A 72,089-nucleotide genomic window follows, 5' to 3' on the forward strand; every position below is an offset into this window, starting at 1 on the left:
GCACGCAATAAAGTGGATTTGTTAGGGAGAGATTGCCACCAGAGTTAAAACACTCCAACTCAATTTTGATGACAGAAACAGCTAAAAAATGAGCGTTTTGTTGACACTGATGACAAAATCCTGATCAGATACAGACAGACACATGCATACAACACACACTACTGCTCAAAGGTTTGTGGTCAGATTCAAACTGTCGTCTTTTTAATTAATAATTTACATTTACTTTTAACATAATATTACATGAAAATGATCAGAAATGTTTTCACAGATGTGTATTTAATGAATCATTTATGTTAAATCACCCATGATGCATTAGGAAATGTCTACACACATATACATGGGCCCATTTTTAGTAACCATCACTCCTGTGTGGACAGATCACATGGTTATAAACCAGGTGAAAACTGACTTCAAACCTTTGAGCTGTAGTGTAGATTGCAATGATAGTGTATAGTTATCTATTACAGAAGAATATATAGAAGTCTGAGGACAGGGAGACACTGTAAAAAAGTTATGAGCTGTCTTGCTGCAGAGAAAGTGGAGTCTGTCATCCTTGAAAAGCTCCCAAGATAGGCAGCTGGCAGGTTGAATGATGCTCTGCCTCTGTGGTCAAGTACAGACATAGGCCTTAAGCAACCATGAGCCACTGATAAGTGTGAGAAATTAGTGCACTTAATGCAGCGGTCCCCAACCCCCGGGCCTCGGAAAGGTACCGGTCCGTGAGTCGTTTGGTGCCGGGCCGCGAGAGTTGAGGCTCAGGTGTGAAATGTATGGTTTTCAGGGTTTTTATCGGTATTCAGCGTTATTTTGTTATCGTTTTTATCGTTAACTCGGTGTCCCTGGGTCTTTTCAAGTGTGTCATAAATAAATCTTCTTTTTTTCCGGTACCGGTACTAGTTTTATTTTGTTGTATTTATCCGCGACACCTTAAAGGCCGGTCCGTGAAAATATTGTCGGGCATAAACCGGTCCGTGGCGCAAAAAAGGTTGAGGACCACTGACTTAATGCATGTTTCCTAATTATGTACGTATGAGCCACTAATAGGAGAAAATGAGCACGCAATAAAGTGGACTTGTTAGGGAGAGATTGCCATCAGTGTTAAAACACTCCAACTCAATTTTTGATGACAGAAACAGCTAAAAAATGAGCGTTTTGTTGACACTGATGACAAAATCCTGATCAGATACAGACAGACACATGCATACAACACACACTACTGCTCAAAAGTTTGTGGTCAGTTTCAAACATTCTTGTTTTAATTTTAAAATTATATTTGCTATAACATAAAATTAGGCAAAGTTTATCAGAAATGTTTTCACAGATGTGTGTTTAATGAATCATTTATGTTAAATCACCCATGATGCATTAGGAAATGTCTACACACTTATACATGGGCCCATTTTTAGTAGCCATCACTGCTGTGTGGACAGATCACATGGTTATAAACCAGGTGAAAATTGACTTCAAACCTTTGAGCTGTAGTGTAGATTGCAATGATAGTGTATAGTTATGTATTACAGAAGAACATATACAAGTCTGAGGACAGGGAGACACTGTAAAAAAGTTATGAGCTGTCTTGCTGCAGAGAAAGTGGAGTCTGTCATCCTTGAAAAGCTCCCAAGATAGGCAGCTGGCAGGTTGAATGATGCTCTGCCTCTGTGGTCAAGTACAGACATAGGCCTTAAGCAACCATGAGCCACTGATAAGTGTGACAGATTAGGAAACATGCATACAGTTCATTAGTTAGACTCCTATGAGCCACTAATAGGAGAAAATGAGCACGTAATAAAGTGGACTTGTTAGGGAGAGATTGCCATCAGAGTTAAAACACTCCAACTCAATTTTGATGATAGAAACAGCTAAAAAATGAGCGTTTTGTTGACACTGATGACAAAATCCTGATCAGATACAGACAGACACATGCATACAACACACACTACTGCTCAAAGGTTTGTGGTCAGATTCAAACTGTCGTCTTTTTAATTAATAATTTACATTTACTTTTAACATAATATTACATGAAAATGATCAGAAATGTTTTCACAGATGTGTGTTTAATGAATCATTTATGTTAAATCACCCATGATGCATTAGGAAATGTCTACACACATATACATGGGCCCATTTTTAGTAACCATCACTCCTGTGTGGACAGATCACATGGTTATAAACCAGGTGAAAACTGACTTCAAACCTTTGAGCTGTAGTGTAGATTGCAATGATAGCGTATAGTTATCTATTACAGAAGAATATATAGAAGTCTGAGGACAGGGAGACACTGTAAAAAAGTTATGAGCTGTCTTGCTGCAGAGAAAGTGGAGTCTGTCATCCTTGAAAAGCTCCCAAGATAGGCAGCTGGCAGGTTGAATGATGCTCTGCCTCTGTGGTCAAGTACAGACATAGGCCTTAAGCAACCATGAGCCACTGATAAGTGTGAGAAATTAGTGCACTTAATGCAGCGGTCCCCAACCCCCGGGCCTCGGAAAGGTGCCGGTCCGTGAGTCGTTTGGTGCCGGGCCGCGAGAGTTGAGGCTCAGGTGTGAAATGTATGGTTTTCAGGGTTTTTATCGGTATTCAGCGTTATTTTGTTATCGTTTTTATCGTTAACTCGGTGTCCCTGGGTCTTTTCAAGTGTGTCATAAATAAATCTTCTTTTTTTCCGGTACCGGTACTAGTTTTATTTTGTTGTATTTATCCGCGACACCTTAAAGGCCGGTCCGTGAAAATATTGTCGGGCATAAACCGGTCCGTGGCGCAAAAAAGGTTGAGGACCACTGACTTAATGCATGTTTCCTAATTATATACGTATGAGCCACTAATAGGAGAAAATGAGCACGCAATAAAGTGGACTTGTTAGGGAGAGATTGCCATCAGAGTTAAAACACTCCAACTCAATTTTGATGACAGAAACAGCTAAAAAATGAGCGTTTTGTTGAAACTGATGACAAAATCCTGATCAGATACAGACAGACACATGCATACAACACACACTACTGCTCAAAAGTTTGTGGTCAGATTCAAACATTCTTGTCTTAATTTTAAAATTATATTTGCTATAACATAAAATTAGGCAAAGTTTATCAGAAATGTTTTCACAGATGTGTGTTAAATGAATCATTTATGTTAAATCACCCATGATGCATTAGGAAATGTCTACACACATATACATGGGCCCATTTTTAGTAACCATCACTGCTGTGTGGACAGATCACATGGTTATAAACCAGGTGAAAACTGACTTCAAACCTTTGAGCTGTAGTGTAGATTGACTGCAATGATAGTGTATAGTTATCTATTACAGAAGAACATATAGAAGTATGAGGACAGGGAGACACTGTAAAAAAGTTATGAGCTGTCTTGCTGCAGAGAAAGTGGAGTCTGTCATCCTTGAAAAGCTCCCAAGATAGGCAGCTGGCAGGTTGAATGATGCTCTGCCTCTGTGGTCAAGTACAGACATAGGCCTTAAGCAACCATGAGCCACTGATAAGTGTGAGAAATTAGTGCACTTAATGCAGCGGTCCCCAACCCCCGGGCCTCGGAAAGGTGCCGGTCCGTGAGTCGTTTGGTGCCGGGCCGCGAGAGTTGAGGCTCAGGTGTGAAATGTATGGTTTTCAGGGTTTTTATCGGTTTTCAGCGTTATTTTGTTATCGTTTTTATCGTTAACTCGGTGTCCCTGGGTCTTTTCAAGTGTGTCATAAATAAATCTTCTTTTTTTCCGGTACCGGTACTAGTTTTATTTTGTTGTATTTATCCGCGACACCTTAAAGGCCGGTCCATGAAAATATTGTCGGGCATAAACCGGTCCGTGGCGCAAAAAAGGTTGAGGACCGCTGACTTAATGCATGTTTCCTAATTATATACGTATGAGCAACTAATAGGAGAAAATGAGCACGCAATAAAGTGGACTTGTTAGGGAGAGATTGCCATCAGAGTTAAAACACTCCAACTCAATTTTGATGACAGAAACAGCTAAAAAAATGAGCGTTTTGTTGACACTGATGACAAAATCCTGATCAGATACAGACAGACACATGCATACAACACACACTACTGCTCAAAAGTTTGTGGTCAGATTCAAACATTCTTGTCTTAATTTTAAAATTATATTTGCTATAACATAAAATTAGGCAAAGTTTATCAGAAATGTTTTCACAGATGTGTGTTTAATGAATCATTTATGTTAAATCACCCATGATGCATTAGGAAATGTCTACACACTTATACATGGGCCCATTTTTAGTAACCATCACTCCTGTGTGGACAGATCACATGGTTATAAACCAGGTGAAAACTGACTTCAAACCTTTGATCTGTAGTGTAGATTGCAATGATAGTGTATAGTTATCTATTACAGAAGAATATATAGAAGTCTGAGGACATGGAGACACTGTAAAAAAGTTATGAGCTGTCTTGCTGCAGAGAAAGTGGAGTCTGTCATCCTTGAAAAGCTCCCAAGATAGGCAGCTGGCAGGTTGAATGATGCTCTGCCTCTGTGGTCAAGTACAGACATAGGCCTTAAGCAACCATGAGCCACTGATAAGTGTGAGAAATTAGTGCACTTAATGCAGCGGTCCCCAACCCCCGGGCCTCGGAAAGGTGCCGGTCCGTGAGTCGTTTGGTACCGGGCCGCGAGAGTTGAGGCTCAGGTGTGAAATGTATGGTTTTCAGGGTTTTTATCGGTTTTCAGCGTTATTTTGTTATCGTTTTTATCGTTAACTCGGTGTCCCTGGGTCTTTTCAAGTGTGTCATAAATAAATCTTCTTTTTTTCCGGTACCGGTACTAGTTTTATTTTGTTGTATTTATCCGCGACACCTTAAAGGCCGGTCCGTGAAAATATTGTCGGGCATAAACCGGTCCGTGGCGCAAAAAAGGTTGAGGACCACTGACTTAATGCATGTTTCCTAATTATATACGTATGAGCAACTAATAGGAGAAAATGAGCACGCAATAAAGTGGACTTGTTAGGGAGAGATTGCCACCAGAGTTAAAACACTCCAACTCAATTTTGATGATAGAAACAGCTAAAAAATGAGCGTTTTGTTGACACTGATGACAAAATCCTGATCAGATACAGACAGACACATGCATACAACACACACTACTGCTCAAAAGTTTGTGGTCAGAATCAAACATTCTTGTTTTAATTTTAAAATTATATTTGCTATAACATAAAATTAGGCAAAGTTTATCAGAAATGTTTTCACAGATGTGTGTTTAATGAATCATTTATGTTAAATCACCCATGATGCATTAGGAAATGTCTACACACTTATACATGGGCCCATTTTTAGTAGCCATCACTGCTGTGTGGACAGATCACATGGTTATAAACAGGTGAAAATTGACTTCAAACCTTTGAGCTGTAGTGTAGATTGCAATGATAGTGTATAGTTATCTATTACAGAAGAATATATACAAGTCTGAGGACAGGGAGACACTGTAAAAAAGTTATGAGCTGTCTTGCTGCAGAGAAAGTGGAGTCTGTCATCCTTGAAAAGCTCCCAAGATAGGCAGCTGGCAGGTTGAATGATGCTCTGCCTCTGTGGTCAAGTACAGACATAGGCCTTAAGCAACCATGAGCCACTGATAAGTGTGACAGATTAGGAAACATGCATACAGTTCATTAGTTAGACTCCTATGAACCACTAATAGGAGAAAATGAGCACGCAATAAAGTGGACTTGTTAGGGAGAGATTGCCATCAGAGTTAAAACACTCCAACTCAATTTTGATGACAGAAACAGCTAAAAAAATGAGCGTTTTGTTGACACTGATGACAAAATCCTGATCAGATACAGACAGACACATGCATACAACACACACTACTGCTCAAAGGTTTGTGGTCAGTTTCAAACAGTTGTTTTTTAATTAATAATTTACATTTACTTTTAACATAATATTACATGAAAATGATCAGAAATGTTTTCACAGATGTGTGTTTAATGAATCATTTATGTTAAATCACCCATGATGCATTAGGAAATGTCTACACACTTATACATGGGCCCATTTTTAGTAACCATCACTGCTGTGTGGACAGATCACATGGTTATAAACAGGTGAAAATTGACTTCAAACTTTTGAGCTGTAGTGTAGATTGCAATGATAGTGTATAGTTATCTATTACAGAAGAACATATAGAAGTCTGAGGACAGGGAGACACTGTAAAAAAGTTATGAGCTGTCTTGCTGCAGAGAAAGTGGAGTCTGTCATCCTTGAAAAGCTCCCAAGATAGGCAGCTGGCAGGTTGAATGATGCTCTGCCTCTGTGGTCAAGTACAGACATAGGCCTTAAGCAACCATGAGCCACTGATAAGTGTGAGAAATTAGTGCACTTAATGCAGCGGTCCCCAACCCCCGGGCCTCGGACCGGTACCGGTCCGTGAGTCGTTTGGTACCGGGCCACGAGAGTTGAGGCTCAGGTGTGAAATGTATGGTTTTCAGGGTTTTTATCGGTTTTCAGCGTTATTTTGTTATCGTTTTTATCGTTAACTCGGTGTCCCTGGGTCTTTTCAAGTGTGTTATGAATAAATCTTCTTTTTTTCGGTACCGGTACTAGTTTTGTTTTGTTGTATTTATCCGCGACACCTTAAAGGCCGGTATGTGAAAATATTGTCGGGCATAAACCGGTCCGTTGCGCAAAAAAGGTTGAGGACCGCTGACTTAATGCATGTTTCCTAATTATGTACGTATGAGCCACTAATAGGAGAAAATGAGCACGTAATAAAGTGGACTTGTTAGGGAGAGATTGCCATCAGAGTTAAAACACTCCAACTCAATTTTGATGACAGAAACAGCTAAAAAAATGAGCGTTTTGTTGACACTGATGACAAAATCCTGATCAGATACAGACAGACACATGCATACAACACACACTACTGCTCAAAGGTTTGTGGTCAGTTTCAAACAGTTGTTTTTTAATTAATAATTTACATTTACTTTTAACATAATATTACATGAAAATTATCAGAAATGTTTTCACAGATGTGTGTTTAATGAATCATTTATGTTAAATCACCCATGATGCATTAGGAAATGTCTACACACTTATACATGGGCCCATTTTTAGTAACCATCACTGCTGTGTGGACAGATCACATGGTTATAAACCAGGTGAAAATTGACTTCAAACGTTTGAGCTGTAGTGTAGATTGCAATGATAGTGTATAGTTATCTATTACAGAAGAACATATAGAAGTCTGAGGACAGGGAGACACTGTAAAAAAGTTATGAGCTGTCTTGCTGCAGAGAAAGTGGAGTCTGTCATCCTTGAAAAGCTCCCAAGATAGGCAGCTGGCAGGTTGAATGATGCTCTGCCTCTGTGGTCAAGTACAGACATAGGCCTTAAGCAACCATGAGCCACTGATAAGTGTGAGAAATTAGTGCACTTAATGCAGCGGTCCCCAACCCCCGGGCCTCGGACCGGTACCGGTCCGTGAGTCGTTTGGTACCGGGCCACGAGAGTTGAGGCTCAGGTGTGAAATGTATGGTTTTCAGGGTTTTTATCGGTTTTCAGCGTTATTTTGTTATCATTTTTATCGTTAACTCGGTGTCCCTGGGTCTTTTCAAGTGTGTTATGAATAAATCTTCTTTTTTTCGGTACCGGTACTAGTTTTGTTTTGTTGTATTTATCCGCGACACCTTAAAGGCCGGTATGTGAAAATATTGTCGGGCATAAACCGGTCCGTTGCGCAAAAAAGGTTGAGGACCGCTGACTTAATGCATGTTTCCTAATTATATACGTATGAGCCACTAATAGGAGAAAATGAGCACGCAATAAAGTGGACTTGTTAGGGAGAGATTGCCATCAGAGTTAAAACACTCCAACTCAATTTTGATGACAGAAACAGCTAAAAAAATGAGCGTTTTGTTGACACTGATGACAAAATCCTGGTCAGATACAGACAGACACATGCATACAACACACACTACTGCTCAAAAGTTTGTGGTCAGATTCAAACAGTTGTCTTTTAATTAATAATTTACATTTACTTTTAACATAATATTACATGAAAATGATCAGAAATGTTTTCACAGATGTTTGTTTAATTAATCATTGAAGTTAAATCACCCATGATGCATTAGGAAATGTCTACACACTTATACGTGAGCCAAATTTTAGTAACCATCACTGCTGTGTGGACAGATCACATGGTTATAAACAGGTGAAAATTGACATCAAACTTTTGAGCTGTAGTGTAGATTGCAATGATAGTGTATAGTTATCTATTACAGAAGAATATATAGAAGTATGAGGACAGGGAGACACTGTAAAAAAGTTATGAGCTGTCTTGCTGCAGAGAAAGTGGAGTCTGTCATCCTTGAAAAGCTCCCAAGATAGGCAGCTGGCAGGTTGAATGATGCTCTGCCTCTGTGGTCAAGTACAGACATAGGCCTTAAGCAACCATGAGCCACTGATAAGTGTGACAGATTAGGAAACATGCATACAGTTCATTAGTTAGACTCCTATGAACCACTAATAGGAGAAAATGAGCACGCAATAAAGTGGACTTGTTAGGGAGAGATTGCCATCAGAGTTAAAACACTCCAACCCAATTTTTGATGACAGAAACAGCTAAAAAATGAGCGTTTTGTTGACACTGATGACAAAATCCTGATCAGATACAGACAGACACATGCATACAGCACACACTACTGCTCAAAGGTTTGTGGTCAGATTCAAACTGTCGTCTTTTTAATTAATAATTTACATTTACTTTTAACATAATATTACATGAAAATGATCAGAAATGTTTTCACAGATGTGTGTTTAATGAATCATTTATGTTAAATCACCCATGATGCATTAGGAAATGTCTACACACTTATACATGGGCCCATTTTTAGTAGCCATCACTGCTGTGTGGACAGATCACATGGTTATAAACAGGTGAAAATTGACTTCAAACTTTTGAGCTGTAGTGTAGATTGCAATGATAGTGTATAGTTATCTATTACAGAAGAATATATAGAAGTCTGAGGACAGGGAGACACTGTAAAAAAGTTATGAGCTGTCTTGCTGCAGAGAAAGTGGAGTCTGTCATCCTTGAAAAGCTCCCAAGATAGGCAGCTGGCAGGTTGAATGATGCTCTGCCTCTGTGGTCAAGTACAGACATAGGCCTTAAGCAACCATGAGCCACTGATAAGTGTGAGAAATTAGTGCACTTAATGCAGCGGTCCCCAACCCCCGGGCCTCGGATCGGTACCGGTCCGTGAGTCGCTTGGTGCCGGGCCGCGAGAGTTGAGGCTCAGGTGTGAAATGTATGGTTTTCAGGGTTTTTATCGGTATTCAGAGTTATTTTGTTATCGTTTTTATCGTTAACTCGGTGTCCCTGGGTCTTTTCAAGTGTGTCATAAATAAATCTTCTTTTTTTCCGGTACCGGTACTAGTTTTATTTTGTTGTATTTATCCGCGACACCTTAAAGGCCGGTCCGTGAAAATATTTTTTGGCATAAACCGGTCCGTAGCGCAAAAAAGGTTGAGGACTACTGACTTAATGCATGTTTCCTAATTATATACGTATGAGCCACTAATAGGAGAAAATGAGCACGCAATAAAGTGGACTTGTTAGGGAGAGATTGCCACCAGAGTTAAAACACTCCAACTCAATTTTGATGACAGAAACAGCTAAAAAATGAGCGTTTTGTTGAAACTGATGACAAAATCCTGATCAGATACAGACAGACACATGCATACAACACACACTACTGCTCAAACGTTTGTGGTCAGATTCAAACATTCTTGTCTTAATTTTAAAATTATATTTGCTATAACATAAAATTAGGCAAAGTTTATCAGAAATGTTTTCACAGATGTGTGTTTAATGAATCATTTATGTTAAATCACCCATGATGCATTAGGAAATGTCTACACACTTATACATGGGCCCATTTTTAGTAGCCATCACTCCTGTGTGGACAGATCACATGGTTATAAACCAGCTGAAAACTGACTTCAAACCTTTGAGCTGTAGTGTAGATTGCAATGATAGTGTATAGTTATCTATTACAGAAGAACATATAGAAGTATGAGGACAGGGAGACACTGTAAAAAAGTTATGAGCTGTCTTGCTGCAGAGAAAGTGGAGTCTGTCATCCTTGAAAAGCTCCCAAGATAGGCAGCTGGCAGGTTGAATGATGCTCTGCCTCTGTGGTCAAGTACAGACATAGGCCTTAAGCAACCATGAGCCACTGATAAGTGTGACAGATTAGGAAACATGCATACAGTTCATTAGTTAGACTCCTATGAACCACTAATAGGAGAAAATGAGCACGCAATAAAGTGGACTTGTTAGGGAGAGATTGCCATCAGAGTTAAAACACTCCAACTCAATTTTTGATGATAGAAACAGCTAAAAAATGAGCGTTTTGTTGACACTGATGACAAAATCCTGATCAGATACAGACAGACACATGCATACAACACACACTACTGCTCAAAAGTTTGTGGTCAGATTCAAACATTCTTGTCTTAATTTTAAAATTATATTTGCTATAACATAAAATTAGGCAAAGTTTATCAGAAATGTTTTCACAGATGTGTGTTTAATGAATCATTTATGTTAAATCACCCATGATGCATTAGGAAATGTCTACACACTTATACATGGGCCCATTTTTAGTAGCCATCACTGCTGTGTGGACAGATAACATGGTTATAAACCAGCTGAAAACTGACTTCAAACGTTTGAGCTGTAGTGTAGATTGCAATGATAGTGTATAGTTATCTATTACAGAAGAATATATAGAAGTCTGAGGACAGGGAGACACTGTAAAAAAGTTATGAGCTGTCTTGCTGCAGAGAAAGTGGAGTCTGTCATCCTTGAAAAGCTCCCAAGATAGGCAGCTGGCAGGTTGAATGATGCTCTGCCTCTGTGGTCAAGTACAGACATAGGCCTTAAGCAACCATGAGCCACTGATAAGTGTGAGAAATTAGTGCACTTAATGCAGCGGTTCCCAACCCCCGGGCCTCGGAAAGGTGCCGGTCCGCGAGAGTTGAGGCTCAGGTGTGAAATGTATGGTTTTCAGGGTTTTTATCGGTATTCAGAGTTATTTTGTTATCGTTTTTATCGTTAACTCGGTGTCCCTGGGTCTGTTCGAGTGTGTCATAAATAAATCGTATTTTTTTCCGGTACCGGTACTAGTTTTATTTTGTTGTATTTATCCGCGACACCTTAAAGGCCGGTCCGTGAAAATATTGTCGGGCATAAACCGGTCCGTGGCGCAAAAAAGGTTGAGGACCACTGACTTAATGCATGTTTCCTAATTATATACGTATGAGCAACTAATAGGAGAAAATGAGCACACAATAAAGTGGACTTGTTAGGGAGAGATTGCCACCAGAGTTAAAACACTCCAACTCAATTTTGATGACAGAAACAGCTAAAAAATGAGCGTTTTGTTGACACTGATGACAAAATCCTGATCAGATACAGACAGACACATGCATACAACACACACTACTGCTCAAAAGTTTGTGGTCAGAATCAAACATTCTTGTCTTAATTTTAAAATTATATTTGCTATAACATAAAATTAGGCAAAGTTTATCAGAAATGTTTTCACAGATGTGTGTTTAATGAATCATTTATGTTAAATCACCCATGATGCATTAGGAAATGTCTACACACTTATACATGGGCCCATTTTTAGTAACCATCACTCCTGTGTGGACAGATCACATGGTTATAAACCAGGTGAAAATTGACTTCAAACGTTTGAGCTGTAGTATAGCTTGATTGCAATGATAGTGTATAGTTATCTATTACAGAAGAATATATAGAAGTCTGAGGACAGGGAGACACTGTAAAAAAGTTATGAGCTGTCTTGCTGCAGAGAAAGTGGAGTCTGTCATCCTTGAAAAGCTCCCAAGATAGGCAGCTGGCAGGTTGAATGATGCTCTGCCTCTGTGGTCAAGTACAGACATAGGCCTTAAGCAACCATGAGCCACTGATAAGTGTGACAGATTAGGAAACATGCATACAGTTCATTAGTTAGACTCCTATGAGCCACTAATAGGAGAAAATGAGCACGCAATAAAGTGGACTTGTTAGGGAGAGATTGCCATCAGTGTTAAAACACTCCAACTCAATTTTTGATGATAGAAACAGCTAAAAAATGAGCGTTTTGTTGACACTGATGACAAAATCCTGATCAGATACAGACAGACACATGCATACAGCACACACTACTGCTCAAAGGTTTGTGGTCAGATTCAAACTGTCGTCTTTTTAATTAATAATTTACATTTACTTTTAACATAATATTACATGAAAATGATCAGAAATGTTTTCACAGATGTGTGTTTAATGAATCATTTATGTTAAATCACCCATGATGCATTAGGAAATGTCTACACACTTATACATGGGCCCATTTTTAGTAACCATCACTGCTGTGTGGACAGATCACATGGTTATAAACAGGTGAAAATTGACTTCAAACTTTTGAGCTGTAGTGTAGATTGCAATGATAGTGTATAGTTATCTATTACAGAAGAATATATAGAAGTCTGAGGACAGGGAGACACTGTAAAAAAGTTATGAGCTGTCTTGCTGCAGAGAAAGTGGAGTCTGTCATCCTTGAAAAGCTCCCAAGATAGGCAGCTGGCAGGTTGAATGATGCTCTGCCTCTGTGGTCAAGTACAGACATAGGCCTTAAGCAACCATGAGCCACTGATAAGTGTGAGAAATTAGTGCACTTAATGCAGCGGTCCCCAACCCCCGGGCCTCGGAAAGGTGCCGGTCCGTGAGTCGTTTGGTGCCGGGCCGCGAGAGTTGAGGCTCAGGTGTGAAATGTATGGTTTTCAGGGTTTTTATCGGTATTCAGAGTTATTTTGTTATCGTTTTTATCGTTAACTCGGTGTCCCTGGGTCTTTTCAAGTGTGTCATAAATAAATCTTCTTTTTTTCCGGTACCGGTACTAGTTTTATTTTGTTGTATTTATCCGCGACACCTTAAAGGCCGGTCCGTGAAAATATTTTTTGGCATAAACCGGTCCGTGGCGCAAAAAAGGTTGAGGACTACTGACTTAATGCATGTTTCCTAATTATATACGTATGAGCCACTAATAGGAGAAAATGAGCACGCAATAAAGTGGACTTGTTAGGGAGAGATTGCCACCAGAGTTAAAACACTCCAACTCAATTTTGATGACAGAAACAGCTAAAAAATGAGCATTTTGTTGAAACTGATGACAAAATCCTGATCAGATACAGACAGACACATGCATACAACACACACTACTGCTCAAAAGTTTGTGGTCAGATTCAAACATTCTTGTCTTAATTTTAAAATTATATTTGCTATAACATAAAATTAGGCAAAGTTTATCAGAAATGTTTTCACAGATGTGTGTTTAATGAATCATTTATGTTAAATCACCCATGATGCATTAGGAAATGTCTACACACTTATACATGGGCCCATTTTTAGTAGCCATCACTCCTGTGTGGACAGATCACATGGTTATAAACCAGCTGAAAACTGACTTCAAACCTTTGAGCTGTAGTGTAGATTGCAATGATAGCGTATAGTTATGTATTACAGAAGAATATATAGAAGTCTGAGGACAGGGAGACACTGTAAAAAAGTTATGAGCTGTCTTGCTGCAGAGAAAGTGGAGTCTGTCATCCTTGAAAAGCTCCCAAGATAGGCAGCTGGCAGGTTGAATGATGCTCTGCCTCTGTGGTCAAGTACAGACATAGGCCTTAAGCAACCATGAGCCACTGATAAGTGTGAGAAATTAGTGCACTTAATGCAGCGGTCCCCAACCCCCGGGCCTCGGAAAGGTGCCGGTCCGTGAGTCGTTTGGTACCGGGCCGCGAGAGTTGAGGCTCAGGTGTGAAATGTATGGTTTTCAGGGTTTTTATCGGTATTCAGCGTTATTTTGTTATCGTTTTTATCGTTAACTCGGTGTCCCTGGGTCTTTTCAAGTGTGTCATAAATAAATCTTCTTTTTTTCCGGTACCGGTACTAGTTTTATTTTGTTGTATTTATCCGCGACACCTTAAAGGCCGGTCCGTGAAAATATTGTCGGGCATCAACCGGTCCGTGGCGCAAAAAAGGTTGAGGACCACTGACTTAATGCATGTTTCCTAATTATATACGTATGAGCCACTAATAGGAGAAAATGAGCACGCAATAAAGTGGACTTGTTAGGGAGAGATTGCCATCAGAGTTAAAACACTCCAACTCAATTTTGATGACAGAAACAGCTAAAAAATGAGCGTTTTGTTGACACTGATGACAAAATCCTGATCAGATACAGACAGACACATGCATACAACACACACTACTGCTCAAAAGTTTGTGGTCAGATTCAAAGATTCTTGTTTTAATTTTAAAATTATATTTGCTATAACATAAAATTAGGCAAAGTTTATCAGAAATGTTTTCACAGATGTGTGTTTAATGAATCATTTATGTTAAATCACCCATGATGCATTAGGAAATGTCTACACACTTATACATGGGCCCATTTTTAGTAGCCATCACTGCTGTGTGGACAGATCACATGGTTATAAACAGGTGAAAATTGACTTCAAACCTTTGAGCTGTAGTGTAGATTGCAATGATAGTGTATAGTTATCTATTACAGAAGAATATATAGAAGTCTGAGGACAGGGAGACACTGTAAAAAAGTTATGAGCTGTCTTGCTGCAGAGAAAGTGGAGTCTGTCATCCTTGAAAAGCTCCCAAGATAGGCAGCTGGCAGGTTGAATGATGCTCTGCCTCTGTGGTCAAGTACAGACATAGGCCTTAAGCAACCATGAGCCACTGATAAGCGTGACACTACTGCTCAAAGGTTTGTGGTCAGATTGAAACAGTCATCTTTTAATTAATAATTTACATTTACTTTAACATAATATTACATGAAGTTTATCAGTAATGTTTACACAGATGTGTGTTTAATGAATCATTTATGTTAAATCACCCATGATGTATTAGGAAATATCTACACACTTATACATGGGCCCATTTGTAGTAACGATCACTGCTGTATGGACTGATCACATGGTTATATACCTGCAACACATCTGACAAGTGCAAACAGAAAATGGAGTGATCCATCACAAACTTCAACAATTTGCTCTTTTTAATCCACACAATGATTTTGGTTTGTGCTGATATCTTTGGAAAAAGATTTCTTGACTGACAAGTTGGGATCTAACATCACAAACTGACATCTGGTGATACGATGTACCAAATAAAAATGGGCCTCAGTAGATGTCATGGTTCCCTTGCTCTCTTTTGCTGGCCTGCTTCTTTCTCTCTCCTCTTTCGGTGTATGCCTGTGTTGTTGTCCGTGTGCTTGTCTTTTTTAGGGGATGCTCCTCCATCTTCCCGTCCCTCAGTCACTTGTGAACAATCAGCTGATTACTCGCCTGTTCCTCGCGAGGTCTTCATGCTGGCTTCTAAACAACCAGATCATTGCAGTACCAAGGTAACGTATTATGCCACAGTCATGTCACATTTTCCATCAGTTCTTGCCTTTGAATTGAATAGAATAGAATAGAATAGAATAGAATTCAACTTTATTGTCATTGCACATGCACAGGTACAGGGCAACGAAATGCAGTTTGCATCCATCCAGAAGTGCTTTAGTGATATAGATATATTACAATATATATTAGCAATAATATAGATATGTGAGTATATTACAGAAATGGGTCTATTATGGTATGTTATAATGTACACGGTATGAAGTAGGTTGTGAATATTCTATAACTATAAGTATGTACAGGCTGTAGTGAGTACAAGCTATGTACAGGATATGAACAGGATATAAATATGAAAAACTATACAGAATATGAAATAAATAACTTTACAGAATCTGGGATATACAGCTATACAGAAATGGGAACTATGCAAGTTGTAAACAGTTGTAGGATTAAAAATTATCGAATGTACAGAATGATTATTTACACAGAGCTATACAGTAGTGCAGTTAAGATAAGTGAGGGTGTAGATAGTTTCTACAGAGGCTGTATAAAGTGCTAGTGGTTGTGAGTGGTGGTTCAGTCCATGTTATTATTGTGTTTGAGGGTACAGTTGTCCATTGTGGGTGTGTGTATGTTCAGTCCATGAGTTTAACGTGGGTCAGATGTCAGGAGGCAGAGTTCAGGAGTCTGACAGCTGTGGGGAAGAAGCTGTTCCGGTACCTGGTGGTCTTAGTCCGGAGGCTCCTGTGGCGCCTCCCAGAGGGCAGGAGGGTGAAGAGTCCATGTGATGGGTGACTGGGGTCTTTGATGATTTTCCCAGCCCTTTTCAGACACCGCTTCCTGTAGATGTCTTTTATGGCAGGAAGTGGTGCTCCGGCGATGCGCTGGGCAGTTTTCACGACCCTCTGCAACGCCTTCCGGTCCGAGGCAGAGCAGTTCCCGTACCAGACTGTTATACAGTTGGTCAGGATGCTCTCGATGGTGCAGCGATAGAAGTTCACCAGGATGTCTGAGGACAGGTGGTTCTTCCTCAGAGTCCTCAAGAAGAAGAGGCGCTGGTGAGCCTTCTTGACCAGCTTGGAGCAGTTGGTCGTCCAGGTGAGATCCTCGGAGATGTGGACTCCCAGGAACTTGAAGCTGCTCACACGCTCCACAGCCGTCCCCTTAATGTGGATGGGTGGATGTGGGTCAGCATTCCTCCTGTAGTCCACGATGAGCTCCTTGGTCTTCTCGGTGTTAAGCAGCAGGTTGTTTCTGTCGCACCACTCAGCCAGACGATCCACCTCCTCCCTGTAGGCGGCCTCATCGTTGTCACTGATGAGGCCAATCACCGTGGTGTCATCTGCAAACTTAATGATGATGTTGGAACCATCAGCAGGTCTGCAGTCGTGGGTGAAGAGGGAGTAGAGGAAAGGGCTCATCACACAGCCTTGTGGTACACCGGTGTTCATTGTGATGGTAGATGAGCAGCGGTTATCCAGCCGGACATGTTGGGGGCGGTTGGTCAGGAAGTCCAGTAACCATTTGCAGATGAGGGAACTGATACCCAGGTCTGTCAGTTTCCTGATGAGTTGTGAGGGGTGGATTGTATTGAATGCTGAACTGAAGTCTATAAACAGCATTCTGGCGTAGGTGTTGTTGTTGTCCAGGTGTGAGAGGACAGAGTGCATTGCGATGGAGACTGCATCCTCTGTGCTCCTGTTCCGGCGGTATGCGAATTGGTGGGGGTCCAGGGTGGGGGGGAGACAGGATTTGAAGTGTGCTAGGACCAGTCGCTCTAAGCACTTAGTGATGATGGGGGTGAGTGCTACTGGGCGGTAATCATTGAGGCAAGATGGGTTGCTCACTCTTTGTTTCTGTGCAGACGTTTCAGTGTTACGGATCTCCATGACCTTCTGTGACAGTGTCTGAGTGTGCCTCCAGACAACCTTCCCTACCTCTGCCCCGTCTCCTGGAGCCCACAGTGTTTATCCTGTATTGATAACTATCTGCAAATATACCTGTAAGACTTTACCACAGTGTCTCATCATCATTCTGTTGTTTTCATAACAGTACACTGTAGAAATAATGGACTGTCTAATAGGTATTGAGGTCATAGTGAATGTAGTTTATTAGTGTGTGTCGTAGTATGATTTTGTTGTTTATAGGATTTAAGATTAGAAAATAGAAAATAGTCCTGGGATGGGAACAAAGAACTGGGGTGCAGGGAAGTGGGGCAATTAACCCCAAACACAGGACAGTAGCAAGATTTACTGAGGGTGAGGGGCAGACAATTGCCAATGTACATTACCTTAAAAGGAGATGGGGGTCAGGGTGTCAGCACCCCAGGCCACTTTACCAGTGTTTTTCCATTGTGGGGGATTTACTGTAGAAATTGGAGACCAGAGACTATAACTGTAGCTGTTGTGTGAAACTCTTCAGATCAGCCTTTAGAGTAGGACTGCACAGGATGCAGTGTGCTGATCTCCAGATGCATCTGTAAGGAAAATGGGTAATAAAAGGATTGTGTGAAATTTGGAAACATCTCTGCGTGATCTCTACCGAGACAAAAAGAATTGGAGAGTCTCAACAACACTAAGTAGATATTCCACTAAATCTCATTTGTGATTTATGATAAATGTTACCATTAATTATTTATATTTCTTTACGCTTCTGATTAATTTAGTAAAACTTCTAAACGATTTTTACTGTTGTCAGAAAATAAGACATTTCTAATTCTCTACAGACTTTTGAGCTGTAGTATAGATTGCAATAATAGTGTATGGTTATTGTTTATAGCAGATGAAATAGCAGTATCAGGACAGATACGAGAGAAACGCTCTCGTATTTTAACATTAAACTCATAACTTTCCTTTTTGATGGTTTGCATTTGGCCTCTCAGGGCCACTGCAGTACAGTCATCCCCCCCCATTTTTTTTAACTTAACCCAACAACATAGTTGGTTAAATTATACAAAAAAAAAAATCATATGTGCCCATAAAAGAGGTCAAAATAACAGAACTCTACTCAAAGTTAGCAACAACCAATACTGATACCTCAAACAAACTGACCTCACTAAAGAAGACAACGGGGGAAACTTAAATAGTGGCTGATCAGCCCACAAAAATCACAAAAAGGGGTAAAACACACAAAAACCTAACTGAGACCAAAACCAGTTATTTATTATCCTGTAAATTAAACCTTATATTTAAAGAAAGACCAATGTGGATGCAGTGTTGTGTGTAAGCCTCTACACTGATATTACCACTGTGTGGCTGTAACTGCAGCCATCACATCGCCTGACCACGTTAAGGTGGTAATCTCTCAGGGGGAAAACAGAAAAACAAAACAACAAAAAAGAAAATAAAATAATGCTCATCAGATTCTAACAATTCAAAACATGACATTTACCTTAACTGGATGACCTATATAATAAATATATTCTAACCCAACAATAGTACTTCACACTATTGACAATATTAACAAAACCAAAAAGGGTAAGCCAAGTTATTTAAAAAAAAGACAATTCACAAAGTCTTGAAAAATAGAAATAAAGAATAAAAATCCTCAATCCACTCTATAACAATAGTCTCCTGCTTCCCTGCAGATCAACACGTTCTCACTCCTAACTCGTCATATGTGCGACGCCCATACAGCATGTATCACTTCTCAGTTATTTATTGCACTTCTTGCTCGTCAGTGAGGCACTTTTAGTGCTTTATCTATGTTTGTGTGGGGACTTGTTATAAATCAGTCTTCAACCTTTAATCTCTCTCTGAAAATGACTGGGATTAAATGCAGTGTAATAAACTTTCCTGAACGTGTGTCTTGTCATGATCTCCAGTGCTGCCATTTCATAGGATCTCCTGTCCAGGGCTTCTCAAACGTTGGTTGTTTTTATAACTCCTCTCACCTTCTGCTCTTGTGTCTGCTGTGATAAGCCTTTTATACTCACCCATTTTATTTCCATTTCTGTTTCTCACTATTTTTCTTAACAACATTAAACCAGAATCAAGGTATGACTCAAGTATGTGAGGAAATTCTACACTAATTGGTACCTGCGGTCTTTCTTATGTTACATACCACACCCCAAAGAATGGACACACATAATGCAGACACATTTTCAGTGACCCAAATAACATTCAAACACGCTCCGTATCATAACCTCCTTTTTGTTTGTGTTTATTTTAAGCAGTTGATTTAACATAAGGATTAAAATAGAAAGAACAATCCTTGAAATAACACGTGTGTGAAATACATAATAAAAAACATAAAATAAATAAAATAAATAACTATGTCAAACCTCCTGAGATCCAGCCTCACAATCACTTGTTCTATGATGACTAAAGGAAGTTTATTTACTTCATAGACCCAGGGACGCCCATTCAGTTTCATTATCCAGGAAATAACAGCTGATGCTCACTTCTGTTTAAGACACAGTCCAATCTTAGGTTCCTCATCCTGAGTGGAACAATGGGTCTATAGAATAGAATAGAATAGAATAGAATAGAATAGAATAGAATAGAATGCCTTTATTGTCACTATACAGTTGTACAGAGCATCTCATACTCAGTGTAAACATGCTGGGGGGGGTACAGTTCTGCAGCGCTATGTACATATGGACAGTATTAACATGAGGAAAAACATATATATATATAAAATGTATAATATACAAGACGTAAGTAATATGTAATAAATAGTGTTATGTATATACAGTTGAGTATTGCACATGGAATTGGTATAAATAGTGTTATGTATATACAGTGTGAGTACAGCTGCCTTTTTCAGATCATCTCTACATTATATGAGTTGATGATTCTAGCATTACAGATAATGTCTTAATTATTCCAGACTGAGCTGTGGTGAGATCTTTTATTTTCTTTCTTGTGTTTCAGTGACAGCCTTAGCCATCACAGCCGGGCATTTAACAAACCTATTTGCTTATTTATTTATTTTTGTCTCTAAAACTCATAAATACATATCAATACATGTATTCATTGTGAAGCATCCTGATGATCAGTAACCAAGTGTTTCTTCCTGAAACAATTACATGTAACTGTGCTGCAGTGAGGATAATACGATGTAGTATTAGGGCAAAGTTAAGAAAGGTATTATCGATCATTTTGAGAATAAAGTCAAAATGTGGAGATTACAGCTGTCTCAAGGCAAGCTGCCATGGTTGCTACTGTATATCATCTGAGTTGGTGAAACCGTACTTCAGAATTGGTTTTAGCAAGAAGGAAACATGAGCTAAAATAACCAGAACACAACTTTAAAATGCTTTTCACAGGAGTTTTAGCTCATGAGCTAAAACTCCCTGGTTTTAGCTCATAAACGCAGTGTGGTGATAAGTATTAGGTTGTACCAAAAAAGGGCTGGTAATAATAATAATAATGGATTGCATTTATATAGCGCTTTTCAAGACCCTCAAAGCGCTTTACAATTCCACTATTCATTCACTCTCACATTCACACACTAGTGGAGGCAAGCTACAGTTGTAGCCACAGCTGCCCTGAGGCAGGCCGACAGAAGCGAGGCTGCCATATCACGCCATCGGGCCCTCTGGCCTCTACTAGTAGGCGGTAGGTGAAGTGTCTTGCCCAAGGACACAACGACCAAGACTGTCCGAGCCGTGGCTTGAACCGGCAACCTTCCAATTACAAGACAAACTGCCAAGTCTTGAGCCACGATCTAATGGACAGATGCAAGGTTATCGATGGTTACATCCTCGTGCAATAAAGAGGTTGAATGTTGTATCACACAATGGCTGATCAATTTGTTTCACTAACTCATCTAAATAAGGAATTTTGTAGCAGAAACAGTAATTATAGCAGTTTGTTGTGGGACAGTAATGTCCATATCAACAACTTTTTTCTTGTGGCTCTAATACTCCATCGTAGTGTAGAGCCTCCCCGTCTTCTCTGTAGCTCAGTTACTTGATCTAAATCCTTGATCAGCTGTGTGCTGAGCTATGGCCCAGTTAGATGTTAATGTGTGTTCTTATGTTGTGTTATAGTGACAGCTGTGTGTACTGCTGCAGGAGCAAGTAAGCAGTTTATTTATCTTTAACTAATTTGAATCAAAGCCCGATCCATGTCTGATACATGTCTTGTCTTCCTGCAGTAGGTGCTGTAGTCACTGCTCCTGCTCTTCTGGGAGCTGCAGGTTTCAACTCAGCTGGAATAGCTGCAGGCTCCTGCGCTGCAGGCATGATGTCGTCTGCTGCAGCTTCTAATGGAGGAGAAGTGACAGCCGGAGGTGTGGTGGCTGTTTTGCAGTCAGCAGGTAAATATATAATTAGATGTTTTATTAGGATTTTAACTTACAACAACATGCAAAAAGAAGAAGTTCATGGCTTTGGGCCTTGGATTCCAGGCCGGAGTTGTGTCCTCAGCCTGTAGTCTGACTTGGAGGAAGAAAACTAAATCTTGTGGACCCCATTGCAGTGTGAGTGTGGTGGTTTCTTACTGGTCAATAGTAGACCTTACTACAGTCTTGTACGGGAGTCATTTTGAACCGTACGTAACATTTGACGTTTGTCGACAGGATTTTTATTCAGCATACAAAACCACCTGCCTTAGACTGATCAATATGGCTGATGAACTATCTGAAACCGTTAATATGGTGTGTGTGAATATCAAATAAAGTCTTATGAATCAAATTATTTCAGTCCTTCATGACATGTATCACTTGTTTTTTTTTGGAGTGTTTTTTTTCTTTGTTTTTTAATTTTGTCATCCCACATGAAAAATTCCAAAACTGCAGATTTTAGACACTTTAGACCTAAAATGTATATTCATTAGGGGAAAAAAACATTCATTTGTGATAGTAAACGTAAAACAACCTGAAAGACTCCATGTGACAGTCAGAACATTGAGCTTAACAAGTAAGGTCCAGTTATTTGTTTTAACAAACATTTCAAGCACATCCTCTAGTCTATTTGTAGGATTGTTGGCTGTCCACTCAAGAAGTTCAGAATACAAAAAGCAGAATAAGAGATTTTTGACTACCCGACTTCTGTCTGTATTAAGAGTGGCCTTTGGTGTCATATTTCAGCTGCTGCATTGGTTAAGTGATTTAATACTTTAATATTTGAGACTGCTATTAAGCAGGTCAAAAATGAAGTTTCATGCTCATCTGAGGCTACATATATACAAACCCGATTTACTTCACACCAGATCATTTCTCATATGTAGGAAAAGGTAAGTTCATTAGATGAAACTTAAAGGATCTTTGGCTCACGACTTCATCTGGATGGTACAGCATAACCAGGTTAAGACATCTCTAAAAAATATATATTTTTGAGTTTTTTTGAGTTTTTTTGAGTGTTTTTAATTATTTATTTAAATTTTATTTTCCATTGTTCACTGTGGCCTGTTAAGCATTTTTATCAATATATATTTCGTTAAATATTTACAAGAAATCAGGCATTATACAGTGTAAACTTCAGTCCAGTGTGATTTGGATGCTCAGCAGAAAATGTAGCCAGATATGAGCTGGGTTTAGATACAGTTCAGATAAATTGGGAAATTCAAATTGTTACTGTAGCTGCCCACTTGGAATTACCACTCGTGACGCAGACGCAGGGAGCTTCAACTGATGCAACTTTATTCTCTCCTCTTTAAACCACCGACAATATGGCACCGTGAAAACTATAAAGATGCACAAACAAATACCATTAAACATTCAAGTAGAAAGTGCAGAAATGTTCACATTTTACTATAGAAAATTATTTTGATTAACTCAAATAGTGATATTGACATAAATCAATAGTTTTTAAACTATTTATGTTACAGCATTTAATAAAATGAATTAACGACAACCTTTCTGTCTCTTAAATACATCAATTCAATTCAATTTTATTTATATAGCGCCAAATCACAACATAAGTCGCCTCAAGGCGCTTCATAGATACAGAGAAAAACCCAACAATCATATGACCCCCTATGAGCAAGCACTTTGGCAACAGTGGGAAGGAAAAACTCCCTTTTAACAGGAAGAAACCTCCGGCAGAACCAGGTTCAGGGAGGGGCGGGGCCATCTGCTGCGACCGGTTGGGGTGAGAGAAGGAAAACAGGATAAAGACATGCTGTGGAAGAGAGACAGAGGTTAATAACAGATATGATTCAATGCAGAGAGGTCTGTTAATACATAGTGAGTGAGAAAGGTGACTGGAAAGGAAAAACTCAATGCATCATGGGAATCCCCCGGCAGCCTATGTCTATTGCAGCATAACTAAGGGAGGATTCAGGGTCACCTGGTCCAGCCCTAACTATATGCTTTAGCAAAAAGGAAAGTTTTAAGCCTAATCTTGAAAGTAGAGATAGTGTCTGTCTCCTGAATCCAAACTGGAAGCTGGTTCCACAGAAGAGGGGCCTGAAAACTGAAGGCTCTCCCTCCCATTCTACTTTTAAATACTCTAGGAACAACAAGTAGGCCTGCAGAGCGAGAGCGAAGTGCTCTAATAGGGTGATATGGTACTACAAGGTCATTAAGATAAGATGGGGCCTGATTATTTAAGACCTTGTATGTGAGGAGCAGGATTTTGAATTCAATTCTGGATTTAACAGGAAGCCAATGAAGGGAAGCCAAAACAGGAGAAATATGCTCTCTCTTTCTAGTCCCTGTCAGGACTCTTGCTGCAGCATTTTGGATTAGCTGAAGGCTTTTCAGTGAGTTTTTTGGACATCCCGATAATAATGAATTACAGTCGTCCAGCCTGGAAGTAATAAATGCATGAACTAGTTTTTCAGCGTCACTCTGAGACAGGATATTTCTAATTTTAGAGATGTTGCGCAAATGGAAGAACGCAGTCTTACATATTTGTTTAATATGTGCATTGAAGGACAAAAATGACTCCAAGGTTCCTCACAGCGTTACTGGAGGCCAAGGTAATGCCATCCAGAGTAAGAATCTGGTTAGATACCATATTTCTAGGCTTTTCAGGGCCGAGTACAATAACCTCAGTTTTATCTGAATTAAGAAGCAGAAAGTTAGCGGCCATCCAGGTCTTTATGTCTTTAAGACATTCCTGCAGTTTAACTAATTGGTGTGTGTTATCTGGCTTCATGGACAGATAGAGCTGGGTGTCATCTGCATAGCAGTGAAAATGTATGCTATGTCTTCTAATGATACTGCCTAAGGGAAGCATGTATAATGTAAACAGAATTGGTCCTAGCACTGAACCCTGTGGAACTCCATAATTAACCTCAGTGTGTGAAGAAGACTCTCCATTTACATGCACAAACTGGAGTCTATTAGATAGATATGATACAAACCACTGCAGTGCAGTACCTGTAATACCTACAGCATGTTCTAATCGCTCTAATAGGATATTATGGGCGACAGTATCGAATGCTGCACTAAGGTTTAATATCAGGGAAACAATCGTTTGCAATCATTAACCAACCTCTTTCTGCTTCCAAGGGTGCTAATCATGCTGAATCAGCTAGCCAACCTCCTCCATGCACATCTCTTAGCCAGTCTTTCCACACCACAAACAAATGACATGCATATACAATAAAAAACGAATTCAACCACATTGAGTAAACTTTCAAAGTTATAGCATGTGACAGATAAATAAAATACATCATTTTTGCATGAGTATTTTCAAATTAACGTTTTTACTCACTCTGAAGCAACGTGTTTGTGTCGTTCCACTGAGAACAGAACAGGAAGTCTGACACAATAAAAGAGGAAGTGCTAAGGTACTCTTCAAAATAAACGCGCAAAGTAAAGTGGCTTTGCAGGCATTTACAGTTACTGCAGCAGAGTACACAAGGCAGGAACAAATGAACACATGCAGCATACCTAACAGCAATAATGCTTTGCAAAAATAGAAGAAATATAGACTATGCAGGTACAATGAATAGATATGTACTTGTATATGTAAATCACTCTATCTATCTATCTATCTATCTATCTATCTATCTATCTATCTACACATACACACACACACGTACACACACACACACACACACAAATACACACACATACATATACAGACATACATATATACACATATATGATGCAATTATACAGATTACTAGTAGAAGAAGAATGAAACATAGTGCAGTGTTTGGGTGTTAATAGTAGCAGGTATTTAGTATTGCACACTGATATATGTAAAGACCCCAGTGTGTTCATATGTGGTGTACATTCACTGCTGTTGTGCAGTGTACAGTCTGACAGCAGCAGCAGCCTGTCACTGAAGGGACTGCTCAGTGTTGTCAGGGTGACCTGTATGGGATGGATCGAAGATGGGGTATTTTAATCGAGTATATAGGGAAATGTGAACTCCTCTGACAATCTGAGTAATTGGATAACGCACTGTTATTGAAATTTCCAACTTCTGAGCCACAGAAAGACATAACAGGCTTCATTAGGTTACCTTCCACTTGTTGACAGCAACTAAATAAAACCAACATATCCACATAATAACACCTTAAAGCAGGGGTGTCAATCTTAAATGAGCTGTGGGCCACTGCTGGTACTGTCATGTCATTGGAGGGCCACTTTAGTGTTCAAGTAGTACAAAAACAAACAAACAAGAAAACACCCACAAATCTTTCAGAAAATGTAGTGTTTTGTTTGTTTGTTTTAAGTTTCAAATATTGTATAACAAAACTGCAAATGTGAATGCAAAAAACTTCTCACTCTTAACTAACTGAAACCTTGTTATTGAACTAACAAATAAAAAGGAAAGATACTCTCTTTCTGGCCAGACACGTGGAAGCATTTCTACAATAGTTTTGTCCATATTTAACAAAATAAAAATGCAGACATAAGTGAACACATTAGTTTTTGACTGCTAGTGAAAATTGTTTTCTTTACATATAACTCTCTCACTGAACTAATACAGCCAATCCCTCAACATGTTTTTACTCTCTGCTCATATTGCCCTCATTTTAAAACATTTTTGCTTTTTAAACAACTTATTTTCAATTTCCACAAAATCCCCCGTAACAAAAACTAACTTCAAGGGCCAAATTGCATTTCCTTTCTTCACGTCAACAGTAGGGGTGGCAAGTAGGGGTGACGTGGGCCGCAGGTGGCCCCTGAGCCGTGAGTTTGAGACCCCTGGTTTACCTACTGTCACTGCAGTGATATTAGCGTTTTTGTTTTGAAAGGTTACTAGGGGATGCTGGCAACAATCTTGGAAGAGAACAATACAATCTGTTATAAGGCCTTCACTGGAAAATATTTGGAATGTAATACCAACATGTAATTTGAAGATAACATGTAGTTAAAGAAGCTTGCAAAGAAAAGCATCTGGACTTCTTTAAGTTACTTGAAGACGTAACTTAAAGAAGTTGCAAGCTCCTTTGACTACGATGACCTGGATGACTGAGAACCTTCACAGACAAGATAACATATAGTATTTCAGTGACCAAATAGTATTTGGGTAAAAGTTACTGAATAGTGTTGGAATAAAGTGTGAAAATTGTGAAGGATTAAAATATCCAGGAGCTCAAATTACTTCACCAAAACATGTTTCAATCATATTTTATCAACACAAATTGCACAGGTTTATTGAATATGAATAACTTGTGTTAATTCACCTCAATAGTTTAAGTTCGTGCCAAAGCAAAACATCTGTGTGCAACCAGTGTCCACTATTGAATTATCTAAACCAACATGTTTTTTTTCAGTGCATAATCACATTTAGTGAAATAAACTATTAAACCAGAATTACATATTAGGATTTAGCCAAGTGTTAGGATGTAATGCAGAGAAGTATTTCTAGTAGGCTTGTTTTGATATGCCTGTTTTCATTTTATTTTCTAATTTTTAAAGAAGGCTTTAGAAAGGTCAAAATAAATCTTCTGTAAGGGAGTATCAGCTATTCTAGTAGAATTTATTTTACCAATGCAAGGGTGCATTAGTACCTTGTAATACAACATATCTATTTCATAAAGGGCGAACACAAATGTCCAAAGAGACTTCCTGGCAGCTGCCATTTTAAGTATAACCTCTGGTACGGGCACGTTCAGTTTGCAGCAGCTATACAACAGTGGCCTCTAGAGGTGTTTACACACTATGACCAAATCAGACAATGCAACACAACACGCAGGTCGCCCCAATGAATTGATTAGGCTGGTAGCAGTGACTTGTTAACTTATCATTTATCAAGCATATCTCCCATGAATGATATGAAATAATTTAGAGACATAACATTGACTAAACAAAGTAGAAGCTGCAATCAGTTTTTAGGAAAGTGAGTTTAATAAGAGTAGGTGAAATAATGCAGTAATTTCTTAGATTTTATAATCCCTTTATAAATCATGTTGGCTACAGCCTATTTAGCAGTGCAACAAGAGCATTAGACAAACAAACAAATAAATAAACAGTCAGCGAAAACAAAAAAGTTAGTACCCAGGGATAAAAATGTTGAGTATGAAAGGGAAACCTAATGGACAGATGTGATGCCTGAACAGTGGTGGCTTTAAGTGATGTATCAACTTAAACATGCATCCACAGTTTATGTTACATAAGTACGATGATCAGTGGTGACGGCTGGCGCCACTTTGGAAGCAGAAACTGTTGGTTTGAAAGCCTTTTGTGTCTCCTTGTGGCGGGACTCTTATACTGTACTGTGAGATGTCGAGCAGTGACACCCCCCCCCCGTCACTCTGGCTCCTACCTCAAAGCACACTGTGCGCTGTCGATCTTACGTGCTGCACAATAATATTCAATATTTAGTATTTACTGTTATATTCACATAGATCATCGCGATGATGTTATTTATTATATTGCTCTCTTTTTTTTTTGCTCGTTTTCTCTTTTTTCTTTCCTGACAGGTGATCCAGGTGATTGATATATGTATTTTTTTGTCTGTTTGTTTTTCTTTTTTGTCCTTTATCACGTTCCTCTTCCCCGCTGTTTTTCTTTCCCTCTTTCTTTCTCCATTTTCTTTCCCGCAGTCAAATCTGTCCCATGTTTAGCAAGTGAAAATAAAACAAAATAAACAATAAAAGCAAAGGTGAATCAAATAGATCATTAAGGCAAGGCTGGGATGGTCCATTTGGTAAAGTAAATCTGTTGGGCATCTTTCTTTGTCTTTACACAATAATTCTGATGGCAAAAGAACCAAACGGGACACGCAAAAAAAAGAAAAGAAGATGTCGAGCAGTGTCAGTAGTATGCTAGAAAGTGATACATTAACATTTCTGGGGTCACCATGAAGAGCTCACTTCCTTTCTTGCTCAGTGTGTAAAATGTGGTACTTAATGGATTGAAAAGAAAAATGATGGCACCCTTGTAGTTCACACAGGTGGTGATGATTCAGGGTTTTAATTTGTAAGGTTTGAATTTTGAGCCATCATAAATTTTAAACCAGGAAAGTATAATATTTAACACATGATAAGTCAAAGCTAATATAGCTGCTCATATATAGCTACTTATAATTTGAAGAGCTACCTACACCAATGAGTAGACTTCCCAGAATGGAAACAGCACTCTTTGTGTGGTTGGAGAAAACAGTCAAGTTGTTAAGAACTCTGACTGAGAAGAATCCGCCTGTGTACAGCAGCAGGCTGCCTTCCTAGAATTTGGATATCCCCCGTGCGCTCGTCTCTGCATTATGTGCATTACCTCTCTTGGAAAATTTAAACCACAGCAGCTTTTTATAGTTTTCTTCATTCACTATCAGCTTACACCAAAAGTCTACTCTGAAGAAGATTATTCAAAACATGCAACACAGTCACCAATCCCAGCAAATCCACCCCTAAGTCAGACTGTACAATACAGAAAATAAAAGAGCTACAGCTCAGACTCTACAGGCTTCAGTTAGCATGTTAAATGTGAAAGCTCAGTTAGAAAAAGACTGAACAAAAACGGCCTGAGTTTAGCAATTAACCAAAGTGACAAACATTGCTCTAAATAATACTCCCCTAATCCAAGTAGTCACCCAAACCTGGACGTGGATTTAGAGGCCCGAGGGCCATCTCACACGTTTATTCAGAATAAAACAAGTTTCAATTAAAAAAATCAAAATCTTGTGGACGTATGCCTTTTACATGTTGGTAAAATGTTTAGGATGAGATGGAGATGTAACACTCATGCACCCTGAAAATTATGAAGGTCTAAATATGTATCAAAGGGACTCACTGAACATCAGTGGATTTCTATGGTGCAAACGTACTTAAACTAGCCACTGTGACCATTGAGGCAGAGCAGAATGAATGATACTGACGGGAACTATGAGAGTTTGTAGTTAAATTCCTGCTCTTACACACTGTAAAATCTAATTAGTTAGAACTCAAAAAAATTGAGGAAACTCGTTGCCTCAAAAAAATTGAGTAAAGCTTAGCTAAAAATGACTAAATTAGGACAACTTATTTATTTTGAGTACTCTGTACAAGCTCATTTGTTCCCAGAACTCAAGAAAATTGGATCAAGTTTACGTAAGTTGACCAAGTTAGGGCAACTTACTCATTTTGAGTACACTGTAAAGCCTTGTTAGTTCCCAGAACTCAAAAAAATTAAGGAAACTCATTGCCTCAAAAAAACTAAGTAAAGCTTACTTAAGATGCCTGTTAGGACAACTTATACAGTGCAAGTCTGCAGTATTAAGAATAACTTGATATTTCTGACTGTACAGTGCTAATTGTTTACTTACTGACAAACATTTCAAGTTCAACTAAATGAAAAAACAATTTGTGGTAACCTGAATATGATTAAAAATAATTAACAACACTTTTTGTCATGATGTTAAAATCAGACCAACTTTTATTTTCAAACACAACAAAGTATAACAGCCAACATACTGGACACTGTTCTGCTGAACAACAAACAATTATATTGCCATCACTGTTATAATCTTACAATGAAACAAAGTCGCAGATGTAATTATTCTGAAAATAAGTTTAGGCCTACCACAAGTTTGTTTTGTACTTTCATTACTTATATAATCAAAATAAAATATTTGTTGTTCTGTCACAAGTGCAGTCTCTAATTTAAACAACACATTTGTTTTGCATTCCAACACATGAGCTGGAATGTTGTAATGTTTTAAGGATGGCTTGTTTCCAGTCCAGGCATTACTGCCTGAATGACTATCATGGATCGAGGTGATCCAAATGTAGGTGCAGAAGAAAGTCTTTAACTTCCCTTAAGTACAGTGGCAGTGGATGTGGGTTGGAGATGCAGTGAGCTTGAACCTGCAGGCGACCATCTTCACTGACCACACCATCTGTGACGGAGGACTCATCTCTCCTGGTGTCCTGCAAGCAAACAATCATATTTTTTGGAACATGAACTTAATTGCTTTCTTAAAAATTTTTTTTCTGCATTTGGTATAAAACAGACTCCAATTTGGACAATCTCAGGCTCCTTCCCCACCGGAGAGGTGACATTCAATGTCCCAATTGTCAGTCTGGATAGCCCTGACCCCCACCCGACACACAATAATGTCATGAAAGCATCATTTTAAAAAGGGCTATGCAAACATGGCCAATAACTTTCATTCTAATGATGTGCAAAATGATTTGGGCACAAAACAAATTTTGCTGTTAGAAAATTTGCAGACTTCACTATATTCAGTGTAGACCCTCTAAACTAAGTTTGGGGGATGTGATCTTTCAAGAAATGCAGACCAAACTGTTGTTGTTTGTTTACTTACACAGCATGTCTTGTAGAATTAACTGGAGTCACCAGCAACAGCCTAGTGCAGTCATATCTCAAGTCTAATAACAGAAGACAGGAAAAGATCAGTAAAGAAACAACTTCCCCAAACCAAAAAACAAATAAAACAATAAGTAAAACAGGCTGATCTAAAGTTCAGCCTGATTAATATAAATGTCACTGACAGTTGCTAATATATTGGAAAACCAAAATACTTACCACTGAGTTGATGTCTTTCTGTCCAACAGCAGGAGTGCTGGTCCCGAGCCTCAAAGACAGGAAGAAGCAAGCAGAGGGAGAAAAAACAGAACATTTTTCAGAAACCGATTTGATCCTTAATGGCTGTGCAATCATTGTAACATAGAGTTTGCTTATGTTGTTAAATAAAGGCTAGATTTGACATTAATAGATGCCACAGATGTTCAAGGTGCCACAAAGCATGAAAAAAATGGACATCTCAGAAAACGTCGGGGCATTTTTGCAAATATGTGATGTCTTGATAAATCGAGCAGATATTTGAACTTTCGACAGCTACATTCTCGCCTGAAAATATCTTAAAAGTTGATTTTGTGACCCAGAAAAAGCAATAAGCCGCGCTCCTCCGCCATTGGCGAGCTTACAAGTACGCACAGGCTCCGACAACCATGGCCGACATATGCGATCCTCCTTTCCCCTAGATTACCCTTTCTGGGTCACAAAATAACCTTTTAAGATATTTTCAGCGGAGAATGTAGCTGTGTAATGCTCAAATATCTACTTAATTTATCAAAATATCACATATTTGCAAAAGTGCTTCCACGTTTTCGGAGAGCTCTGTTACCCAACTGACCGGGAGGTCAAGGCTTGATAAGAGTCCGCAAGCACAGCTAACTCTTGGCTTATTGTTTTCACCCCCCCGAAGAATTTTGTCTGGGCTCTTATCTCACTTTTTTATTTCAAACAATCAACAGAAAATTTCACAGACATATTTTTATATAAGGTTTTTAAGGCTGTGGTGTTAATTTTTAAGTAACATGAGCCCAGCCGCAGCAGCAACGCTAGGCTAACACTAACTAGCTAGCACGATTATAAACCTGGTGCTAAACTAAGAGAAGCCACAAAATCAGTTTGAATAAGAGTAAACATTTACTCACCAAGTCAGTGTATCAGGTAAAGATCCACAGCAATGACAACAATAATCCCTTGAGCTGACGCTTTTCTAGGTTTGCTCAACATATTCCATAAAAAATGCTGGAACCATGAACATGCGGACTGATCCGTGCTATGGAGGAGGACGGTAGTGACGTGGCATTTTCAAAACACATCTTTCATCCTTCCACACTGAGAAGAAAAACTTCCATCTTACTTAGTTTTTCTAAGTTAAGACAACTCAAATAAATTGAGTTTATCAGCATTTCTGTAGCGGACAGAACCACCTGCTTTAATCTACCATGATGCTCTGTGTTATGTTGTCATGGCAATATGAAGTCAAATAAATACAAATTCATAAAATGCACATTTGAAGGAGGACAAGAAGACAGGCAACTGGAAGAGCTTTTGAAGCAGGAAAACTTTTCTGGATTACTCTTAATTTAACTGGAAATTTTGCGAATACAAGTCAAGGAGGAAACAAGGAGGCAGTTTGGATTATATTTGAGGACAGGACGCATGAAGGAGAAGCATGAGGAGAGAGGAAACAGCAGAGCGATGGTGCAGAGCTAATCGTGGGTCAAGTCGAAGAAGCAAGCATCAAAACTGTGAGTAAACATAACACATAAAGACTTAAAAATTACTGTGCTGATTAAGGAAACATTAAATTTGGTTAGTTTGGGGTCTGCAGCTTCAGGTTTGTGGGTTCAGTTGGTCTCAAAATTGAGGAAAGACAAAAAATTTTCTTTTGAAAGGTTGTTGGAGGATTTTTACTGTAAGAAATATCTGGGTGTGCAACTGCTTTTATTTAAAAAAAAAAAGTTGCATTTTATTTAGTCACATTGGAAAGGGAAAATTGGAGGATCGGGACAATAATGTGGCCAGATTTACTGTTTCCTTAATCAGAACAATAATTTTGATCTGAACTAGAAATTTTGAAATGGGTTATTTTCTTTCTTCTCTACTGATCACTGTGTTAAAGGTTGAGTTACTTGTCAGTCTACATTTATGTTAAAGGTAATTTTAAAAAATGCAGTTTATTCGTAATTTTGTAGAAAAAGGCTCCGCACCTGTGAAAAAAAGAAAATGGGTATCCACACCCCCAAAATTCCTGTAGATCAGAGTAGCTAAGCCCTGGTTAACTGCAATTATATAACAGAAGATGAAAAATATTGGAATGATTGAAAGAAACAAAGATTGCTTTAGGGTTTGAAGATTTGACTTTCTTATTGAAATAGACGAAAACTAATCCATGTGTGACACTGAGAAAAAAACTGAAAGCTTAAAAGATCTGGAGGTCTGACTACTGTTATTCAAATGTGCAAAATTGTTTTAATGACATTAGAAAGAAAAATGGGATGTTTAAAAAGGTAATATATAAAGATGATTTTTATATTACTTGAAAAAATGATGTTGTTTAGCGCTTCTGTACTTAGAAAAATGCTGGGTCACTAGTAAGCTGAGATTTAATGTGATAAACTGAGGAAAGGTAATATAATCTACACACTCGCTATTATTGTTGCAATCCATACACCAGTTAATATTTAATCAATCGTCATTCATAATTGGTGATCTATGCAAGTTTTAAGGAATAATATTTGAATTGAGGTTGAATGATGCTCTGCCTCTGTGGTCAAGTACAGACATAGGCCTTAAGCAACCATGAGCCACTGATAAGTGTGACAGATTAGGAAACATGCATACAGTTCATTAGTTAGACTCCTATGAGCCACTAATAGGAGAAAATGAGCACGCAATAAAGTGGACTTGTTAGGGAGAGATTGCCATCAGAGTTAAAACACTCCAACTCAATTTTGATGATAGAAACAGCTAAAAAATGAGCGTTTTGTTGACACTGATGACAAAATCCTGATCAGATACAGACAGACACATGCATACAACACACACTACTGCTCAAAAGTTTGTGGTCAGATTCAAACATTCTTGTCTTAATTTTAAAATTATATTTGCTATAACATAAAATTAGGCAAAGTTTATCAGAAATGTTTTCACAGATGTGTGTTTAATGAATCATTTATGTTAAATCACCCATGATGCATTAGGAAATGTCTACACACTTGTACATGGGCCCATTTTTAGTAACCATCACTCCTGTGTGGACAGATCACATGGTTATAAACCAGGTGAAAATTGACTTCAAACCTTTGAGCTGTAGTGTAGATTGCAATGATAGTGTATAGTTATCTATTACAGAAGAATATATAGAAGTCTGAGGACAGGGAGACACTGTAAAAAAGTTATGAGCTGTCTTGCTGCAGAGAAAGTGGAGTCTGTCATCCTTGAAAAGCTCCCAAGATAGGCAGCTGGCAGGTTGAATGATGCTCTGCCTCTGTGGTCAAGTACAGACATAGGCCTTAAGCAACCATGAGCCACTGATAAGTGTGACAGATTAGGAAACATGCATACAGTTCATTAGTTAGACTCCTATGAGCCACTAATAGGAGAAAATGAGCACGCAATAAAGTGGACTTGTTAGGGAGAGATTGCCACCAGAGTTAAAACACTCCAACTCAATTTTTGATGATAGAAACAGCTAAAAAATGAGCGTCTTGTTGAAACTGATGACAAAATCCTGATCAGATACAGACAGACACATGCATACAACACACACTACTGCTCAAAAGTTTGTGGTCAGATTCAAACATTCTTGTCTTAATTTTAAAATTATATTTGCTATAACATAAAATTAGGCAAAGTTTATCAGAAATGTTTTCACAGATGTGTGTTTAATGAATCATTTATGTTAAATCACCCATGATGCATTAGGAAATGTCTACACACTTATACATGGGCCCATTTTTAGTAGCCATCACTCCTGTGTGGACAGATCACATGGTTATAAACCAGCTGAAAACTGACTTCAAACGTTTGAGCTGTAGTGTAGATTGCAATGATAGTGTATAGTTATCTATTACAGAAGAATATATAGAAGTCTGAGGACAGGGAGACACTGTAAAAAAGTTATGAGCTGTCTTGCTGCAGAGAAAGTGGAGTCTGTCATCCTTGAAAAGCTCCCAAGATAGGCAGCTGGCAGGTTGAATGATGCTCTGCCTCTGTGGTCAAGTACAGACATAGGCCTTAAGCAACCATGAGCCACTGATAAGTGTGAGAAATTAGTGCACTTAATGCAGCGGTCCCCAACCCCCGGGCCTCGGAAAGGTGCCGGTCCGTGAGTCGTTTGGTACCGGGCCGCGAGAGTTGAGGCTCAGGTGTGAAATGTATGGTTTTCAGGGTTTTTATCGGTTTTCAGCGTTATTTTGTTATCGTTTTTATCGTTAACTCGGTGTCCCTGGGTCTTTTCAAGTGTGTCATAAATAAATCTTCTTTTTTTCCGGTACCGGTACTAGTTTTATTTTGTTGTATTTATCCGCGACACCTTAAAGGCCGGTCCGTGAAAATATTGTTGGGCATAAACCGGTCCGTGGCGCAAAAAAGGTTGAGGACCACTGACTTAATGCATCATTCCTAATTATATACGTATGAGCAACTAATAGGACAAAATGAGCACGCAATAAAGTGGACTTGTTAGGGAGAGATTGCCATCAGAGTTAAAACACTCCAACTCAATTTTGATGATAGAAACAGCTAAAAAATGAGCGTCTTGTTGAAACTGATGACAAAATCCTGATCAGATACAGACAGACACATGCATACAACACACACTACTGCTCAAAAGTTTGTGGTCAGATTCAAACATTCTTGTCTTAATTTTAAAATTATATTTGCTATAACATAAAATTAGGCAAAGTTTATCAGAAATGTTTTCACAGATGTGTGTTTAATGAATCATTTATGTTAAATCACCCATGATGCATTAGGAAATGTCTACACACTTATACATGGGCCCATTTTTAGTAACCATCACTCCTGTGTGGACAGATCACATGGTTATAAACCAGGTGAAAATTGACTTCAAACGTTTGAGCTGTAGTGTGGATTGCAATGATACTGTATAGTTATCTATTACAGAAGAATATATAGAAGTCTGAGGACAGGGAGACACTGTAAAAAAGTTATGAGCTGTCTTGCTGCAGAGAAAGTGGAGTCTGTCATCCTTGAAAAGCTCCCAAGATAGGCAGCTGGCAGGTTGAATGATGCTCTGCCTCTGTGGTCAAGTACAGACATAGGCCTTAAGCAACCATGAGCCACTGATAAGTGTGACAGATTAGGAAACATGCATACAGTTCATTAGTTAGACTCCTATGAACCACTAATAGGAGAAAATGAGCATGCAATAAAGTGGACTTGTTAGGGAGAGATTGCCATCAGAGTTAAAACACTCCAACTCAATTTTGATGATAGAAACAGCTAAAAAATGAGCGTCTTGTTGAAACTGATGACAAAATCCTGATCAGATACAGACAGACACATGCATACAACACACACTACTGCTCAAAAGTTTGTGGTCAGTTTCAAACTGTTGTCTTTTAATTAATAATTTACATTTACTTTTAACATAATATTACATGAAAATGATCATAAATGTTTTCACAGATGTTTGTTTAATTAATCATTGAAGTTAAATCACCCATGATGCATTAGGAAATGTCAACACACTTATACGTGCGCCAAATTTTAGAAACAATCACTCCTGTGTGGACCGATCACATGGTTATAAACCAGGTGAAAATTGACTTCAAACGTTTGAGCTGTAGTGTGGATTGCAATGATAGTGTATAGTTATCTATTACAGAAGAATATATAGAAGTCTGAGGACAGGGAGACACTGTAAAAAAGTTATGAGCTGTCTTGCTGCAGAGAAAGTGGAGTCTGTCATCCTTGAAAAGCTCCCAAGATAGGCAGCTGGCAGGTTGAATGATGCTCTGCCTCTGTGGTCAAGTACAGACATAGGCCTTAAGCAACCATGAGCCACTGATAAGTGTGAGAAATTAGTGCACTTAATGCAGCGGTCCCCAACCCCCGGGCCTCGGAAAGGTGCCGGTCCGTGAGTCGTTTGGTGCCGGGCCGCGAGAGTTGAGGCTCAGGTGTGAAATGTATGGTTTTCAGGGTTTTTATCGGTATTCAGCGTTATTTTGTTATCATTTTTATTGTTAACTCGGTGTCCCTGGGTCTTTTCAAGTGTGTCATAAATAAATCTTCTTTTTTCCCGGTACCGGTACTAGTTTTATTTTGTTGTATTTATCCGCGACACCTTAAAGGCCCGTCCGTGAAAATATTGTCGGGCATAAACCGGTCCGTGGCGCAAAAAAGGTTGAGGACTACTGACTTAATGCATGTTTCCTAATTATATACGTATGAGCAACTAATAGGAGAAAATGAGCACGCAATAAAGTGGACTTGTTAGGGAGAGATTGCCATCAGAGTTAAAACACTCCAACTCAATTTTGATGATAGAAACAGCTAAAAACTGAGCGTTTTGTTGACACTGATGACAAAATCCTGATCAGATACAGACAGACACATGCATACAACACACACTACTGCTCAAAAGTTTGTGGTCAGATTCAAACATTCTTGTCTTAATTTTAAAATTATATTTGCTATAACATAAAATTAGGCAAAGTTTATCAGAAATGTTTTCACAGATGTGTGTTTAATGAATCATTTATGTTAAATCACCCATGATGCATTAGGAAATGTCTACACACTTATACATGGGCCCATTTTTAGTAACCATCACTGCTGTGTGGACAGATCACATGGTTATAAACCAGGTGAAAACTGACTTCAAACCTTTGAGCTGTAGTGTAGATTGCAATGATAGCGTATAGTTATCTATTACAGAAGAACATATAGAAGTATGAGGACAGGGAGACACTGTAAAAAAGTTATGAGCTGTCTTGCTGCAGAGAAAGTGGAGTCTGTCATCCTTGAAAAGCTCCCAAGATAGGCAGCTGGCAGGTTGAATGATGCTCTGCCTCTGTGGTCAAGTACAGACATAGGCCTTAAGCAACCATGAGCCACTGATAAGTGTGACAGATTAGGAAACATGCATACAGTTCATTAGTTAGACTCCTATGAACCACTAATAGGAGAAAATGAGCACGCAATAAAGTGGACTTGTTAGGGAGAGATTGCCATCACAGTTAAAACACTCCAACTCAATTTTTGATGATAGAAACAGCTAAAAAATGAGCGTTTTGTTGACACTGATGACAAAATCCTGATCAGATACAGACAGACACATGCATACAACACACACTACTGCTCAAAAGTTTGTGGTCAGATTCAAACTGTCGTCTTTTTAATTAATAATTTACATTTACTTTTAACATAATATTACATGAAAATGATCAGAAATGTTTTCACAGATGTGTGTTAAATGAATCATTTATGTTAAATCACCCATGATGCATTAGGAAATGTCTACACACTTATACATGGGCCCATTTTTAGTAACCATCACTCCTGTGTGGACAGATCACATGGTTATAAACCAGGTGAAAATTGACTTCAAACCTTTGAGCTGTAGTGTAGATTGCAATGATAGTGTATAGTTATCTATTACAGAAGAATATATAGAAGTCTGAGGACAGGGAGACACTGTAAAAAAGTTATGAGCTGTCTTGCTGCAGAGAAAGTGGAGTCTGTCATCCTTGAAAAGCTCCCAAGATAGGCAGCTGGCAGGTTGAATGATGCTCTGCCTCTGTGGTCAAGTACAGACATAGGCCTTAAGCAACCATGAGCCACTGATAAGTGTGAGAAATTAGTGCACTTAATGCAGCGGTCCCCAACCCCCGGGCCTCGGAAAGGTGCCGGTCCGCGAGAGTTGAGGCTCAGTTGTGAAATGTATGGTTTTCAGGGTTTTTATCGGTATTCAGAGTTATTTTGTTATCGTTTTTATCGTTAACTCGGTGTCCCTGGGTCTTTTCAAGTGTGTCATAAATAAATCTTCTTTTTTTCCGGTACCGGTACTAGTTTTATTTTGTTGTATTTATCCGCGACACCTTAAAGGCCGGTCCGTGAAAATATTGTCGGGCATAAACCGGTCCGTGGCGCAAAAAAGGTTGAGGACCACTGACTTAATGCATGTTTCCTAATTATATACGTATGAGCCACTAATAGGAGAAAATGAGCACGCAATAAAGTGGACTTGTTAGGGAGAGATTGCCATCAGAGTTAAAACACTCCAACTCAATTTTGATGACAGAAACAGCTAAAAAATGAGCGTTTTGTTGAAACTGATGACAAAATCCTGATCAGATACAGACAGACACATGCATACAACACACACTACTGCTCAAAAGTTTGTGGTCAGAATCAAACATTCTTGTTTTAATTTTAAAATTATATTTGCTATAACATAAAATTAGGCAAAGTTTATCAGAAATGTTTTCACAGATGTGTGTTTAATGAATCATTTATGTTAAATCACCCATGATGCATTAGGAAATGTCTACACACTTATACATGGGCCCATTTTTAGTAGCCATCACTGCTGTGTGGACAGATCACATGGTTATAAACCAGGTGAAAATTGACTTCAAACCTTTGAGCTGTAGTGTAGATTGCAATGATAGTGTATAGTTATCTATTACAGAAGAACATATACAAGTCTGAGGACAGGGAGACACTGTAAAAAAGTTATGAGCTGTCTTGCTGCAGAGAAAGTGGAGTCTGTCATCCTTGAAAAGCTCCCAAGATAGGCAGCTGGCAGGTTGAATGATGCTCTGCCTCTGTGGTCAAGTACAGACATAGGCCTTAAGCAACCATGAGCCACTGATAAGTGTGACAGATTAGGAAACATGCATACAGTTCATTAGTTAGACTCCTATGAACCACTAATAGGAGAAAATGAGCACGCAATAAAGTGGACTTGTTAGGGAGAGATTGCCATCAGTGTAAAAACACTCCAACTCAAATTTTGATGACAGAAACAGCTAAAAAATGAGCGTTTTGTTGACACTGATGACAAAATCCTGATCAGATACAGACAGACACATGCATACAACACACACTACTGCTCAAAGGTTTGTGGTCAGATTCAAACTGTCGTCTTTTTAATTAATAATTTACATTTACTTTTAACATAATATTACATGAAAATGATCAGAAATGTTTTCACAGATGTGTGTTTAATGAATCATTTATGTTAAATCACCCATGATGCATTAGGAAATGTCTACACACATATACATGGGCCCATTTTTAGTAACCATCACTGCTGTGTGGACAGATCACATGGTTATAAACCAGGTGAAAACTGACTTCAAACCTTTGAGCTGTAGTGTAGATTGCAATGATAGCGTATAGTTATCTATTACAGAAGAATATATAGAAGTCTGAGGACAGGGAGACACTGTAAAAAAGTTATGAGCTGTCTTGCTGCAGAGAAAGTGGAGTCTGTCATCCTTGAAAAGCTCCCAAGATAGGCAGCTGGCAGGTTGAATGATGCTCTGCCTCTGTGGTCAAGTACAGACATAGGCCTTAAGCAACCATGAGCCACTGATAAGTGTGAGAAATTAGTGCACTTAATGCAGCGGTCCCCAACCCCCGGGCCTCGGAAAGGTGCCGGTCCGTGAGTCGTTTGGTACCGGGCCGCGAGAGTTGAGGCTCAGGTGTGAAATGTATGGTTTTCAGGGTTTTTATCGGTATTCAGCGTTATTTTGTTATCGTTTTTATCGTTAACTCGGTGTCCCTGGGTCTTTTCAAGTGTGTCATAAATAAATCTTCTTTTTTTCCGGTACCGGTACTAGTTTTATTTTGTTGTATTTATCCGCGACACCTTAAAGGCCGGTCCATGAAAATATTGTCGGGCATAAACCGGTCCGTGGCGCAAAAAAGGTTGAGGACCACTGACTTAATGCATGTTTCCTAATTATATACGTATGAGCCACTAATAGGAGAAAATGAGCACGCAATAAAGTGGACTTGTTAGGGAGAGATTGCCACCAGAGTTAAAACACTCCAACTCAATTTTGATGATAGAAACAGCTAAAAAATGAGCGTTTTGTTGACACTGATGACAAAATCCTGATCAGATACAGACAGACACATGCATACAACACACACTACTGCTCAAAAGTTTGTGGTCAGATTCAAACATTCTTGTTTTAATTTTAAAATTATATTTGCTATAACATAAAATTAGGCAAAGTTTATCAGAAATGTTTTCACAGATGTGTGTTTAATGAATCATTTATGTTAAATCACCCATGATGCATTAGGAAATGTCTACACACTTATACATGGGCCCATTTTTAGTAGCCATCACTGCTGTGTGGACAGATCACATGGTTATAAACAGGTGAAAATTGACTTCAAACCTTTGAGCTGTAGTGTAGATTGCAATGATAGTGTATAGTTATCTATTACAGAAGAATATATAGAAGTCTGAGGACAGGGAGACACTGTAAAAAAGTTATGAGCTGTCTTGCTGCAGAGAAAGTGGAGTCTGTCATCCTTGAAAAGCTCCCAAGATAGGCAGCTGGCAGGTTGAATGATGCTCTGCCTCTGTGGTCAAGTACAGACATAGGCCTTAAGCAACCATGAGCCACTGATAAGTGTGAGAAATTAGTGCACTTAATGCAGCGGTCCCCAACCCCCGGGCCTCGGAAAGGTGCCGGTCCGCGAGAGTTGAGGCTCAGGTGTGAAATGTATGGTTTTCAGGGTTTTTATCGGTATTGAGAGTTATTTTGTTATCGTTTTTATCGTTAACTCGGTGTCCCTGGGTCTTTTCAAGTGTGTCATAAATAAATCTTCTTTTTTTCCGGTACCGGTACTAGTTTTATTTTGTTGTATTTATCCGCGACACCTTAAAGGCCGGTCCATGAAAATATTGTCCGGCATAAACCGGTCCGTGGCGCAAAAAAGGTTGAGGACCACTGACTTAATGCATGTTTCCTAATTATATACGTATGAGCCACTAATAGGAGAAAATGAGCACGCAATAAAGTGGACTTGTTAGGGAGAGATTGCCACCAGAGTTAAAACACTCCAACTCAATTTTGATGATAGAAACAGCTAAAAAATGAGCGTTTTGTTGACACTGATGACAAAATCCTGATCAGATACAGACAGACACATGCATACAACACACACTACTGCTCAAAAGTTTGTGGTCAGATTCAAACATTCTTGTTTTAATTTTAAAATTATATTTGCTATAACATAAAATTAGGCAAAGTTTATCAGAAATGTTTTCACAGATGTGTGTTTAATGAATCATTTATGTTAAATCACCCATGATGCATTAGGAAATGTCTACACACTTATACATGGGCCCATTTTTAGTAGCCATCACTGCTGTGTGGACAGATCACATGGTTATAAACCAGGTGAAAATTGACTTCAAACGTTTGAGCTGTAGTGTAGATTGCAATGATAGTGTATAGTTATCTATTACAGAAGAACATATACAAGTCTGAGGACAGGGAGACACTGTAAAAAAGTTATGAGCTGTCTTGCTGCAGAGAAAGTGGAGTCTGTCATCCTTGAAAAGCTCCCAAGATAGGCAGCTGGCAGGTTGAATGATGCTCTGCCTCTGTGGTCAAGTACAGACATAGGCCTTAAGCAACCATGAGCCACTGATAAGTGTGACAGATTAGGAAACATGCATACAGTTCATTAGTTAGACTCCTATGAACCACTAATAGGAGAAAATGAGCACGCAATAAAGTGGACTTGTTAGGGAGAGATTGCCATCAGTGTTAAAACACTCCAACTCAATTTTTGATGATAGAAACAGCTAAAAAATGAGCGTTTTGTTGACACTGATGACAAAATCCTGATCAGATACAGACAGACACATGCATACAACACACACTACTGCTCAAAAGTTTGTGGTCAGATTCAAACTGTCGTCTTTTTAATTAATAATTTACATTTACTTTTAACATAATATTACATGAAAATGATCAGAAATGTTTTCACAGATGTGTGTTAAATGAATCATTTATGTTAAATCACCCATGATGCATTAGGAAATGTCTACACACATATACATGGGCCCATTTTTAGTAACCATCACTGCTGTGTGGACAGATCACATGGTTATAAACCAGGTGAAAACTGACTTCAAACCTTTGAGCTGTAGTGTAGATTGCAATGATAGCGTATAGTTATCTATTACAGAAGAATATATAGAAGTCTGAGGACAGGGAGACACTGTAAAAAAGTTATGAGCTGTCTTGCTGCAGAGAAAGTGGAGTCTGTCATCCTTGAAAAGCTCCCAAGATAGGCAGCTGGCAGGTTGAATGATGCTCTGCCTCTGTGGTCAAGTACAGACATAGGCCTTAAGCAACCATGAGCCACTGATAAGTGTGAGAAATTAGTGCACTTAATGCAGCGGTCCCCAACCCCCGGGCCTCGGAAAGGTGCCGGTCCGTGAGTCGTTTGGTGCCGGTCCGCGAGAGTTGAGGCTCAGGTGTGAAATGTATGGTTTTCAGGGTTTTTATCGGTATTCAGAGTTATTTTGTTATCGTTTTTATCGTTAACTCGGTGTCCCTGGGTCTTTTCAAGTGTGTCATAAATAAATCTTCTTTTTTTCCGGTACCGGTACTAGTTTTATTTTGTTGTATTTATCCGCGACACCTTAAAGGCCGGTCCGTGAAAATATTGTCGGGCATAAACCGGTCCGTGGCGCAAAAAAGGTTGAGGACCACTGACTTAATGCATGTTTCCTAATTATATACGTATGAGCAACTAATAGGAGAAAATGAGCACGCAATAAAGTGGACTTGTTAGGGAGAGATTGCCACCAGAGTTAAAACACTCCAACTCAATTTTGATGATAGAAACAGCTAAACAATGAGCGTTTTGTTGACACTGATGACAAAATCCTGATCAGATACAGACAGACACATGCATACAACACACACTACTGCTCAAAAGTTTGTGGTCAGATTCAAACATTCTTGTTTTAATTTTAAAATTATATTTGCTATAACATAAAATTAGGCAAAGTTTATCAGAAATGTTTTCACAGATGTGTGTTTAATGAATCATTTATGTTAAATCACCCATGATGCATTAGGAAATGTCTACACACTTATACATGGGCCCATTTTTAGTAGCCATCACTGCTGTGTGGACAGATCACATGGTTATAAACCAGGTGAAAATTGACTTCAAACCTTTGAGCTGTAGTGTAGATTGCAATGATAGTGTATAGTTATCTATTACAGAAGAATATATAGAAGTCTGAGGACAGGGAGACACTGTAAAAAAGTTATGAGCTGTCTTGCTGCAGAGAAAGTGGAGTCTGTCATCCTTGAAAAGCTCCCAAGATAGGCAGCTGGCAGGTTGAATGATGCTCTGCCTCTGTGGTCAAGTACAGACATAGGCCTTAAGCAACCATGAGCCACTGATAAGTGTGAGAAATTAGTGCACTTAATGCAGCGGTCCCCAACCCCCGGGCCTCGGAAAGGTGCCGGTCCGCGAGAGTTGAGGCTCAGTTGTGAAATGTATGGTTTTCAGGGTTTTTATCGGTATTCAGAGTTATTTTGTTATTGTTTTTATCGTTAACTCGGTGTCCCTGGGTCTTTTCATGTGTGTTATGAATAAATCTTCTTTTTTTCCGGTACCGGTACTAGTTTTATTTTGTTGTATTTATCCGCGACACCTTAAAGGCCGGTCCATGAAAATATTGTCGGGCATAAACCGGTCCGTGGCGCAAAAAAGGTTGAGGACCACTGACTTAATGCATGTTTCCTAATTATATACGTATGAGCCACTAATAGGAGAAAATGAGCACGCAATAAAGTGGACTTGTTAGGGAGAGATTGCCATCAGAGTTAAAACACTCCAACTCAATTTTGATGATAGAAACAGCTAAAAAATGAGCGTTTTGTTGACACTGATGACAAAATCCTGATCAGATACAGACAGACACATGCATACAACACACACTACTGCTCAAAAGTTTGTGGTCAGATTCAAACATTCTTGTTTTAATTTTAAAATTATATTTGCTATAACATAAAATTAGGCAAAGTTTATCAGAAATGTTTTCACAGATGTGTGTTTAATGAATCATTTATGTTAAATCACCCATGATGCATTAGGAAATGTCAACACACTTATACGTGCGCCAAATTTTAGAAACAATCACTCCTGTGTGGACAGATCACATGGTTATAAACCAGGTGAAAACTGACTTCAAACGTTTGAGCTGTAGTGTAGATTGCAATGATAGTGTATAGTTATCTATTACAGAAGAATATATAGAAGTCTGAGGACAGGGAGACACTGTAAAAAAGTTATGAGCTGTCTTGCTGCAGAGAAAGTGGAGTCTGTCATCCTTGAAAAGCTCCCAAGATAGGCAGCTGGCAGGTTGAATGATGCTCTGCCTCTGTGGTCAAGTACAGACATAGGCCTTAAGCAACCATGAGCCACTGATAAGTGTGACAGATTAGGAAACATGCATACAGTTCATTAGTTAGACTCCTATGAACCACTAATAGGAGAAAATGAGCACGCAATAAAGTGGACTTGTTAGGGAGAGATTGCCATCAGAGTTAAAACACTCCAACTCAAATTTTGATGACAGAAACAGCTAAAAAATGAGCGTTTTGTGGACACTGATGACAAAATCCTGATCAGATACAGACAGACACATGCATACAGCACACACTACTGCTCAAAAGTTTGTGGTCAGATTCAAACTGTCGTCTTTTTAATTAATAATTTACATTTACTTTTAACATAATATTACATGAAAATGATCAGAAATGTTTTCACAGATGTGTGTTAAATGAATCATTTATGTTAAATCACCCATGATGCATTAGGAAATGTCTACACACTTATACATGGGCCCATTTTTAGTAACCATCACTCCTGTGTGGACAGATCACATGGTTATAAACCAGGTGAAAATTGACTTCAAACCTTTGAGCTGTAGTGTAGATTGCAATGATAGTGTATAGTTATCTATTACAGAAGAATATATAGAAGTCTGAGGACAGGGAGACACTGTAAAAAAGTTATGAGCTGTCTTGCTGCAGAGAAAGTGGAGTCTGTCATCCTTGAAAAGCTCCCAAGATAGGCAGCTGGCAGGTTGAATGATGCTCTGCCTCTGTGGTCAAGTACAGACATAGGCCTTAAGCAACCATGAGCCACTGATAAGTGTGAGAAATTAGTGCACTTAATGCAGCGGTCCCCAACCCCCGGGCCTCGGAAAGGTGCCGGTCCGTGAGTCGTTTGGTACCGGGCCGCGAGAGTTGAGGCTCAGGTGTGAAATGTATGGTTTTCAGGGTTTTTATCGGTATTCAGCGTTATTTTGTTATCGTTTTTATCGTTAACTCGGTGTCCCTGGGTCTTTTCAAGTGTGTCATAAATAAATCTTCTTTTTTTCCGGTACCGGTACTAGTTTTATTTTGTTGTATTTATCCGCGACACCTTAAAGGCCGGTCCGTGAAAATATTGTTGGGCATAAACCGGTCCGTGGCGCAAAAAAGGTTGAGGACTACTGACTTAATGCATGTTTCCTAATTATATACGTATGAGCCACTAATAGGAGAAAATGAGCACGCAATAAAGTGGACTTGTTAGGGAGAGATTGCCATCAGAGTTAAAACACTCCAACTCAATTTTGATGATAGAAACAGCTAAAAAATGAGCGTTTTGTTGAAACTGATGACAAAATCCTGATCAGATACAGACAGACACATGCATACAACACACACTACTGCTCAAAAGTTTGTGGTCAGTTTCAAACAGTTGTCTTTTAATTAATAATTTACATTTACTTTTAACATAATATTACATGAAAATGATCAGAAATGTTTTCACAGATGTTTGTTTAATTAATCATTGAAGTTAAATCACCCATGATGCATTAGGAAATGTCAACACACTTATACGTGCGCCAAATTTTAGAAACAATCACTCCTGTGTGGACCGATCACATGGTTATAAACCAGGTGAAAATTGACTTCAAACGTTTGAGCTGTAGTGTAGATTGCAATGATAGTGTATAGTTATGTATTACAGAAGAATATATAGAAGTCTGAGGACAGGGAGACACTGTAAAAAAGTTATGAGCTGTCTTGCTGCAGAGAAAGTGGAGTCTGTCATCCTTGAAAAGCTCCCAAGATAGGCAGCTGGCAGGTTGGATGATGCTCTGCCTCTGTGGTCAAGTACAGACATAGGCCTTAAGCAACCATGAGCCACTGATAAGTGTGAGAAATTAGTGCACTTAATGCAGCGGTCCCCAACCCCCGGGCCTCGGAAAGGTGCCGGTCCGTGAGTCGTTTGGTACCGGGCTGCGAGAGTTGAGGCTCACGTGTGAAATGTATGGTTTTCAGGGTTTTTATCGGTATTCAGAGTTATTTTGTTATCGTTTTTATCGTTAACTCGGTGTCCCTGGGTCTTTTCAAGTGTGTTATGAATAAATCTTCTTTTTTCCGGTACCGGTACTAGTTTTATTTTGTTGTATTTATCCGCGACACCTTAAAGGCCCGTCCGTGAAAATATTGTCGGGCATAAACCGGTCCGTGGCGCAAAAAAGGTTGAGGACTACTGACTTAATGCATGTTTCCTAATTATATACGTATGAGCAACTAATAGGACAAAATGAGCACGCAATAAAGTGGACTTGTTAGGGAGAGATTGCCATCAGTGTTAAAACACTCCAACTCAATTTTTGATGACAGACACAGCTAAAAAATGAGCGTTTTGTTGACACTGATGACAAAATCCTGATCAGATACAGACAGACACATGCATACAACACACACTACTGCTCAAAGGTTTGTGGTCAGATTCAAACTGTCGTCTTTTTAATTAATAATTTACATTTACTTTTAACATAATATTACATGAAAATGATCAGAAATGTTTTCACAGATGTGTGTTTAATGAATCATTTATGTTAAATCACCCATGATGCATTAGGAAATGTCTACACACTTATACATGGGCCCATTTTTAGTAGCCATCACTGCTGTGTGGACAGATCACATGGTTATAAACCAGGTGAAAATTGACTTCAAACCTTTGAGCTGTAGTGTAGATTGCAATGATAGTGTATAGTTATCTATTACAGAAGAATATATAGAAGTCTGAGGACAGGGAGACACTGTAAAAAAGTTATGAGCTGTCTTGCTGCAGAGAAAGTGGAGTCTGTCATCCTTGAAAAGCTCCCAAGATAGGCAGCTGGCAGGTTGAATGATGCTCTGCCTCTGTGGTCAAGTACAGACATAGGCCTTAAGCAACCATGAGCCACTGATAAGTGTGAGAAATTAGTGCACTTAATGCAGCGGTCCCCAACCCCCGGGCCTCGGACCGGTGCCGGTCCTTGAGTTGTTTGGTACCGGGCCGCGAGAGTTGAGGCTCAGGTGTGAAATGTATGGTTTTCAGGGTTTTTATCGGTATTCAGCATTATTTTGTTATCGTTTTTATCGTTAACTCGGTGTCCCTGGGTCTTTTCAAGTGTGTTATAAATAAATCTTCTTTTTTCCGGTACCGGTACTAGTTTTATTTTGTTGTATTTATCCGCACACCTTAAAGGCCGGTCCGTGAAAATATTGTTGGGCATAAACCGGTCCGTGGCACAAAAAAGGTTGAGGACTACTGACTTAATGCATGTTTCCTAATTATATACGTATGAGCAACTAATAGGAGAAAATGAGCACGCAATAAAGTGGACTTGTTAGGGAGAGATTGCCATCAGAGTTAAAACACTCCAACTCAATTTTGATGACAGAAACAGCTAAAAAATGAGCGTCTTGTTGAAACTGATGACAAAATCCTGATCAGATACAGACAGACACATGCATACAACACACACTACTACTCAAAAGTTTGTGGTCAGTTTCAAACAGTTGTCTTTTAATTAATAATTTACATTTACTTTTAACATAATATTACATGAAAATGATCATAAATGTTTTCACGGATGTTTGTTTAATTAATCATTGAAGTTAAATCACCCATGATGCATTAGGAAATGTCAACACACTTATACGTGCGCCAAATTTTAGAAACAATCACTCCTGTGTGGACCGATCACATGGTTATAAACCAGGTGAAAATTGACTTCAAACGTTTGAGCTGTAGTGTAGATTGTAATGATAGTGTATAGTTATGTATTACAGAAGAATATATAGAAGTCTGAGGACAGGGAGACACCGTAAAAAAGTTATGAGCTGTCTTGCTGCAGAGAAAGTGGAGTCTGTCATCCTTGAAAAGCTCCCAAGATAGGCAGCTGGCAGGTTGAATGATGCTCTGCCTCTGTGGTCAAGTACAGACATAGGCCTTAAGCAACCATGAGCCACTGATAAGCGTGACACTACTGCTCAAAGGTTTGTGGTCAGATTGAAACAGTCTTCTTTTAATTAATAATTTACATTTACTTTAACATAATATTACATGAAATTTATCAGAAATGTTTTCACAGATGTGTGTTTAATGAATCATTTATGTTAAATCACCCATGATGCATCAGGAAATGTCTACACACTTATACATGGGCCCATTTGTAGTAACGATCACTGCTCTATGGACTGATCATATGGTTATATACCTGCAACACATCTGACAAGTGCAAACAGAAAATGGAATGATCCATCACAAACTTCAACAATTTGCTCTTTTTAATCCACACAATGATTTTGGTTTGTGCTGATATCTTTGGAAAAAGATTTCTTCACTGACAAGTTGGGATCTAACATCACAAACTGACATCTGGTGATACGATGTACCAAGTAAAAATGGGCCTCAGTAGATGTCATGGTTCCCTTGCTCTCTTTTGCTGGCCTGCTTCTTTCTCTCTCCTCTTTCGGTGTATGCCTGTGTTGTTGTCCGTGTGCTTGTCTTTTTTAGGGGATGCTCCTCCATCTTCCCGTCCCTCAGTCACTTGTGAACAATCAGCTGATTACTCGCCTGTTCCTCGCGAGGTCTTCATGCTGGCTTCTAAACAACCAGATCATTGCAGTACCAAGGTAACGTATTATGCCACAGTCATGTCACATTTTCCATCAGTTCTTGCCTTTGAATAGAATAGAATAGAATAGAATAGAATAGAATAGAATAGAATAGAATTCAACTTTATTGTCATTGCACATGCACAGGTACAGGGCAACGAAATGCAGTTTGCATCCATCCAGAAGTGCTTTAGTGATATAGATATATTACAATATATATTAGCAATAATATAGATATGTGAGTATATTACAGAAATGGGTCTATTATGGTATGTTATAATGTACACGGTATGAAGTAGGTTGTGAATATTCTATAACTATAAGTATGTACAGGCTGTAGTGAGTACAAGCTATGTACAGGATATGAACAGGATATAAATATGAAAAACTATACAGAATATGAAATAAATAACTTTACAGAATCTGGGATATACAGCTATACAGAAATGGGAACTATGCAAATTGTAAACAGTTGTAGGATTAAAAATTATCGAATGTACAGAATGATTATTTACACAGAGCTATACAGTAGTGCAGTTAAGATAAGTGAGGGTGTAGATAGTTTCTACAGAGGCTGTATAAAGTGCTAGTGGTTGTGAGTGGTGGTTCAGTCCATGTTATTATTGTGTTTGAGGGTACAGTTGTCCATTGTGGGTGTGTGTATGTTCAGTCCATGAGTTTAACGTGGGTCAGATGTCAGGAGGCAGAGTTCAGGAGTCTGACAGCTGTGGGGAAGAAGCTGTTCCGGTACCTGGTGGTCTTAGTCCGGAGGCTCCTGTGGCGCCTCCCAGAGGGCAGGAGGGTGAAGAGTCCATGTGATGGGTGACTGGGGTCTTTGATGATTTTCCCAGCCCTTTTCAGACACCGCTTCCTGTAGATGTCTTTTATGGCAGGAAGTGGTGCTCCGGCGATGCGCTGGGCAGTTTTCACGACCCTCTGCAACGCCTTCCGGTCCGAGGCAGAGCAGTTCCCGTACCAGACTGTTATACAGTTGGTCAGGATGCTCTCGATGGTGCAGCGATAGAAGTTCACCAGGATGTCTGAGGACAGGTGGTTCTTCCTCAGAGTCCTCAAGAAGAAGAGGCGCTGGTGAGCCTTCTTGACCAGCTTGGAGCAGTTGGTCGTCCAGGTGAGATCCTCGGAGATGTGGACTCCCAGGAACTTGAAGCTGCTCACACGCTCCACAGCCGTCCCCTTAATGTGGATGGGTGGATGTGGGTCAGCATTCCTCCTGTAGTCCACGATGAGCTCCTTGGTCTTCTCGGTGTTAAGCAGCAGGTTGTTTCTGTCGCACCACTCAGCCAGACGATCCACCTCCTCCCTGTAGGCGGCCTCATCGTTGTCACTGATGAGGCCAATCACCGTGGTGTCATCTGCAAACTTAATGATGGTGTTGGAACCATCAGCAGGTCTGCAGTCGTGGGTGAAGAGGGAGTAGAGGAAAGGGCTCATCACACAGCCTTGTGGTACACCGGTGTTCATTGTGATGGTAGATGAGCAGCGGTTATCCAGCCAGACATGTTGGGGGCGGTTGGTCAGGAAGTCCAGTAACCATTTGCAGATGAGGGAACTGATACCCAGGTCTGTCAGTTTCCTGATGAGTTGTGAGGGGTGGATTGTATTGAATGCTGAACTGAAGTCTATAAACAGCATTCTGGCGTAGGTGTTGTTGTTGTCCAGGTGTGAGAGGACAGAGTGCATTGCGATGGAGACTGCATCCTCTGTGCTCCTGTTCCGGCGGTATGCGAATTGGTGGGGGTCCAGGGTGGGGGGGAGACAGGATTTGAAGTGTGCTAGGACCAGTCGCTCTAAGCACTTAGTGATGATGGGGGTGAGTGCTACTGGGCGGTAATCATTGAGGCAAGATGGGTTGCTCACTCTTTGTTTCTGTGCAGACGTTTCAGTGTTACGGATCTCCATGACCTTCTGTGACAGTGTCTGAGTGTGCCTCCAGACAACCTTCCCTACCTCTGCCCCGTCTCCTGGAGCCCACAGTGTTTATCCTGTATTGATAACTATCTGCAAATATACCTGTAAGACTTTACCACAGTGTCTCATCATCATTCTGTTGTTTTCATAACAGTACACTGTAGAAATAATGGACTGTCTAATAGGTATTGAGGTCATAGTGAATGTAGTTTATTAGTGTGTGTCGTAGTATGATTTTGTTGTTTATAGGATTTAAGATTAGAAAATAGAAAATAGTCCTGGGATGGGAACAAAGAACTGGGGTGCAGGGAAGTGGGGCAATTAACCCCAAACACAGGACAGTAGCAAGATTTACTGAGGGTGAGGGGCAGACAATTGCCAATGTACATTACCTTAAAAGGAGATGGGGGTCAGGGTGTCAGCACCCCAGGCCACTTTACCAGTGTTTTTCCATTGTGGGGGATTTACTGTAGAAATTGGAGACCAGAGACTATAACTGTAGCTGTTGTGTGAAACTCTTCAGATCAGCCTTTAGAGTAGGACTGCACAGGATGCAGTGTGCTGATCTCCAGATGCATCTGTAAGGAAAATGGGTAATAAAAGGATTGTGTGAAATTTGGAAACATCTCTGCGTGATCTCTACCGAGACAAAAAGAATTGGAGAGTCTCAACAACACTAAGTAGATATTCCACTAAATCTCATTTGTGATTTATGATAAATGTTACCGTTAATTATTTATATTTCTTTACGCTTCTGATTAATTTAGTAAAACTTCTAAACGATTTTTACTGTTGTCAGAAAATAAGACATTTCTAATTCTCTACAGACTTTTGAGCTGTAGTATAGATTGCAATAATAGTGTATGGTTATTGTTTATAGCAGATGAAATAGCAGTATCAGGACAGATACGAGAGAAACGCTCTCGTATTTTAACATTAAACTCATAACTTTCCTTTTTGATGGTTTGCATTTGGCCTCTCAGGGCCACTGCAGTACAGTCATCCCCCCCCCCATTTTTTTTTAACTTAACCCAACAACATAGTTGGTTAAATTATACCAAAAAAAAAAAATCATATGTGCCCATAAAAGAGGTCAAAATAACAGAACTCTACTCAAAGTTAGCAACAACCAATACTGATACCTCAAACAAACTGACCTCACTAAAGAAGACAACGGGGGAAACTTAAATAGTGGCTGATCAGCCCACAAAAATCACAAAAAGGGGTAAAACACACAAAAACCTAACTGAGACCAAAACCAGTTATTTATTATCCTGTAAATTAAACCTTATATTTAAAGAAAGACCAATGTGGATGCAGTGTTGTGTGTAAGCCTCTACACTGATATTACCACTGTGTGGCTGTAACTGCAGCCATCACATCGCCTGACCACGTTAAGGTGGTAATCTCTCAGGGGGAAAACAGAAAAACAAAACAACAAAAAATAAAATAAAATAATGCTCATCAGATTCTAACAATTCAAAACATGACATTTACCTTAACTGGATGACCTATATAATAAATATATTCTAACCCAACAATAGTACTTCACACTATTGCCAATATTAACAAAACCAAAAAGGGTAAGCCAAGTTATTTAAAAAAAGACAATTCACAAAGTCTTGAAAAATAGAAATAAAGAATAAAAATCCTCAATCCACTCTATAACAACAGTCTCCTGCTTCCCTGCAGATCAACACGTTCTCACTCCTAACTCGTCATATGTGCGACGCCCATACAGCATGTATCACTTCTCAGTTATTTATTGCACTTCTTGCTCGTCAGTGAGGCACTTTTAGTGCTTTATCTATTTTTGTGTGGGGACTTGTTATAAATCAGTCTTCAACCTTTAATCTCTCTCTGAAAATGACTGGGATTAAATGCAGTATAATAAACTTTCCTGAACGTGTGTCTTGTCATGATCTCCAGTGCTGCCATTTCATAGGATCTCCTGTCCAGGGCTTCTCAAACGTTGGTTGTTTTTATAACTCCTCTCACCTTCTGCTCTTGTGTCTGCTGTGATAAGCCTTTTATACTCACCCATTTTATTTCCATTTCTGTTTCTCACTATTTTTCTTAACAAGATTAAACCAGAATCAAGGTATGACTCAAGTATGTGAGGAAATTCTACACTAATTGGTACCTGCGGTCTTTCTTCTGTTGCATACCACACCCCAAAGAATGGACACACATAATGCAGACACATTTTCAGTGACCCAAATAACATTCAAACACGCTCCGTATCATAACCTCCTTTTTGTTTGTGTTTATTTTAAGCAGTTGATTTAACATAAGGATTAAAATAGAAAGAACAATCCTTGAAATAACACATGTGTGTGAAATACATAATAAAAAACATAAAATAAATAAAATAAATAACTATGTCAAACCTCCTGAGATCCAGCCTCACAATCACTTGTTCTATGATGACTAAAGGAAGTTTATTTACTTCATAGACCCAGTGACGCCCATTCAGTTTCATTATCCAGGAAATAACAGCTGATGCTCACTTCTGTTTAAGACACAGTCCAATCTTAGGTTCCTCATCCTGAGTGGAACAATGGGTCTATAGAATAGAATAGAATAGAATAGAATAGAATAGAATAGAATGCCTTTATTGTCACTATACAGTTGTACAGAGCATCTCATACTCAGTGTAAACATGCTGGGGGGGGGGGGGGGGGGTACAGTTCTGCAGCGCTATGTACATATGGACAGTATTAATATGAGGAAAAACATATATATATATATATAATGTACAATATACAAGACGTAAGTAATATGTAATAAATAGTGTTATGTATATACAGTTGAGTATTGCACATGGAATTGGTATAAATAGTGTTATGTATATACAGTGTGAGTACAGCTGCCTTTTTCAGATCATCTCTACATTATATGAGTTGATGATTCTAGCATTACAGATAATGTCTTAATTATTCCAGACTGAGCTGTGGTGAGATCTTTTATTTTCTTTCTTGTGTTTCAGTGACAGCCTTAGCCATCACAGCCGGGCATTTAACAAACCTATTTGCTTATTTATTTATTTTTGTCTCTAAAACTCATAAATACATATCAATACATGTATTCATTGTGAAGCATCCTGATGATCAGTAACCAAGTGTTTCTTCCTGAAACAATTACATGTAACTGTGCTGCAGTGAGGATAATACGATGTAGTATTAGGGCAAAGTTAAGAAAGGTATTATCGATCATTTTGAGAATAAAGTCAAAATGTGGAGATTACAGCTGTCTCAAGGCAAGCTGCCATGGTTGCTACTGTATATCATCTGAGTTGGTGAAACCGTACTTCAGAATTGGTTTTAGCAAGAAGGAAACATGAGCTAAAATAACCAGAACACAACTTTAAAATGCTTTTCACAGGAGTTTTAGCTCATGAGCTAAAACTCCCTGGTTTTAGCTCATAAACGCAGTGTGGTGATAAGTATTAGGTTGTACCAAAAAAGGGCTGGTAATAATAATAATGGATTGCATTTATATAGCGCTTTTCAAGACCCTCAAAGCGCTTTACAATTCCACTATTCATTCACTCTCACATTCACACACTAGTGGAGGCAAGCTACAGTTGTAGCCACAGCTGCCCTGAGGCAGGCCGACAGAAGCGAGGCTGCCATATCACGCCATCGGGCCCTCTGGCCTCTACTAGTAGGCGGTAGGTGAAGTGTCTTGCCCAAGGACACAACGACCAAGACTGTCCGAGCCGTGGCTTGAACCGGCAACCTTCCAATTACAAGACAAACTGCCAACTCTTGAGCCACGATCTAATGGACAGATGCAAGGTTATCGATGGTTACATCCTCGTGCAATAAAGAGGTTGAATGTTGTATCACACAATGGCTGATCAATTTGTTTCACTAACTCATCTAAATAAGGAATTTTGTAGCAGAAACAGTAATTATAGCAGTTTGTTGTGGGACAGTAATGTCCATATCAACAACTTTTTTCTTGTGGCTCTAAAACTCCATCGTAGCATAAAGCCTCCCCGTCTTCTCTGTAGCTCAGTTACTTGATCTAAATCCTTGATCAGCTGTGTGCTGAGCTATGGCCCAGTTAGATGTTAATGTGTGTTCTTATGTTGTGTTATAGTGACAGCTGTGTGTACTGCTGCAGGAGCAAGTAAGCAGTTTATTTATCTTTAACTAATTTGAATCAAAGCCCGATCCATGTCTGATACATGTCTTGTCTTCCTGCAGTAGGTGCTGTAGTCACTGCTCCTGCTCTTCTGGGAGTTGCAGGTTTCAATTCAGCTGGAATAGCTGCAGGCTCCTGCGCTGCAGGCATGATGTCGTCTGCTGCAGCTTCTAATGGAGGAGAAGTGACAGCCGGAAGTGTGGTGGCTGTTTTGCAGTCAGCAGGTAAATATATAATTAGATGTTTTATTAGGATTTTAACTTACAACAACATGCAAAAAGAAGAAGTTCATGGCTTTGGGCCTTGGATTCCAGGCCGGAGTTGTGTCCTCAGCCTGTAGTCTGACTTGGAGGAAGAAAACTAAATCTTGTGGACCCCATTGCAGTGTGAGTGTGGTGGTTTCTTACTGGTCAATAGTAGACCTTACTACAGTCTTGTACGGGAGTCATTTTGAACCGTACGTAACATTTGACGTTTGTCGACAGGATTTTTATTCAGCATACAAAACCACCTGCCTTAGACTGATCAATATGGCTGATGAACTATCTGAAACCGTTAATATGGTGTGTGTGAATATCAAATAAAGTCTTATGAATCAAATTATGTCAGTCCTTCGTGACATGTATCACTTGTTTTTTTTTGGAGTGTTTTTTTTCTGTTTTTTAATTTTGTTATCCACATGAAAAATTCCAAAACTGCAGATTTTAGACACTTTAGACCTAAAATGTATATTCATTAGGGGAAAAAAACATTCATTTGTGATAGTAAACGTAAAACAACCTGAAAGACTCCATGTGACAGTCAGAACATTGAGCTTAACAAGTAAGGTCCAGTTATTTGTTTTAACAAACATTTCAAGCACATCCTCTAGTCTATTTGTAGGATTGTTGGCTGTCCACTCAAGAAGTTCAGAATACAAAAAGCAGAATAAGAGATTTTTGACTACCCGACTTCTGTCTGTATTAAGAGTGGCCTTTGGTGTCATATTTCAGCTGCTGCACATGTCAATTGATTTTGTAACACCAAGACTTTAATATTTGAGACTGCTATTAAGCAGGTCAAAAATGAAATTTCATGCTCATCTGAGGCTACATATATACAAACCCGATTTACTTCACACCACATCATTTTTCATATGTAGGAAAAGGTAAGTTCATCAGATGAAACTTAAAGGATCTTTGGCTCACGTCTTCATCTGGATCAGCGGTCCCCAACCCCCGGTCCGTGAGTCCTTTGGTACCGGGCCACGAGAGTTGAGGCTCAGGTGTGAAATGTCAAGTCAATGAAAGTAGAAAAATGTTTTAATATATATTAATTTTATAGTATTTTGTAAACGTAAACAGGGGTGGCCATTTTTGGCCACGAACAAGCTGAGAGGGAGTTTTTTTGTTTTTCTGTTACTGCACACAAAAAAACAAAGATACATAAAACTCATTGATACTTTTAATTATTGCTATGCATCTAACCTCCATCATGGTTAGAAAATAATTCAGTTTGCATGTTTTATTTGGAAAAAAATTGGGGTTTTGTGATTTTTTCCATTTATGAGTTCCTAGGATTATGTGATCTAACTGGTATTTAAAGGGTTAGAATTCTGAATTTGAATGAAATTTTGATTTTCATGAACAGCACTGATGCTAATCTAAAAAATCAAGTAAAAAAAAGTGGAAATTTTTCTTAATATATATGAATTTTATAGCATTTTGTAGTTGTAAACAAGGGGTGGCCATTTTTGGCCACGAACAAGCTGAGAGGGAGTTTTCATGTTTTTGCTCTCTCTGCACAAAAATAACAATGCATTATAATCAGTGTTGATGTGAATCAATTACATGACCCATACTCTACTATTAATAATACAAGAAATTTCAGTAGCAACTCAATAAAATTGCAAGATTTGAGGTTGTCTTCCAGCTAGTCGCAGTGGACAAACAAACTGGTGTTTAAAGGGTTAAAAATGTAAAAAGTAATAATTATTTTATATTTATGAAAAGAACTGAAGTTACTTAAAAGCTTTATGCAGATAAAATGGCAAAATAAACATGAAAATAACAGACCTAATCTGTTGGTGGCCACGAACAAGCTGAAAGGGTAGTGATTTTGAACAAAGGCAAGGCAAGGCAAATTTATTTGTATAGCACAATTCAACAACAAGGTGATTCAAAGTGCTTTACAGAGACATTAGAAACAAAAACAAATAAAAAGTATGATTTAAAATTGATTAAAACAAGCAAACAAACAAACTAACTAAACACACACATTTCACACCTGTTCGCGCGATCTGAACCCTTATCGTAAGGGGAGCTACCAGTCCTTCTGTGTACGAGCTACTTTCTATTTTAAATTCCCTGAATTTAAAATACTCTCTAGACCCAGTCTAGACCCAGCTGGGGAGCTACCCAGAGCTCTAACCCACTTAACAAACAAACAAACAAACAAAGCAGTATGTAAAATCAAAACAGATAAAATCAGAACAGTAGATAAAATCAGTAGTTAATGTAAGTTTTGAAATTTAAGCTTAACTAATTAACAAACAAACAAAACAGTATATAAAATCAAAACAGATAAAATCAGAAATAGATAAGATCAGTAGTTAATGTAAGTTGAGAAACTGCTTTTTCAATGATCTTACTTAAAAACGGGAGATTTGAGATCGGCCTGTAGTTGTTCATTTGTGTCTTGTCAAGATTGTCCTTTTTCAGTATAGGTTTGATTACAGCAGTTTTTAGTGGTTCTGGAAACACACCTGACATTAAGGAAAAGTCGACGATCTGTAACAGGTCTGACTCTAAAGTCTTTGAGACCTTTTTGAAAAAACTTGTTGGCAGGACATCTAAACAGCAAGAGGAGGAGTTCAGTTGACCTAAGATGTCCTCCAGGTCTTTGCTGTTAATCGGGTGAAACTCTTTGATGGTGTTTAAACAGTTTTTCAGTGGACACAGTACATATCCTGGATCTGCTGTTGATGTACCAACTGCTTGTCTAATCTTTTGGATTTTGTCTGTGAAGAATTTGGCAAAGTCATTGCAGGCCATGGTTGAATGAAGTTCAGCTGCCACTGGCACAGGAGGGTTTGTTAGCCTGTCAACTGTAGAAAATAAGACCCGAGCATTATGGCTGTTTTTAGTGATGATGTCAGAGAAGTAGGACCTTCTTGCACTCCTCAGTTGTAAATTATAATTGTGAAGTTTCTCTTTATAGATGTCATAGTGAACCTGGAGGTTTGTTTTTCTCCATCTGCGCTCAGCTTTCCTACACTCTCTTTTTTCATTTTTCACTAGTGTGGAGTTTCTCCATGGAGACTTTTTCCTTCCAGAGATAACCTTCACCTTAATGGGGGCAATAGTATCCATTACATTTAACAGTTTTGCCTTAAAGCTATTGACGAGCTCATTGACTGAACCTTTGGACAGGTCAGGTGTTAATGGGAAGACCTGGTTAAAGATCTCACTACTGTCTTCAGTTATACACCGTTTTGTGATCACTGCTGTTGATATATTTGTGTGGGCTGAGATTTTACTTTCAAAGAAAACACAGTAATGATCAGATAAGCCCACATCAGACACAGCAATGTTTGAAATGCTCAGGCTTGGAGATCAGTAGGTCAAGAGTGTGTCCTCTATTATGTGTGGCCTCTGTTACATGCTGAGTCAGCCCAAAGTTGCCCAGAGTGTTACTCAGGTCTTTAGTCCCTTTGTCCTGAGGGTTGTCCACATGGATGTTAAAATCCCCAACAATAATTACACAGTCGAAATCAACACAGATCACAGACAGCAGTTCACTGAGGTCATTAATGAATCATTTCAATGTAAGCAGCTGTCTCCTGGAAGTTTTCAGTCTTTTGAATATGTGGCTTTACAGCTGAAGGCCCCATCCAAAGTTGTGTTTGTTAATGTTTACAGGCCTCCCAAATGCTGCACAGACTTTTTTAAATAAGACAGCATCCCCTCCTCCTCACCCTGGACTCACTGATAAAACTGTAGTTAGGAAGCCAGAAGATTGCATGACGTCGTCATTGAAAATAAGCGCAAACATTCCCACTCATTTTTCTTTCAACACATGATGAGGGGAGAGCGCGAACGCAGTCCCCACTACCAGAAATTATGTAGTCGAGATTCCCACATTTGGGGAATTCGCAGGCTGTCAGCAAAGCCAGAGTGCAATGGCTGAGCCTCGGCCTGAGAGAACCACCTTCGTGATCATGGTATCTCTCCTACCAGGTAAGTATGAATTCTTTAGCTCACATATGGGGCAGTCTTTCACACACAAACCCTGCACACTCACGGTGCTCACAATCTCAAAATCAACACAAACACAGCCTGTAGGAAGCTGGGACTACACACTATTTATATATACACATGAAGCAGTTTCCAACAGAGCCCCATAAGGTTATTTAGCTTTACAAATACCGGGAGAATTTCCCATCATGCATTGCTGTATCTGCGCAACAAGAGCTAGCTGAAAGATAACTTTTTTTCATCCATTTAACCTCCTTAAATCCACCAACAAACCACCAGAAGTTCAGCTAACTCAAAGGTAAAGCACGCTGCTAAACGAGTTTGTCTGATACTCGGGAAAAAGAGGATAAACGCAAAAGTTTTCTAGTTGAAGCACAGTCACTTCCGGTCTTTTCGTTAACTGCTGCTAGGCAACCAACAGTTTCCCGCTACGGTCTCGGAGTATGAACAGTGTTGCTCACGAAAACACGTCTGTGAACATGTCCGTGTGCAACAAACAACCAGAAAACAATCCAAATAAAAACACTAAAAATTTACTCATTAACAACGACTGAATTCACTCAGAGCAACTTTTTGCTTTGGCGGGAGTTTATTACCTGCTAAAGATGGCAGGAAGTCTCAAATCACGCGGGTCCGGCGCACATACACGTCTGGATGGTACAGCATAACCAGGTTAAGACATCTCTAAAAAAATATATTTTTGAGTGTTTTTCAGTGTTTTTAATTATTTGTTTTAATTTTGTTTATTTTCCATTGTTCACTGTGGCCTGATAAACATTTTATCAAAATATATTTCATAAGGCCATCGCTAAATATTTACAAGAAATCAGGCATTATACAGTGTGTAAACTTCAGTGTGATTTGGATGCTCAGCAGAAAATGTAGCCAGATATCAGCTGGGTTTAGATACATTTCAGATAAGAAAACCTTTGTTAGTCCCAGAGTTGGGAAATTCAAATTGTTACTGCAGCAGAGTACACAAGGCAGGAACAAATGAACACACACAGCATACCTAACAGCAATAATGCTATGCAAAAATAGAAGAAATATAGACTAAGAAATAGATAAGTACTTATATATGTAAGTCTATTTATCTATATCCATAGCCATCTATCTATATATATCTACATACATACATATACTTATATATGATGTAATAATACAGATTACTATTAGAAGAAGAATGAAACACAAGAAAACCCCAGGAAGGAGATCCTGTTTATTTTAATACCTGCAGTTGCCATCCCATTGGTTATCGCTTGCCTCTTCTTTCTGGTTTGCTTGTGTCGCAATAAACATAAGGCTTCAAATGACACACCACCTCGTTCCCAGCTCAGCAGCTCACCCTCCCAGGACACGGAGCTGTCGCCCCCGAATCATCAAAAACAACAGGTAGCAATAATAATAACAAGGTAACATTAAATATGGTCACAGTAAATGTGATTTACATACATTTGTTTAAGTATTGTTGAATTCTGGTGGCCAGAGTCTTTGGTGACATGTATTTATTGTTTCATGGCTGCAGGCGAAGCTGCGTGAGATTAACATGTCAGCAGTGCGATTTATGGAGGGGCTCGGTGAGGACCGGTTTGGCAAGGTGTACAAGGGCCACCTATATGGCACAGTACCTGGTGAGCAGACCCAAGTGGTGGCCATAAAAACTTTAAAGGACAAGGTAGATTCTGCTCTTTGTGAGGAATTTCACCATGAAGCTATGGTCCGTTTCCATCTGCAGCACCCAAACATTGTTTGTTTGCTTGGCGTGGTCATTTCATAGTGCAGTGGTTGGGTGTTAATAGGTATTAACAGGTATTGCACACTGATATATGCAAAGACCCCAGTGTGTGAATATGTGGTGTACATTCATTGCTGTTGTGCAGTGTACAGTCTGACAGCAGCTGGAGGGAAAGGCCTCCAAAATGTCCACTTGGAACACGGCCTGTCACTGAAGGGTGACCTGTATGGGGTGGGAGCTGTTATCTGACAGGGATAACTACCTCCACTGGGTCAAGAGGACATCCCAGAACAGAGCTAGTTTTCTTGATGAACCTGTTCAGTTTCTTCCTATCCCCAGCAGACCACACCATAAAACATGGACAATACCACCACAGCGTCTGAGGTCTTCAGGAGCTCTCCCTGCTCCCTTCCAAAAGACTTCTCTGTTGCAAATACAACCGTCTTTATCCTTTTGTGTAGATGTACACTCTGTTGTTACTCCAGATCCGTTTATTAATCAGATCACTTATATGAGTCAGCTATCTTAATGGCCATTCTCTGGATGTTCACTGGTGTAGGTGGAGTCCACTACCTGCTCCTTGGTTTTCGGAGTGTTGATCTGGAAGTGGTTCTGCTGGCACCAGTTGACAAAGTCCTCAGTCAGTTCTCTGTATTCCCTGTTGTCCTGTTGTACACATCGAGGAGATGCTCTCATTGCCCACCCATTATTTTAAAATAGAGATAGCCTACATAGTTCATACATATGAGAGACCATTATGAGCCAATTAGGAGAAAGCATTAAATGAGCTGTGGGCCACTGCTGGCACTGTCATCACATTGGAGGGTCACTTTAGTGTTCAAGTAGTATAAAAACGTTTGTCTTTAAACAAGAAAAAACTCACTAATATTTCAGAAAATGTAGTGTTTTGTTTTAATTTTCAAATATTGTATAACAAGGCAAAACTGCAAATGTGAATGCAAATTCTTTTTCCTCAATCTTAATTAACTAAAACCTTTCATTGAATAAAAAAAGAATTGGCACTCAGACATGTGGCAGCACTTTGCTATAATTTTTGTTTTATTTAACAAAATAAAAATGCAGACATAAGTGTACATTTATGTCTACTAGTGAAAATTGTTTTCTTTACAAATAACTCTCACTGAACTAACACAGCCAATCCCTCAACATGGTTTTACTCTCTGCTCATATTGCCTTCATATTAAATCATTTTTTGCTTTTTATAGAAGTTATTTTCACATTGCACTCAACAACAAAATCCCCCGTAACAAAAACTAACTTCAAGGACCAAAATGCACAATATTTCCTCACGTCAACAGTACGGGTGGCAAGTAGGGGTGATGTGGGCCTCACGCAAGTCGGCCCCGGGCCGTGTGTTTCAGACCGCTGATTCACCTACTGTCACTATAGTGAAATTACTGTTTTTGTTTTGAAAGGTGGATGCTGGCAACCATCTTGGAAGAGAACAATACAATCTGTTGTAAGGCCTTCACTGGAAAATTGTGTATTTAGAATATAATACCAACATGTCATTTGAAGATAACATAATACTTCAGTGACCAAATAGTATTTGGGTAAAAGTCACTGAATAGTGTTGGAATAAAGTGTGAAATTTGTGAAGAATTAAAATATCCAGGAGCTCAAATTACTTCACCAAAACATGTTTCAATCATATTTTATCAACACAAATTGCACAGGTTTATTGAATATGAATAACTTCACCTCAGTTGTTTAAGCTCCTGCCAAAGCAAAACATCTGTGTGCAACCAGTGTCCACTATTGAATTAAGTAAACCCAACATGTTCTTTTTCAGTGCATAATCACATTTAGTGAAATAAACTATTAAACCAGAATTACATATTAGGATTTAGCCAAGTGTTAGGATGTAATGCAGAGTAGTATTTCTAGTAGGCTTTTTTTGATATGCCTGTTTTCATTTTATTTTCTAATTTTTAAAGAAGGCTTTAGAAAGGTCAAAATAAATCTTCTGTAAGGGAGTATCAGCTATTCTAGTAGAATTTATTTTACCAATGCAAGGGTGCATTAATACCTTGTAATACAACATATCTATTTCATAAAGGGCGAACACAAATGTCCAAAGAGACTTCCTGGCAGCTGCCATTTTAAGTATAACCTCTGGTACGGGCACGTTCAGTTTGCAGCAGCTATACAACAGTGGCCTCTAGAGGTGTTTACACACTATGACCAAATCAGACAATGCAGCACAACACGCAGGTCGCCCCAATGAATTGATTAGGCTGGTAGCAGTGACTTGTTAACTTATCATTTGTCAAGCATATCTCCCATGAATGATATGAAATAATTTAGAGACATAACATTGACATCACAAAGTAGAAGCTGCAATCAGTTTTTAGGAAAGTGAGTTTAATAAGAGTAAAATAATGCAGTAATTTCTTAGATTTTATAATCCCTTTATAAATCATGTTGGCTACAGCCTATTTAGCAGTGCAACAAGAGCATTAGACAAACAAACAAATAAATAAACAGTCAGCAAAAACAAAAAAGTTAGTACCCAGGGATAAAAATGTTGAGTATGAAAGGGAAACCTAATGGACAGATGTGATGCCTGAACAGTGGTGGCTTTAAGTGATGTATCAACTTAAACATGCATCCACAGTCTATGTTACATAAGTACGATGATCGGTGGTGACGGCTGGCGCCACTTTGGAAGCAGAAACTGTTGGTTTGAAAGCCTTTAGTGTCTCCTTGTGGCGGGACTCTTATACTGTACTGTGAGATGTCGAGCAGTGACACCCCCCCCCCCCGTCACTCTGGCTCCTACCTCAAAGCACACTGTGTGCTGTCGATCTTACGTGCTGCACAATAATATTCAATATTTAGTATTTACTGTTATATTCACATAGATCATCGCGATGATGTTATTTATTATATTGCTCTCTTTTTTTTTGCTCGTTTTCTTTCCTGACAGGTGATCCAGGTGATGGATATATGTATTTTTTTGTCTGTTTGTTTTTCTTTTTTGTCCTTTATCACGTTCCTCTTCCCCGCTGTTTTTCTTTCCCTCTTTCTTTCTCCGTTTTCTTTCCCGCAGTCAAATCTGTCCCATGTTTAGCAAGTGAAAATAAAACAAAATAAACAATAAAAGCAAAGGTGAATCAAATAGATCATTAAGGCAAGGCTGGGATGGTCCATTTGGTAAAGTAAATCTGTTGGGCATCTTTCTTTGTCTTTCCACAATAATTCTGATGGCAAAAGAACCAAACGGGACACGCAAAAAAAAGAAAAGAAGATGTCGAGCAGTGTCAGTAGTATGCTAGAAAGTGATACATTAAAATTTCTGGGGTCACCATGAAGAGCTTACTTCCTTTCTTGCTCAGTGTGTAAAATGTGGTACTTAATGGATTGAAAAGAAAAAGGATGGCACCCTTGTAGTTCACACAGGTGGTGATGATTCAGGGTTTTAATTTGTAAGGTTTGAATTTTGAGCCATCATAAATTTTAAACCAGGAAAGTATAATATTTAACATATGATAAGTCAAAGCTAATATAGCTGCTCATATATAGCTACTTATAATTTGAAGAGCTGCCTACACCAATGAGTAGACTTCCCAGAATGGAAACAGCACTCTGTGTGTGGTTTGAGAAAACAGTCAAGTTGTTAAGAACTCTGACTGAGAAGAATCCGCCTGTGTACAGCAGCAGGCTGCCTTCCTAGAATTTGGATATCCCCCGTGCGCTCGTCTCTGCATTATGTGCATTACCTCTCTTGGAAAATTAAAACCACAGCAGCTTTTTATAGTTTTCTTCATTCACTATCAGCTTACACCAAAAGTCTACTCTGAAGAAGATTATTCAAAACATGCAACACAGTCACCAATCCCAGCAAATCCACCCCTAAGTCAGACTGTACAATACAGAAAATAAAAGAGCTACAGCTCAGACTCTACAGGCTTCAGTTAGCATGTTAAATGTGAAAGTTCAGTTAGAAAAAGACTGAACAAAAACGGCCTGAGTTTAGCAATTAACCAAAGTGACAAACATTGCTCTAAATAATACTCCCCTAATCCAAGTAGTCACCCAAACCTGGACGTGGATTTAGAGGCCCGAGGGCCATCTCACACGTTTATTCAGAATAAAACAAGTTTCAATTAAAAAAAATCAAAATCTTGTGGACGTATGCCTTTTACATGTTGGTAAAATGTTTAGGATGAGATGGAGATATAACACTCATGCACCCTGAAAATTATGAAGGTCTAAACATGTATCAAAGGGACTCACTGAACATCAGTGGATTTCTATGGGGCAAACGTACTTAAACTAGCCACTGTGACCATTGAGGCAGAGCAGAATGAATGATACTGACGGGAACTATGAGGGTTTGTAGTTAAATTCCTGCTCTTACACACTGTAAAATCTAATTAGTTAGAACTCAAAATAATTGAGGAAACTCGTTGCCTCAAAAAAATTGAGTAAAGCTTAGCTAAAAATGACTAAATTAGGACAACTTATTTATTTTGAGTACTCTGTACAAGCTCATTTGTTCCCAGAACTCAAGAAAATTGGATCAAGTTTACGTAAGTTGACCAAGTTAGGGCAACTTACTCATTTTGAGTACACTGTAAAGCCTTGTTAGTTCCCAGAACTCAAAAAAATTAAGGAAACTCATTGCCTCAAAAAAACTAAGTAAAGCTTACTTAAGATGACTGTTAGGACAACTTATACAGTGCAAGTCTGCAGTATTAAGAATAACTTGATATTTCTGACTGTACAGTGCTAATTGTTTACTTACTGACAAACATTTCAAGTTCAACTAAATGAAAAAACAATTTGTGGTAACCTGAATATGATTAAAAATAATTAACAACACTTTTTGTCATGATGTTAAAATCAGACCAACTTTTATTTTCAAACACAACAAAGTATAACAGCCAACATACTGGACACTGTTCTGCTGAACAACAAACAATTATATTGCCATCACTGTTATAATCTTACAATGAAACAAGGTCGCAGATGTAATTATTCTAAAAATAAGTTTAGGCCTACCACAAGTTTGTTTTGTACTTACATTACTTATATAATCAAAATAAAATATTTGTTGTTCTGTCACAAGTGCAGTCTCTAATTTAAACAACACATTTGTTTTGCATTCCAACACATGAGCTGGAATGTTGGAATGTTTTAAGGATGGCTTGTTTCCAGTCCAGGCATTACTGCCTGAATGACTATCATGGATCGAGGTGATCCAAATGTAGGTGCAGAAGAAAGTCTTTAACTTCCCTTAAGTACAGTGGCAGTGGATGTGGGTTGGAGATGCAATGAGCTTGAACCTGCAGGCGACCATCTTCACTGACCACACCATCTGTGACGGAGGACTCATCTCTCCTGGTGTCCTACAAGCAAACAATCATATTTTTTGGAACATGAACTTAATTGCTTTCTTAAAACATTTTTTTCTGCATTTGGTATAAAACAGACTCCAATTTGGACAATCTCAGGCTCCCTCCCCACCGGAGAGGTGACATTCAATGTCCCAATTGTCAGTCTGGATAGCCCTGACCCCCACCCGACACACAATAATGTCATGAAAGCATCATTTTAAAAAGGGCTATGCAAACATGGCCAATAACTTTCATTCTAATGATGTGCAAAATGATTTGGGCACAAAACAAATTTTGCTGTTAGAAAACTTGCAGACTTCACTATATTCAGTGTAGACCCTCTAAACTAAGTTTGGGGGATGTGATCTTTCAAGAAATGCAGACCAAACTGTTGTTGTTTGTTTACTTACACAGCATGTCTTGTAGAATTAACTGGAGTCACCAGCAACAGCCTAGTGCAGTCATATCTCAAGTCTAATAACAGAAGACAGGAAAAGATCAGTAAAGAAACAACTTCCCCAAACCAAAAAACAAATAAAACAATAAGTAAAACAGGCTGATCTAAAGTTCAGCCTGATTAATATAAATGTCACTGACAGTTGCTAATATATTGGAAAACCAAAATACTTACCACTGAGTTGATGTCTTTCTGTCCAACAGCAGGAGTGCTGGTCCCGAGCCTCAAAGACAGTAAGAAGCAAGCAGAGGGAGAAAAAACAGAACATTTTTCAGAAACCGATTTGATCCTTAATGGCTGTGCAATCATTGTAACATAGAGTTTGCTTATGTTGTTAAATAAAGGCTAGATTTGACATTAATAGATGCCACAGATGTTCAAGGTGCCACAAAGCATGGAAAAAATGGACGTCTCAGAAAACGTCGGGGCATTTTTGCAAATATGTGATGTCTTGATAAATCGAGCAGATATTTGAACTTTCGACAGCTACATTCTCGCCTGAAAATATCTTAAAAGTTGATTTTGTGACCCAGAAAAAGCAATAAGCCGCGCTCCTCCGCCATTGGCGAGCTTACAAGTACGCACAGGCTCCGACAACCGTGGCCGACATATGCGATCCTCCTTTCCCCTAGATTACCCTTTCTGGGTCACAAAATAACCTTTTAAGATATTTTCAGTGGAGAATGTAGATGTGTAATGCTCAAATATCTACTTAATTTATCAAAATATCACATATTTGCAAAAGTGCTTCCACGTTTTCGGAGAGCTCTGTTACCCAGCTGACCGGGAGGTCAAGGCTTGATAAGAGTCCGCGAGCACAGCTAACTCTTGGCTTATTGTTTTCACCCCCGAAGAATTTTGTCTGGGCTCTTATCTCACTTTTTTATTTCAAACAATCAACAGAAAATTTCACAGACATATTTTTATATAAGGTTTTTAAGGCTGTGGTGTTAATTTTTAAGTAACATGAGCCCAGCCGCAGCAGCAACGCTAGGCTAACACTAACTAGCTAGCACGATTATAAACCTGGTGCTAAACTAAGAGAAGCCACAAAATCAGTTTGAATAAGAGTAAACATTTACTCACCAAGTCAGTGTATCAGGTAAAGATCCACAGCAATGACAACAATAATCCCTTGAGCTGACGCTTTTCTAGGTTTGCTCAACATATTACATAAAAAATGCTGGCACCATGAACATGCGGACTGATCCGTGCTAGGGAGGAGGACGGTAGTGACGTGGCATTTTCAAAACACATCTTTCATCCTTCCACACTGAGAAGAAAAACTTCCATCTTACTTAGTTTTTCTAAGTTAAGACAACTCAAATAAATTGAGTTTATCAGCATTTCTGTAGCGGACAGAACCACCTGCTTTAATCTACCATGATGCTCTGTGTTATGTTGTCATGGCAATATGAAGTCAAATAAATACAAATTCATAAAATGCACATTTGAAGGAGGACAAGAAGACAGGCAACTGGAAGAGCTTTTGAAGCAGGAAAACTTTTCTGGATTACTCTTAATTTAACTGGAAATTTTGCGAATACAAGTCAAGGAGGAAACAAGGAGGCAGGTTGGATTATATTTGAGGACAGGACACATGAAGGAGAAGCATGAGGAGAGAGGAAACAGCAGAGCGATGGTGCAGAGCTAATCGTGGGTCAAGTCGAAGAAGCAAGCATCAAAACTGTGAGTAAACATAACACATAAAGACTTAAAAATTACTGTGCTGATTAAGGAAACATTAAATTTGGTTAGTTTGGGGTCTGCAGCTTCAGGTTTGTGGGTTCAGTTGGTCTCAAAATTGAGGAAAGACAAAAAAATTTCTTTTGAAAGGTTGTTGGAGGATTTTTACTGTAAGAAATATCTGGGTGTGCAACTGCTTTTATTTAAAAAAAAAGTTGAATTTTATTTAGTCACATTGGAAAGGGAAAATTGGAGGATCGGGACAATAATGTGGCCAGATTTACTGTTTCCTTAATCAGAACAATAAGTTTGATCTGAACTAGAAATTTTGAAATGGGTTATTTTCTTTCTTCTCTACTGATCACTGTGTTAAAGGTTGAGTTACTTGTCAGTCTACATTTATGTTAAAGGTAATTTTAAAAAATGCAGTTTATTCGTAATTTTGTAGAAAAAGGCTCCGCACCTATGAAAAAAAGAAAATGGGTATCCACACCCCCAAAATTCCTGTAGATCAGAGTAGCTAAGCCCTGGTTAACTGCAATTATATAACAGAAGATGAAAAATATTGGAATGATTGAAAGAAACAAAGATTGCTTTAGGGTTTGAAGATTTGACTTTCTTATTGAAATAGACGAAAACTAATCCATGTGTGACACTGAGAAAAAAACTGAAAGCTTAAAAGATCTGGAGGTCTGACTACTGTTATTCAAATGTGCAAAATTGTTTTAATGACATTAGAAAGAAAAATGGGATGTTTAAAAAGGTAATATATAAAGATGATTTTTATATTACTTGAAAAAATGATGTTGTTTAGCGCTTCTGTACTTAGAAAAATGCTGGGTCACTAGTAAGCTGAGATTTAATGTGATAAACTGAGGAAAGGTAATATAATCTACACACTCGCTATTATTGTTGCAATCCATACACCAGTTAATATTTAATCAATCGTCATTCATAATTGGTGATCTATGCAAGTTTTAAGGAATAATATTTGAATTGAGGTTGAATGATGCTCTGCCTCTGTGGTCAAGTACAGACATAGGCCTTAAGCAACCATGAGCCACTGATAAGTGTGGCAGTTTAGGAAACATGCATACAGTTCATTAGTTAGACTCCTATGAGCCACTAATAGGAGAAAATGAGCATGCAATAAAGTGGACTTGTTAGGGAGAGATTGCCATCAGAGTTAAAACACTCCAACTCAATTTTGATGACAGAAACAGCTAAAAAATGAGCGTTTTGTTGACACTGATGACAAAATCCTGATCAGATACAGACAGACACATGCATACAACACACACTACTGCTCAAAAGTTTGTGGTCAGATTCAAACATTCTTGTCTTAATTTTAAAATTATATTTGCTATAACATAAAATTAGGCAAAGTTTATCAGAAATGTTTTCACAGATGTGTGTTTAATGAATCATTTATGTTAAATCACCCATGATGCATTAGGAAATGTCTACACACTTATACATGGGCCCATTTTTAGTAGCCATCACTGCTGTGTGGACAGATCACATGGTTATAAACCAGGTGAAAACTGACTTCAAACGTTTGAGCTGTAGTGTAGATTGCAATGATAGTGTATAGTTATCTATTACAGAAGAACATATACAAGTCTGAGGACAGGGAGACACTGTAAAAAAGTTATGAGCTGTCTTGCTGCAGAGAAAGTGGAGTCTGTCATCCTTGAAAAGCTCCCAAGATAGGCAGCTGGCAGGTTGAATGATGCTCTGCCTCTGTGGTCAAGTACAGACATAGGCCTTAAGCAACCATGAGCCACTGATAAGTGTGACAGATTAGGAAACATGCATACAGTTCATTAGTTAGACTCCTATGAACCACTAATAGGAGAAAATGAGCACGCAATAAAGTGGACTTGTTAGGGAGAGATTGCCATCAGAGTTAAAACACTCCAACTCAATTTTTGATGATAGAAACAGCTAAAAAATGAGCGTTTTGTTGACACTGATGACAAAATCCTGATCAGATACAGACAGACACATGCATACAACACACACTACTGCTCAAAGGTTTGTGGTCAGATTCAAACTGTCGTCTTTTTAATTAATAATTTACATTTACTTTTAACATAATATTACATGAAAATGATCAGAAATGTTTTCACAGATGTGTGTTTAATGAATCATTTATGTTAAATCACCCATGATGCATTAGGAAATGTCTACACACATATACATGGGCCCATTTTTAGTAGCCATCACTCCTGTGTGGACCGATCACATGGTTATAAACCAGGTGAAAATTGACTTCAAACCTTTGAGCTGTAGTGTAGATTGCAATGATAGTGTATAGTTATCTATTACAGAAGAATATATAGAAGTCTGAGGACAGGGAGACACTGTAAAAAAGTTATGAGCTGTCTTGCTGCAGAGAAAGTGGAGTCTGTCATCCTTGAAAAGCTCCCAAGATAGGCAGCTGGCAGTTTGAATGATGCTCTGCCTCTGTGGTCAAGTACAGACATAGGCCTTAAGCAACCATGAGCC

At 38.8% G+C, this 72,089-nt stretch overlaps 4 long non-coding RNA genes across 4 annotated transcripts; 1 reads left to right on the plus strand and 3 right to left on the minus strand.

The window, feature by feature from the left end:
• Positions 1–14,885: 14,885 nt before the first annotated feature.
• LOC309709449 lies at positions 14,886–17,454 on the plus strand. The gene is made up of 2 exons (XR_014277520.1): positions 14,886–15,443; positions 17,306–17,454. It is a non-coding gene; the product is annotated as an uncharacterized lncRNA (long non-coding RNA).
• A 5,822-nt stretch (positions 17,455–23,276) lies between these two features.
• Positions 23,277–25,097, minus strand: LOC309709779. The gene is made up of 3 exons (XR_014277600.1): positions 25,052–25,097; positions 24,830–24,904; positions 23,277–23,509 (listed from the first exon to the last, which is right to left on the minus strand). It is a non-coding gene; the product is annotated as an uncharacterized lncRNA (long non-coding RNA).
• Positions 25,098–30,132: 5,035 nt separating this feature from the next.
• On the minus strand, positions 30,133–32,308 carry LOC309712029. Its single transcript, XR_014278160.1, has 4 exons — positions 32,178–32,308; positions 31,264–31,312; positions 31,043–31,106; positions 30,133–30,644 (listed from the first exon to the last, which is right to left on the minus strand). It is a non-coding gene; the product is annotated as an uncharacterized lncRNA (long non-coding RNA).
• Positions 32,309–67,235: 34,927 nt separating this feature from the next.
• LOC309711765 lies at positions 67,236–68,485 on the minus strand. Its single transcript, XR_014278097.1, has 3 exons — positions 68,067–68,485; positions 67,846–67,909; positions 67,236–67,447 (listed from the first exon to the last, which is right to left on the minus strand). It is a non-coding gene; the product is annotated as an uncharacterized lncRNA (long non-coding RNA).
• Between the last annotated feature and the right edge of the window lie 3,604 nt (positions 68,486–72,089).

Source organism: Aulonocara stuartgranti (assembly GCF_965226115.1).
Source record: "Aulonocara stuartgranti genome assembly, chromosome: 7".
NCBI classification, from domain to species: Eukaryota; Metazoa; Chordata; class Actinopteri; order Cichliformes; family Cichlidae; genus Aulonocara; species Aulonocara stuartgranti.